The 72,089-nt window shown below is 46.0% G+C and overlaps 1 protein-coding gene across 1 annotated transcript; it reads left to right on the forward strand.

Moving 5' to 3' along the window:
- The first annotated feature begins 8,278 nt into the window (after positions 1 to 8,278).
- LOC147979270 (uncharacterized) lies at positions 8,279 to 9,309 on the forward strand. Its single transcript, XM_087516721.1, has 3 exons — positions 8,279 to 8,405; positions 8,480 to 8,752; positions 8,828 to 9,309. Exons 1-3 carry the CDS (start codon positions 8,279 to 8,281, stop codon positions 9,307 to 9,309), a joined length of 882 nt encoding a protein of 293 aa, XP_087372847.1.
- The last annotated feature ends 62,780 nt before the right edge of the window (positions 9,310 to 72,089 follow it).

A 72,089-nucleotide genomic window follows, 5' to 3' on the forward strand; every position in this document is an offset into this window, starting at 1 on the left:
TTAACAGAAGCTTATTTATACGGGCTTCACGCCCAACACATGCGTCAAACTTCCGCATGTACCTTTTTCTTCACCATTATATGCATCGATATGACTTAAGTTTTGGCCAAGCTGGGTTGCCTGGCTCCTATGCTTACCCCTACGTTCCCGATTGTTCGGCTAGGCGGTAAAGGGAGCACCTCTGCGATTGTTACTGCCGGGTCAGCCGGATGTGTACCTCAGACTGGGTGAAGTCGAAAGCTAGCGTTCTTAAGGGAATATTCGGTCGGTGAGATAAAAGATGATCTTTTTACTCATTTTATACGCCCCCAGATGCTTTTTTCTGCATTTTTTTACGCAGTCCGGACATGCACTTTAGGGCATGCCTCCCAGCGAAAGGAACCCCTAACGGAACTATTCTCTCTGGAATATGTTTCTTACTAACCATGTAATATAACATAACTAGTTGGGCACTTGTCTGATAAAGCACTAATGACCCCTACGCCTGGTCTCCACGCATACCACGGTTCTTATATAACCGCTATGGTATTCGGACACACTCCGGACCGTCAGGTCCCGAGGTTGAAGCGAAAAGGTCGGCAACGACAAATGATCTACAATCCGGCTAGAAGGCATTACACATGTCAATTCAAAATTACACAGTCATTCTGACTGATTGTATTCCTCTTCTATACCATCTAACAGGCTGTCTAATTTACAGTCCTGCTGGGAATACTTTGCGGCCAACTCTACTTGGCCGTATACTAAGCTTACAGGGATCTCCTTCCCGTCAGGCCCCACTGGTCCGACCTCGGCCATGTGGTTTGGGTCAGACTTCGTAAAACGGGTCTTCACCATGGCCCAGGCCTCCCTAGCGCCTTGTCGGCAGGCCGATATCTTCCACAATCGGAAGCGCCGCCGAGCTCCCTTCAGCTTTTCCGCAAGCTCTCCAAGGTCCTCGGGCACGGAGTGGGCAGGCCATAAGGCTGGGGCAATATCCCGCATCACCTGCCGAATTCGCTCGTGCAGTTGCAAGAGTTCGGGAAGAAGGTCACCCGTAGAACCGGGCATCTCCTCTGCAGGACGACCTGTGAGCATACCTACAGACATTACTCTATTAGTCGGCTTCCTCGCCGAACTCTTTTTTCAAAGTTCGTTCAAGCACTTACTAAAAATGCCACGTCGAAGCCGCTGATTCTCCTTCGTGGAGTCTGATAGCTGGCCACGAACATCTTTAAGTTCGACGTCCAGCTTGGTGTTGGCATCCTGAAGATCATTCTTCTCTCGCCTCACCTTTGTCAACGTACTCTCACCGGCCTTTAGCCGGCGTAAGAGTTGTTGCTTGTCCGGATCGAGTCCGGCGCCATCTGCAATATGATTTGTCAGATTTGCACCCACACCACACAATACTAATCTTTCAAAATGTATCTTACCTGAGGGGGTCTCTTTGGGCTCCCCTGCTGCGGCTAGTGCGGCCTCTAGTTGGGCCTTGCACTTTTCCAGCTCCTGGGACAGTACGGTATTCTTCTCTGTAAGAAGCTGCATATTAAATGATCCTTAAATCAGTTGCTCTAACTGCTTCAAGTCTCAGGGGCTACTGGCATATATATATTTAACCAAAATTTTCTTACCCATATGTCTTTTACATACTGCTCCGTGGCTCTGGCTAAACCATTTTGAGCGGCACGGAGGTACGCATCTCCCGAATTAAAGGCATCTAAAGCCTCTTGGAAGAAACAAGCATCACGTAGAATTGTCCGGCGACGCCTGTGGTTCATGGCACTCTCCACTTTAGAATTTGTGGCAGACAGCCTGTCCGCATCCTCTGTCGGAGGAGCGTCCGGTGCGCGCCTTGTGCTCGCCTCCGCTTCCTGGCCAGACATTGGAGCCTGGCTGGTGGAGGCGCGATTGGCAACCTCTCCGGATGTCGTCCGGCGAGGTCTCTTCGTTCTGAAGATAGCACGAACGTTAATATGCCCTGACAGAATAACTCCAGGGAAACAGAGGGTGCACTATACCTTTGCGCCGTCATCTCAGTCCGGACTTCATTCCTTTTTGCCCCACGGGGCCCTGCGGCCCCTCGTTGGCTAGCCACCACAGGTTCGGCCTCCTGCCTCGGAAATCTCCCCTGCAAAACACGGCTGTCGTCAGAAACACCGGGCTACGTGGGGGTGGAATCTCTTTCAAGGGAATAAGACCCCGGTTTTTGTCACCTGGGAGGCCGGGATTAACCCTGGGTAATCCGCCGTAATGGCTACCAAGGTATTGTCCTTGCTTAGCTGATGGAACACCCCGTTGATAAGCTCCACCGATATGTCCGGATCCTCTTCGGAGTCCGGATCGAGGGACCGTTCTGGGTCCTCGGGCTGTGGAGGGCGGCTGCTTATATCCTTTACCTCCTGTCGCAGTTCCTGCATTGAAGTCGTTAGACTACCTATCTAACCATGGGAGTATAAAACAAACGGGCAAGCGCAATTGTTCACTTACCCAACTTGGAGGATCGTACATACTGAATCCGGCCCGCGGGTTGATGCGGAGGAATTCCTCCTTTTTTCCCTTGTACAAAGAGGATAAGATCTTCACTAGGGTGGCAGCTGAGGCCGGCCCCTTACGACCGTAACGGGTGGCGTCATCCTCCCCATTGAAATCCCACATGGGGTGGCCTCTATATTGAAGCGGTTGCACCCCCCGCATAATGCATGCGGCCATGACTCCAATCATGGTTAGTCCAGAATGAGCCAACAGTCTTATCCGGCCCATCAGGTAAAGGACGTCTCTGTCGCTTTCTTTCTGCGAGCTCCGCGGATGCCAGCTCAAGCGTTTCTTCAATGGGGCACTGTTGAACTCAGGGAGACCGACCCGGATAGGGTCCGGTAGCGGGACGTCATCTATGTAAAACCATTCCGAAGGCCAATCCTCGGACGCCTTCTTTGGGGTTCCGAATAGATATCCGGTCCCGGCGATGCGCCATACTTCGGCTCCGCCCACTTGGTATATAGACCCCTCTCGAGAACGGGGCACCAGGTAGAATAACCTCTTCCACAACGCGAAATGATCCTCAACGCCTAAAAATAGCTTGCAAAGGGCGACGAAACCCGCAGTATGCAATACGGAGGCGGGCGTGAGATTGTGCAGCTGGAGGCCGTAAAACTCCAGAAGCCCGCGGAGAAATGGATGAATTGGAAATCCCAGTCCCCTTATTAGATAGGGGACGAGGCACACCCGCTCTCCTTTAGAAGGATTGGGGGTGCTCTCCGCTTGTTTTCCGCCATTGTAGGTGGCGAGACCGGCTCGGACCGGGACCATGTATGCCTGAGGGAGAAATCCCTTGGCCTAAAGCGACACTAACTCGCTATGCGGGATGGTGCAACTCTCCCAGTCCCCGGGTTTGGAACCGGAGGGGCGAGGGGAGGAGCTACGACGGCTGGTCATGTTGGAATGGACCTTTGCTGGAAGCACTCTGATGATAACTCGCGGAAAGGAGAAGATGCGGTTTGGACCTAAATCCCCATCCCGTTAAATAGGCGGCTCGTTTATATGGCTAGGGGTGTGGATGTAAAAACACCCCGGCTTTTCACATTCGTTTGACACGTGGAAGACGGCCATTATTGGGCGTGGAAGCCGAGGAGCACTACATTACAAAAATCAGGCATTATTCCTACAGGTACACAAGATTTGGAGAAGAACCCGCCTTGCAATGCCGAACAATCTGCGCGCCGGACTCGTCGTCATTGAAGCCTGGTTCGGGGGCTACTAAGGGAGTCCTGGATTAGGGGGTGTTCGGGTAGCCGGACTATACCTTCAGCCGGACTCCTGGACTATGAAGATACAAGATTGAAGACTTCGTCCCGTGTCCGGATGGGACTTCCCTTGGCGTGGAAGGCAAGCTTGGCGATGCGGATATTCAAGATCTCCTACCATTGTAACCGACTCTATGTAACCCTAACCCTATCCGGTGTCTATATAAACCGGAGGGTTGTAGTCTGTAGGGAATCAACTCCATATACAACAATCATACCATAGGCTAGCTTCTAGGGTTTAGCCTCCTTGATCTCATGGTAGATCTACTCTTGTACTACCCATATCATCAATATTAATCAAGCAGGACGTAGGGTTTTACCTCCATCAAGAGGGCCTGGACCTGGGTAAAACATCGTGTTCCCTGCCTCCTGTTACCATCCGGCCTAGACGCACAATTCGGGACCCCCTACCCGAGATCCGTCGGTTTTGACACCGACAACGGGATCACATCATTAGGAGAATGATGTGATGGACAAGACCCATCCATTAGCTTAGCATATTGATCGTTCAATTTATTTCTATTGCTTTCTTAATGTCAAATACATATTCCTTCGACTATGAGATTATGCAACTCCGGGATACCGAGGAGTACCTTGTGTGCTATCAAATGTCATAGCATAACTGGGTGATCATAAAGTTGCTCTACAGGTATATCCAAAGGTGTTTGTTGAGTTGGCATATATCGAGATTAGAATTTGCCACTCCGAGTATCGGAGAGGTATCTCTGGGCCCTCTTGGCAATACACATCATAAGAAGCCTTGCAAGCAAAGTGACTAATGAGTTAGTTGCAAGATGGTGTATTACAGAATGAGTAAAGAGACTTGCCAGTAACGAGATTGAACTATGTATGAAGATACCGACGATCGAATCTCGGGCAAGTAACATACCGATGGACAAAGGGAATTACGTATGTTGTCACAAGGTTCGATCGATAAAGATCTTCGTAGAATATTTAGGGGCCAATATGGTCATCTAAGTTCCGCTGTTGGTTATTGACCGGAGAGGTGTCTCAGTCATGTCTACATAGTTTTCGAACCCGTAGGGTCTGCACGCTTAATGTTTATTGACGATATAGTGTTATATGATTTGGTGACCAAATGTTGTTCAGAGTCCCGGGTGAGATCACGGACATGACGAGGAGCTCCGGAATGGTCCGAAGGTAAATATTGATATATAGGACGATGATATTTGGACACCAGAAGAGTTTTGGGATGTACCGGGTAGGAATCGGGTCACCGGAAGGGGTTTCGGACACCCGGGGAGGTTATATGGGCCAAAGGGGGGGACACACCAGCCCACAAGGGACTGGCGTGCCCCTTCTAGGCCGCGTCCCTTGGGGAGAGAAGGAAAGGGGGAGTCAGCTCCCCCTTCCTTTCCTCGCCCCCCTTTCCTTTCCCCTCCGGCAAATACAGTAAGGGGGCGCTGTCGGTGTCAAAACCGGCGGATCTCGGGTAGGGGGTCCCGAACTGCGTGTCTAGGATCGATGGTAACAGGAGATGGGGGACACGATGTTTACCCAGGTTTGGGCCCTCTCTATGGAGGTAATACCCTACTTCCTGCTTGATTGATCTTGATGAATATGAGTATTACAAGAGTTGATCTACCACGAGATCGTATGGCTAAACCCTAGAAGTCTAGCCTATGTGGGTATGGTAATGAGTATATGCGTCGTCCTTTCCGGACTATCCCCTTCAGTTTATATAGACACCGAGGGGATCTAGGGTTTACATGGAGTCGGTTACATAAGAAGGAATCTTCGGTCGCCAAGCTTGCCTTCCACTCCAAGTAGAGTCCAATCCGGACAAGGTGCAGTCTTTGGTCTTCATGTCTTCACAGACCATCAGTCCGGCCCATGGATAACAGGCCGGACGTCCGAGGACCCCTTAGTCCAGGACCCCCTCAGTAGCCCCTGAACCTGGCTTCAATGACGAGGAGTCCGGCGCGCAGATTTGCCTTCGGCATTGCAAGGCGGGTTCCCTCCTTCCAAACTCCAGAATAGTCTTCGGACGAAATAAGTGCGTCCGGACCTTTTATGCACACCGTAGACAACCGCAGAGAGAATATAATATTTGCATGAATCCAATCTGTTGACAGCTTCTCTCCAACACGACATCGTGTCTGTCCGGTTATAATTTTGAACCGTTTTTCTTCTGCCATCCCATGTTTTGAGATGCGGTTGCTATTGGCATGTCTTGTCGAAACAGAGATCGTGTCCCCATATCGCGGGATTCTCATCAATGCGGGCATGGGTAACTCAATCGTGCTGTTCATACAGCCCTAGGGAACGGGCGAATCCTAAGGTGAGTGAGGAGGCATTTAATATCTGCTGCCTTTATAAGGGGATAAGGATCCCCCTTCCTCTCCTCACGCCTTCTCTCTATCTTCACCCTTCCGATCTCAAGCTCCAACGCCCAAGTTCCCATCTCCTTTCCACTCAAGCAACCATGTCCAGATCTGGTGGTCAGGGCAAGTAGATGGTCTCCTCCGTCAAGGAGGAGGACACTATTGAGCTCCGAGCGGCCGGATATTTGGCAAAAGAGACCGCCCATCGTCTGCCAGCCGAGGGACAAGTCGTCCCCACGCCGGAGCCCACAAAGAGAGTAGTCTTCATCCCCCATTTCCTCCATGGGCTAGGGTTTCCACTCCACCCTTTCATCCGCGGGATGATGTACTATTACATGATAGATTTCCATGATCTGTCCCCGAATTCCATCCTCAACATCTCAGCGTTTATCATCGTGTGCGAGGCCTTCCTCCGCATCCATCCCCACTTCGGGCTGTGGCTCAAAGTCTTCAACGTGAAGCCGAAGGTGGTGGATGGTCAGCACGTGGAGTGTGGACGGGCCATGGTGAGCAAGCTATCCAATGTCTCCTGGCCCAAAGGCACCTTTATAGAGATAGTAAAGGAATGGCAAAAGCAGTGGTTCTACATCACAGAACCTCGCGGCACCACCTGGGCCGCAGCTGTCGAATTCCGCTCTAGTGCTCCCACGCAGCTCACCTCCTGGGTCGAGAAGAGTTCGGACTGGTGTTCACCTGACGAGCTGATAGCGCTGCAGACACGCGTTCAAAGCATGGTGACCAAGGACATCAAGTTCGTCGACGTTATCCAGGTGATGTTGGTCCACCGGATTCTTCCGTGCCAGCATCGAAGCCGCCCTTTATGGGAGTTCAATTCGAAGAAGCAGCAGACCTTGAGAAGGCTCTTCGACACTTCTCATGAAGGGGCCTGGAAGTTGCTCTTTAAGGGCAACGAGAAGCCACCGGCCACGGACTCAGACGGTGGTCACAATTGTAAATGCCCCACCAACGAGGTATGTTTCTTTTGACGTATTCCCAACTTGAATGTTTTGAGGATGATGTCTGAGATTTAGTATTGCTCCTTCAGGACTGGGTGGAGAAGGCGCAGCTGATCCAGTGTCCGGTGCCACTACCCGAGGAACCGGTCATCTTGCACCTGGCGAGGATGCTGGTGTCGGCGCCATATACGACGCCGGAGAAGAAGGCCAAGGGGGCCAAGAGTGTCTCCCGTCGCAAGGGCGCTTCGGACGCGACGTCCGAAGACGACGAGGCCCATTCCTCCGTCCCCGAGGACAATGACAAGGAAGAGGAGGAGGAGGAAAACAACCCTCCTCCCGAGGAGAAGAAGAAGAAGAGGGTGGCCCCAGCACATCCAGAGGCAAAAGCGCCCAAAAAGGGGAAGGGCGCCCCAGCAGTCAACACCGCGTGGGACGTTGACAGTAGTCCGGAACGACGCCCCCGCACTAGGCCTCAGACCGCATCGTAAGCGACATGGCTCGTTTACGCGCATATCCAGCCCTTTCTTTTTATTATGCTAACATGGTTAATCCATACTTTTGCAGTCCGGCCCATGACCTTATCCAGCGTTCCTCATCTGGAGATTCGCTGGCTCCGTCGGAGATGGCGAGCATGTCGCCACCACCTGCTTGCTCCCCCGAGGCCAGGGACGACACCGAAGTGTTACCCCGGAGGGCCTCTCCGAAGGGAGGAGCTCAAGACATTGTCCGGGGGGCGCCACAAGGCAGGACCTCCGCTACCGGACAGATGGGGAAGCAGATTCCCAAGGAGACCGGCAAAGAGGGCCGTATTGAGTTCCGCCCTCAGTCGGATACGATTCCGGAGATCCATATGGCTCCGGAATCAGGCGAGCACCCTCCTTCGAAGGAGGGGGGTGTGCCAATTCCACCGGTGGCCCCTGTCTAGCCAGGGGCGCCGGATGACCTGATGGAGGTGCTATGAGGCGCCTCTGTTGTGGACGAGCACCGTGTCCTTATGGGTGCGGTGATCGAGAAGGTTCAGTCCGCCAAGAGTGGACTAGACGAAGCCTGCAGCAATCTGTTGACGGGTTTCGAGGTAAGTGACATAGAAAGAGGAAAACCCCATGTATTCAGTAGCCCCTGAGACACTGTCCGGAGTTCGGCAAGAAGAACCGGACAGAGGATCAACCTCTTATTGTAGGAGACTAACAGAATATGTATGAATAAGCAGGCGTCGCTGTTGGCCGCGGCCTCGCATACTGCCGAGGTCTCCGAGCTGAAGCAGAAGCCCGAGCGGACCGAGAACGAGCTCGGCGAGATTAAGGTTCGGCTCCAAGAGAAGCAAGGTGAGGAACGACTTGCTATATGTTCGGGAAAGGATAAGCGTTGTGTAGTGACAGTGGTATCGTTATATGTGCAGAAGCCGCAACCGAGGTCGAGGCCCTGAAGAAGGCCCTGGGCGAGGCCGAGGAGAAGGCTGTCCAGCAGCAGGCCGCCCGTAAGAAGCTCAAGGCCCGGGTCAAAGAACTCCAGCAGGAGCTCCAGGATGCGGTGAAAAAATGCGATACCTTGGAGCATGATGCATCGGTTCAAGGGACCGAACTCGCCAAGGCTCGTCAAAGCGCGAAGACTGCATGGAATGAGGCCCAGGCCACCCTCCAGGAGATCCAAGAGCCCAAGAAGATCACGGCGGGTAAGGCATTTAAGATGCAAAGCAAGTATGCAGAGAAGCAGTACCTTTTACTAACTCGAGTTCGAAGTTCCCCAGGGGCCTTCGCGGATTTGCCACGCAGTGTATCCGATGCCGCGGAGTTCTATCGAGCCGAAGGAGGGGGTTCCACGGAGAGGCTATTCTGGTCGCAGTATGCAGCGCCGGAGCATCCCGTGTCCTTCACCAATCAGCTGAAACAGCTGGTGGAGCTGCATAGGGTGGCCGAACTAGCCATTAAGGATTTGATAATCCGGCTATGGCCAGCCGAAGCTATGCCCAGCAGCTACTTCGGACTCGTGAGGCGGGTGGTGAACGCGTGTCCTCGGCTGGACATCGTGAAGCGCTCAACCTGTATTGAAGGTGCGCGCATGGCTTTCGCCCGTTGCAAGATGTGGTGGGCGAAGATGGACGCCGTCGAGGTGACCAGGGGGCCACCGGAGGGCAAGGAGCACCGTACACCGGAACGGTATTTTGCGGATGTCATGGAGGGGTCTCGCCTTGCGGCAGCACAATGTTCACAAGACATTGTGTTTGAATGAATGTATTCATGTTTGCCTTTGCCTTGTATTATGAGAAACAAAGCCTGTTTTGTTAATGCAATTTTGTTATGGTTTGATTGTTTCCTCCTGTGCGGCCGTCTTATATGTAATCTGAGGGTTGGCCAGTCGTCGGCTTCTGCCCTCACGTAGGTAGTATGGAGGTGTTCGGGATGGAATCTAAACAATCTTGATCCAATTACATGGTCCTTGAAGGAGTTGTTTAGCGCAACGACCAAGGAAATCGGACTATATGGCTTAAACACCCTCACTTAGCCATAGGAGTTTTATAATAAAGCACGAGTGCAGCCCCTGGTTCGAGACAGAGTGCTGTCATCATCTGATCGGGAAGTGTCGATCTTTCGCATAATGCTGATAAAATCTCAAACAATTTGTAACCCTCGAGTAGCTGACCGGCTCTCACCGTATCATGACAGCCAGTTTTCGGCTTTCTCTACTGAGGTGCTCGTCCGGTCCAAGCCAGGGCACAATCGCAGTAGTTCTCCCTTTACTACCCTAGCCGATGGAGCGGAACATAGGGTAGCAAGCACAGGAGCCGGGCAACCCAACTATTGACCAAAGACATGATTCGGAGCCAATGCATATAATGCTAGATTCAGGGTGCCGAACTTATATATAGAAGTGTTCGAGCTGTGCTGCCGTATTGTGGGGCGATAGGTAGCCCCTGGCGAATATGAAACGTAAAATAGTGTCGATGCAGCAGATAGGCAGATCGAAATAAAACGAAGTAAGAAGCGAAAAACACAGGGACTGGGCCACAAACCATTTTTATTATAAGTGGATGGATACGTCAAGGCATATCTTGTATAGATGGTGCTAGAAGTATCCGGCCATTTAACGTTCCAGAATCAGTATAGCGCAGCGTGCGGGTCCTGAGAAATAAGTGTGAATACCGTCAAGAAGAACGTGTAAAGGTTACCCTACACACCTGTGTTGCTTGCCTCTGTTGCGTTCCAGTCCTTCTAGAGGACTTGATATCAGGCCTGTGAAAAAAGGTGCCTATAATGAGAAAAATAAGCAAAAGTATGTGTGTCCGGGATCGGTTTTGCCGAATTGTAGCCCCCAGGTTGTCTCATGCCTCCGTCGATGTCCATGGAATTTTGAATGCGTAATTGTGTACGCGTGGTACGAATGCCACTACCTCATTGGGGCTGGGACGGAGGCCGAATTGCTAGTCGAGCTCTTGACGAGCCGCGCTGTCCTGCTGCAGTGTAGTCTGGACCCTCTTGATGGTGTCCGGGGGCTCGGCAACTGGATTACAATGCTTCTTGAGAAGGCTATTCTGTACTTCTGCTGCCAGGGCGGCGGTTTGCTCCTCTGTTCGGAGGGAGAGTTCCGTATTGCCATTGACTGTTCTGACGCCGCGTGGACCAGGCATCTTGAGCTTGAGATAAGCATAGTGTGGCACTGCGTTAAATCTAGCAAACGTGGTTCGTCCGAGTAGTGCGTGGTAGCCACTGCGGAAGGGGCCGATATCGAAGATTAACTCTTCGCTTCGGAAGTTGTCCGGAGAATCGAAGACCACCTCTAGCGTGATTGAGCCTATATAGCGGGCCTCTACACCTGGTATGACTCCTTTAAAGGTAGTCTTTGTTGGTTTGATTCGTGAGGGATTAATGCCCATCTTCCGTACTGTATCCTGGTACAGCAGATTGAGGCTGCTTCCACCATCCATCAGGACTCGTGTGAGGTGGAATCCGTCGATGATTGGGTCAAGGACCAGTGCGGCCGAACCACCGTGGCGGATACTAGTCGGATGATCTCGTCGATCAAAAGTGATTGGAAATGACGACCATGGATTGAACTTGGGGGCGACTGGCTCTACCGCGTAGACGTCCCCGAGTGCTCGTTTGCTCTCCTTTCTGGGGATGTCGTGGCGTATATCATATTCACTGTTTTGACTTGGGGGTGGGGGTGGATTTCTTCTGTGTTGGAGAACGTTGCAGAAAACAAAAATTTTCCTACGATTTCACCAAGATCCATCTAGGAGTTCATCTAGCAACGAGTGATCGGATTGCATCTACATACCTTTGTAGATCACGCGCGGAAGCGTTCAAAGAACGGGGATGAGGAAGGCGTACTCGACGTGATCCAAATCACCGGAGATCCTAGCGCCGAACGGATGGCACCTCCGTGTTCAACACACGTACGGTCAGCGTGACGTCTCCTCCTTCTTGATCCAGGAAGGGGAAGGAGAGGTTGAGGAAGATGGCTCCAGCAGCAGCACGACGGCGTGGTGGTGGTGGAGCTGCAGTACTCCGTCAGGGCTTCGCCAAGCTCTACGGAGGAGGAGGAGGTGTTGGAGAGGGAGAGGGAGGCACCAGGGCTTAGGTGTGGCTGCCCTCCCTTCCCCCCACTATATATAGGGCCAAGGGAGAGGGGGGGGCGCAGCCTTGGCCCTTCCTCCAAGGAAGGGTGCGGCCAGGGAGGAGTCCATCCTCCCCAAGGCACCTCAGAGGTGCCTTCCCCCTTTAGGACTCTTCCTTTCCCTTATCTCTTGGCGCATGGGCCTCTTGGGGCTGGTTCCCTTGGCCCATACAGGCCAAGGCGCACACCCCTACAGCCCATGTGGCCCCTCGGGGCAAGTGGACCCCCTTGGTGGACCCCCGGACCCCTTTCGGCACTCCCGGTACAATACCGATAATGCGCGAAACCTTTCCGGCGACCAAAACAAGACTTCCCATATATAATTCTTTACCTCCGGACCATTCCAGAACTCCTCGTGACGTCCGGGATCTCATCCGGGACTCCGAACAACATTCGGGTTACTGCATATACATATCCCTACAACCCTAGCGTCACCGAACCTTAAGTGTGTAGACCCTACGGGTTCGGGAGACATGTAGACATGACCGAGATCGCTCTCCGGTCAATAACCAACAGCGGGATCTGGATACCCATGTTGGCTCCCACATGCTCCTTGATGATCTCATCGGATGAACCACGATGTCGAGGATTCAAGCAACCCCGTATACAATTCCCTTCGTCAATCGGTATGTTACTTGCCCGAGATTCGATCGTCGGTATCCCAATACCTCGTTCAATCTCGTTACCGGCAAGTCACTTTACTCGTACCGTAATGCATGATCCCGTGACCAGACACTTGGTCACTTTGAGCTCATTATGATGATGCATTACCGAGTGGGCCCAGTGATACCTCTCCGTCATACGGAGTGACAAATCCCAGTCTTGATCCGTGTCAACCCAACAGACACTTTCGGAGATACCCGTAGTATACCTTTATAGTCACCCAGTTAAGTTGTGACGTTTGGTACACCCAAAGCACTCCTACGGTATCCGGGAGTTACACGATCTCATGGTCTAAGGAAAAGACACTTGACATTGGAAAACTCTAGCAAACGAACTATACGATCTTGTGCTATGTTTAGGATTGGGTCTTGTCCATCACATTATTCTCCTAATGATGTGATCTCGTTATCAATGACATCCAGTGTCCATAGTCAGGAAACCATGACTATATGTTGATCAACAAGCTAGTCAACTAGAGGCTTACTAGGGACATGTTGGTGTCTATTATTCACACATGTATTACGATTTCCGGATAACACAATTATAGCATGAATAAAGACAATTATCATGAACAAGGAAATATAATAATAATGCTTTTATTATTGCCTCTAGGGCATATTTCCAACAGTATCCCACTTGCACTAGAGTCAATAATCTAGTTACGTTGTGATGAATCGAACACCCATGGAATTCTGGTGTTGATCATGTTTTGCTCTAGGGAGAGGTTTAGTCAACGGATCTGCTACATTCAGGTCCGTATGTACTTTACAAATATCTATGTCTCCATCTTGAACATTTTCACGAATGCAGTTGAAGCGACGCTTGATGTGCCTTGTATTCTTGTGAAACCTGGGTTCCTTGGCAAGTGCAATAGCTCCAGTGTTGTCACAGAAGAGCTTGATCGGCCCCGACGCATTGGGTATGACTCCTAGGTCGGTGATGAACTCCTTCACCCAAATTGCTCCATGCGCTGCCTCCGAGGCTGCCATGTACTCCGCTTCACATGTAGATCCCGCCACGACGCTCTGCTTGCAACTGCACCAGCTTACTGCCCCACCATTCAAAATATACACGTATCCATTTTGTGACTTAGAGTCATCCAGATCTGTGTCAAAGCTAGCGTCGACGTAACCTTTTATGACGAGCTCTTCGTCACCTCCATAAACGAGAAACATTTCCTTAGTCCTTTTCAGGTACTTCAGGATATTCTTGACCGCTGTCCAGTGTTCCTTGCCGGGATTACTTTGGTACCTACCTACCAAACTTACGGCAAGGTTTACATCAGGTCTGGTACACAGCATGGCATACATAATAGAACCTATGGCTGAGGCATAGGGGATGACACTCATCTCTTCTATATCTTCTGCCGTGGTCGGACATTGAGCTGAGCTCAATTTCACACCTTGCAACACAGGTAAGAACCCCTTCTTAGACTGATCCATATTGAACTTCTTCAATATCTTATCAAGGTATGTGCTTTGTGAAAGACCTATGAGGCGTCTTGATATATCTCTATAGATCTTGATGCCTAATATATATGCAGCTTCTCCATGGTCCTTCACTGAAAAACTCTTATTCAAGTAGGCCTTAATGCTGTCCAAGAGTTCTATATCATTTCCCATCAAAAGTATGTCATCTACATATAATATGAGAAATGCTACAGAGCTCCCACTCACTTTCTTGTAAACACAGGCTTCTCCATAAGTCTGTGTAAACCCAAACGCTTTGATCATCTCATCAAAGCTAATGTTCCAACTCCGAGATGCTTGCACCAGCCCATAAATCGAGCGTTGGAGCTTGCACACCTTGTCAGCATTCTTAGGATCGACAAAACCTTCCGGCTGCATCATATACAATTCTTCCTTAAGGAAACCATTAAGGAATGCCGTTTTGACGTCCATTTGCCATATTTCATAATCATAGAATGCGGCAATTGCTAACATGATTCGGACGGACTTCAGCTTCGCTACCGGTGAGAAAGTCTCATCGTAGTCAACCCCTTGAACTTGTCGATAACCCTTAGCGACAAGCCGAGCTTTATAGATGGTCACATTACCATCCGCGTCTGTCTTCTTAAAGATCCATTTATTTTCTATGGCTCGCCGCTCTACGGGCAAGTCAGTCAAAGTCCATACTTCGTTTTCATACATGGATCCTATCTCGGATTTCATGGCTTCCAGCCATTTGTCGGAATCCGGGCCCGCCATCGCTTCTTCATAGTTCGAAGGTTCACCGTTGTCTAACAACATGATTTCCAAGACAGGGTTGCCGTACCAATCTGGTGCGGAACGTGTCCTTGTGGACCTTCGAATTTCAGTAGGAGCTTGATCAGAAGTATCTTGATCATCATTAACTTCCTCTCTAGTCGGTGTAGGCACCTCAGGAACATTTTCTTGAGCTGCGCCATTTTCTGGTTCAAGAGGTAATACTTCATCAAGTTCTACTTTCCTCCCACTGACTTCTTTCGAGAGAAACTCCTTCTCAAGAAAGGATCCATTCTTGGCAACAAAGATCTTGCCTTCGGATCTGAGGTAGAAGGTATACCCAATAGTTTCTTTAGGGTATCCTATGAAGACGCATTTTTCCGACTTGGGTTCGAGCTTTTCAGGTTGAAGTTTCTTGACATAAGCATCGCATCCCCAAACTTTTAGAAACGACAGCTTAGGTTTCTTCCCAAACCATAATTCATACAGTGTCGTCTCAACGGATTTCGACGGAGCCCTATTTAAAGTGAATGCGGCAGTCTCTAAAGCATAGCCCCAAAAAGATAGCGGTAAATCGGTAAGAGACATCATAGATCGCACCATATCTAATAGAGTGCGATTACGATGTTCGGACACACCATTACGCTGAGGTGTTCCAGGCGGCGTGAGCTGTGAAACTATTCCACATTTTCTTAAGTGTGTGCCAAACTCGTGACTCAAGTATTCTCCTCCACAATCTGATCGCAGGAACTTGATTTTCCTGTCACGTTGATTCTCAACCTCACTCTGAAATTCCTTGAACTTTTCAAAGGTCTCAGACTTGTGTTTCATTAAATAGATATACCCATATCTACTCAAGTCGTCAGTGAGGGTGAGAACATAACGATAGCCACCGCGAGCCTCAACACTCATTGGACCGCACACATCAGTATGTATGATTTCCAATAAGTTGGTTGCTCGCTCCATTGTTCCTGAGAACGGAGTCTTGGTCATTTTACCCATGAGGCATGGTTCGCACGTGTCAAATGATTCGTAATCAAGAGACTCTAAAAGTCCATCAGCATGGAGCTTCTTCATGCGTTTGACACCTATGTGACCAAGGCGGCAGTGCCACAAGTATGTGGGACTATCATTATCAATCTTACATCTTTTGGTACTCACACTATGAACATGTGTAGCATTACGCTCGAGATTCATTAAGAATAAACCATTCACCATCGGAGCATGACCATAAAACATATCTCTCATATAAATAGAACAACCATTATTCTCGGATTTAAATGAGTAGCCATCTCGAATTAAACGAGATCCTGATACAATGTTCATGCTCAAAGCTGGAACTAAATAACAATTATTAAGGTTTAAAACTAATCCCGAAGGTAAATGTAGAGGTAGCGTGCCGACGGTGATCACATTGACCTTGGAACCATTCCCGATGCGCATCGTCACCTCGTCCTTCGCCAGTCTCCGCTTATTCCGCAGCTCCTGTTTTGAGTTACAAATGTGAGCAACCGCACCGGTATCAAATACCCAGGAGCTACTACGAGTACTGGTAAGGTACACATCAATTACATGTATATCACATATACCTTTCGTGATGCCGGCCTTCTTGTCCGCTAAGTATTTGGGGCAGTTCCGCTTCCAGTGACCACTTCCCTTGCAATAAAAGCACTCAGTCTCGGGCTTGGGTCCATTCTTTGGCTTCTTCCCGGCAGCTTGCTTGCCGGGCGTGGCAACTCCCTTGCCGTCCTTCTTGAAGGCTTTCTTACCCTTGCCCTTCTTGAACTTAGTGGTTTTATTCACCATCAACACTTGATGTTCCTTTTTGACTTCTACCTCTGCTGATTTTAGCATTGCAAATACTTCAGGAATGGTCTTTTCCATCCCCTGCATATTGAAGTTCATCACAAAGCTCTTGTAGCTCGGTGGAAGCGACTGAAGGATTCTGTCAATGACCGCGTCATCCGGGAGATTAACTCCCAGCTGAGTCAAGCGGTTATGCAACCCAGACATAGTGAGTATGTGCTCACTGACAGAACTGTTTTCCTCCATCTTACAGTTGAAGAACTTTTCGGAGACTTGATATCTCTCGACCCAGGCATGAGCTTGGAAAACCATTTTCAGCTCTTCGAACATCTCATATGCTCCGTGTCTCTCAAAACGCTTTTGGAGCCCCGGCTCTAAGCTGTAAAGCATGCCGCGGTGAACGAGGGAGTAGTCATCGGTACGTGCCTGCCAAGCGTTCATAGCGTCTTGTTCTGCAGGGAGAACATGTGCGTCACCCAGCGGTGCTTGTAGGACATAATCTTTCTTGGCAGCTATGAGGATGATCCTCAGGTTCCGGACCCAATCCGTGTAGTTGCTGCCATCGTCTTTCAGCTTGGTTTTCTCTAGGAACGCGTTGAAGTTGAGGACTACATTGGCCATTTGATCTACAAGACATATTGTAAATATTTTAGACTAAGTTCATGATAATTAAGTTCATCTAATCAAATTATTCAATGAACTCCCACTTAGATAGACATCCCTCCTGTAATCTAAGTATAACATGATCCGAGTTAACTAGGCCGTGTCCGATCATCACGTGAGACGGACTAGTCAACATCGGTGAACATCTTCATGTTGATCGTATCTTCTGTACGACTCATGCTCAACCTTTTGGTCTTCTGTGTTCCGAGGCCATGTCTGTACATGCTAGGCTCGTCAAGTCAACCTAAGTGTTTGCATGTGTAAATCTGTCTTACACCCGTTGTATGTGAACGTTGGAATCTAACACCCGATCATCACGTGGTGCTTCGAAACAACGAACTGTCGCAACGGTGCACAGTTAGGGGGAACACTTTCTTGAAATTATTATGAGGGATCATCTTATTTACTACCATCGTTCTAAGTAAACAAGATGCAGAAACATGATAAACATCACATGCAATCAAATAATAATAGTGACATGATATGGCCAATATCACATAGCTCCTTTGATCTCCATCTTGGGGCTCCATGATCATCTTGTCACCGGCATGACACCATGATCTCCATCATCATGATCTCCATCATCGTGTCTCCATGAAGTTGCTCGCCAACTATTACTTCTACTACTACGGCTAACGCATTTAGCAATAAAGTAAAGTAATTTACATGTCGTTTCTCGATGACACGCAGGTCATACAAAAATAAAGACAACTTCTATGGCTCCTGCCGGTTGTCATACTCATCGACATGCAAGTCGTGATTCTTATTACAATAGCATGAACATCTCATACATCACATATATATCATTCATCATTCATCACAACTTTGGCCATATCATATCACAAAGCACTTGCTGCAAAAACAAGTTAGACGTCCTCTAATTGTTGTTGCAAGTTTTACGTGGCAGAAATAGGGTTCTAGTAATAACGTTTTCTTACCTACGTGAAAGCCACAACGTGATTTGTCAACTTATATTTACCCTTCATAAGGACCCTTTTCATCAAATTCGCTCCAACTAAAGTGGGAGAGACAGACACCCGCTAGCCACCTTATGCAACTAGTGCATGTCAGTCGGTGGAACCGGTCTCACGTAAGCGTACGTGTAAGGTTGGTCCGGGCCGCTTCATCCCACAATACCGTTGAAGCAAAATAAGACTAGTAGCGGCAAGAAAGTTGACAACATCTACGCCCACAACAAATTGTGTTCTACTCGTGCAAAAGGAACTACGCATAGACCTAGCTCATGATGCCACTGTTGGAGAACGTTGCAGAAAACAAAAATTTTCCTACGGTTTCACCAAGATCCATCTAGGAGTTCATCTAGCAACGAGTGATCGGATTGCATCTACATACCTTTGTAGATCACGCGCGGAAGCGTTCAAAGAACGGGGATGAGGAAGGCGTACTCGACGTGATCCAAATCACCGGAGATCCTAGCGCCGAACGGACGGCACCTCCGTGTTCAACACACGTACGGTCAGCGTGACTTCTCCTCCTTCTTGATCCAGCAAGGGGAAGGAGAGGTTGAGGAAGATGGCTCCAGCAGCAGCACGACGGCGTGGTGGTGGTGGAGCTGCAGTACTCCGTCAGGGCTTCGCCAAGCTCTACGGAGGAGGAGGAGGTGTTGGAGAGGGAGAGGGAGGCTCCAGGGCTTAGGTGTGGCTGCCCTCCCTTCCCCCCACTATATATAGGGCCAAGGGAGAGGGGGGGGGGGCGCAGCCTTGGCCCTTCCTCCAAGGAAGGGTGTGGCCAGGGAGGAGTCCATCCTCCCCAAGGCACCTAGGAGGTGCCTTCCCCCTTTAGGACTCTTCCTTTCCCTTATCTCTTGGCGCATGGGCCTCTTGGGGCTGGTGCCCTTGGCCCATACAGGCCAAGGCGCACACCCCTACAGCCCATGTGCCCCCCCGGGGCAAGTGGACCCCCTTGGTGGACCCCCGGACCCCTTTCGGCACTCCCGGTACAATACCGATAATGCGCGAAACCTTTCCGGCGACCAAAACAAGACTTCCCATATATAATTCTTTACCTCCGGACCATTCCGGAACTCCTCGTGACGTCCGGGATCTCATCTGGGACTCCGAACAACATTCGGGTTACTGCATATACATATCCCTACAACTCTAGCATCACCGAACCTTAAGTGTGTAGACCCTACGGGTTCGGGAGACATGTAGACATGACCGAGATCGCTCTCCGGTCAATAACCAACAGCGGGATCTGGATACCCATGTTGGCTCCCACATGCTCCTCGATGATCTCATCGGATGAACCACGATGTCGAGGATTCAAGCAACCCCGTATACAATTCCCTTCGTCAATCGGTATGTTACTTGCCCGAGATTCGATCATCGGTATCCCAATACCTCGTTCAATCTCGTTACCGGCAAGTCACTTTACTCGTACCGTAATGCATGATCCCGTGACCAGACACTTGGTCACTTTGAGCTCATTATGATGATGCATTACCGAGTGGGCCCAGTGATACCTCTCCGTCATACGGAGTGACAAATCCCAGTCTTGATCCATGTCAACCCAACAGACACTTTCGGAGATACCCGTAGTATACCTTTATAGTCACCAGTTACGTTGTGAAATTTGGTACACCCAAAGCACTCATACGGTATCCGGGAGTTACACGATCTCATGGTCTAAGGAAAAGACACTTGACATTGGAAAACTCTAGCAAACGAACTATACGATCTTGTGCTATGTTTAGGATTGGGTCTTGTCCATCACATCATTCTCCTAATGATGTGATCTCGTTATCAATGACATCCAATGTCCATAGTCAGGAAACCATGACTATCTGTTGATCAATGAGCTAGTCAACTAGAGGCTTACTAGGGACATGTTGGTGTCTATTATTCACACATGTATTACGATTTCCGAATAACACAATTATAGCATGAATAAAGACAATTATCATGAACAAGGAAATATAATAATAATGCTTTTATTATTGCCTCTAGGGCATATTTCCAACATTCTGTCCCCCGGTGTTCTGCTGCCGGGGCTCTTCATCATCGTCCTCACTTTGTGACCCCTTTTCTTTATTTTCGGCATTTAACTTGCCAGCCTGCTTGAAGACCCAACAGTCCCTGTTGGTATGATTGGCTTGCTTATCCGGGGTGCCATGAATTTGGCACGGACGGTCGAGTATGCGGTCCAAGCTGGAAGGTCCTTCATTATTTCTTTTGTAGGGCTTCTTCCGTTGGCCGGACTTGGAGCCACTAAATCCGGCGTTGACTATGGTGTCCTCGGTGTTGTCGCCATTGCTTCGGCGTTTGTGTCTATTGCGCTGGAGCTTGCCGGTGCTGTTCTTGGCCTTGGTGGGGCCTGCCTCGCTGGCTCTGTTTTTGCTACGAGCCAGCCAGCTGTCCTCGCCTGCGCAAAAGCGGGTCATGAGTGCCGTAAGGGCTGCCATTGACTTTGGTTTTTCTTGTCCGAGGTGGCGTGCTAGCCATTCGTCACGGATGCTGTGTTTAAAGGCTGCTAGGGCCTCGGCATCCGGACAGTCAACGATCTGGTTCTTCTTGGTTAGGAACCTACTCCAGAATTTTCTGGCTGATTCTCCAGGTTGTTGAACTATGTGGCTTAGGTCATCGGCGTCTGGTGGCCGGACATAAGTTCCTTGGAAGTTGTCGAGGAAAGCCTCTTTCAAGTCTTCCCAGCTGCCGATGGAGTTCTCAGGCAGGCTATTTAACCAGTGCCGAGCTGGTCCTTTGAGCTTTAATGAGAGGTATTTGATGGCGTGGAGGTCGTTTCCTTGGGCCATGTGGATGTGGAGGATGAAATCCTCAATCCATACTGCAGGATCAGTTGTGCCATCGTATGATTCGATATTGATGGGCTTGAACCCCTCGGGGAATTCATGATCCAATACTTCATCTGTGAAGCACATCGGGTGTGCGGCGCATCTGTATCGGGCCGCATCATGGCGGACCTCCGAGGGAGTCCGTCTGCTATATTCGGCCTGAGCGTGATTAGGTTTGTCACATCCGAATAGGTGGCCGTCGTCGTGCCTAGAAGCACGTCCTCGTGATCCATAGATCGATCTTGTGTGTCCTGCTTTACTGTCCAGTGTCTGTCGGAGGTCGTACATATGACTCCAGACTTCTCCGTCTTTATTACGGTGGGGTGGTGGGCGGTCAGCTGTTCGGCCTGAGTTGCCGCTTTATCCCGACTGCGAGGTGGCCGTTCGGCCGCCCTGTCCTGACCACGTGGTGGTCGGTCCGCATTACGCGAGGGAGATATGTGCTCCAGCGCCTCCTCATCGAATTGAGGTAGCAGTCTGCGTTTCGGGTAGCTCTTGGCTAGGCGGTTGAGGCCATATTCCTCGGCTGTCAGGACATCAGTCCATCTGTCGACGAGCAGGTCCTGTTCGGCTTGAAGACGCTGTTGTTTCTTTTTCAGGCTCCTTGCAGTGGCTATGAGCTGAAGCTTAAAGCGCTCCTGCTTGAGAGGATCCTCAGGCATGATGAAGTCTTCGTTGCCAAGGCTTGTCTCCTCCTCATAGGGTGGATGGTAACTATCGTCCCCCGAGTTATCTTCTATGGCCTGTTCGTCAGGGTTGTCTTGCCTGCTGTTGTGTTCCTGTTCGGATGTAGCCCCGACAGGGTCTTCATTGTTTTCGGCGTCGCCCGGGGTACTATTCTCTCCGGTGCCAGTGTTTCCTTCCTTTGAGCGGCGGGGCTTGGGGCGGCGTTTGGGCCGCCGACACTTGGGCTGTGTCTCGGAGGTTTTATTCACATCTGGCTCTTCTTTGTCGTCGCCAGATCCTTTAGGTGTATCAACCATGTACACGTCGTATGAAGAGGTAGCCGTCCAACATCCAGTGAATGGTGGGTCTTGGCCTTGCTATTTGTCAGCATCGTCGTCCACACCGTCGATGTCTACGGAGCCATAGTCAAGTATGTCGGTTAAATCATCGACGGTGGCTATGAGGTGGGTGGCGGGTGGGAAGCAAAATTCCTCATCATCCATCTCTAGCTCGAACCGGACACAGTTCGGCTATGAGTCCTTCTCCAAGGACAAATTCTTAAAAGATTTTAGCATGTCACCCAAAGGCGAGTGCTTGAAGACGTCCGCGGCGCTGAACTCGAAGATCGATAACCGATCTAACTCGGTGTCCGTGGGTGTACACAGTCCAGAACTTATAGCCAGAGACGAGTCCGAAGTTCTGTTAAAGCGAATGCTGCAGGGCGTCGAGTCCATGTGCAGCTCCAACTCCGCGAACTCTGAAGTGGTGTTTGGTTCTCTAGTCCCAGGACTTTTTCTAGTCCCAACTAAAAAGTCCCTAGTCCCTAAAAAGTCCCTCCCTGTTTGTTTCCAGAGACTAAAAAGTCCCTAGTCCCTTCCTAGAGGTTATTAAATGACCATATTGCCCCTAGTATATAGAAAATAACAATCAAACAACACCATGGGGTGGCGGGCCAATGAGTGCATGGAGGGGCATTGTTGGAAAAGTCCCAAAAAGTCCCAAAAAGACCCTCCTTGAGAGTCTTCTTCATTTAGTCCCAAATGCCTAGTTTAGTCCCTAAAAAGTCCCTCCCGTTTGGTAAAAAAGTCTCTAAGAGGGACTTTTTCTAGTCCCTACACAAAAGGTCCCTGGAAACAAACACCCCCTGAGGCCTCGGATGGCTCGATCTGCTTTGGCTCTAAGGTTGTTGCAGCCGCAGGAACCATCTCCTGGGTGTGATCCGATGACAGATTTAAGTCACGTTCATCGGGATGAGGGGGAGCGATCACTGCAGGCTCAAATCCCTTGAAGATCAAGTCTCCATGGATATCCGCGATGTAGTTCAAGCTTCTGAATCCGACCTGATTGCCAGGGGCGTAGCTGTCGATCTGCTCCAGATGGCCAAGTAAGCTGGCCCGCAGTACGAAGCCGCCGAATACGAAGATCTGTCCAGGAAGGAAGGTTCCTCTTTGGACAACGTCATTATTGATGATTGAAGGGGCCATCGAGCCTCTTGTCGACGACATAGTGGAACTCTCAATGAAAGCACCAATGTCGGTGTCAAAACTGGAGGATCTCGGGTAGGGGGTCCCGAACTACGCGTCTAGGATCGATGGTAACAGGAGACGGGGGGACACGATGTTTACCCAGGTTCGGGCCCTCTCTATGGAGGTAATACCCTACTTCCTGCTTAATTGATCTTGATGAATATGAGCATTACAAGAGTTGATCTACCACGATATCGTATGGCTAAACCCTAGGAGTCTAGCCTATGTGGGTATGGTAATGAGTATATGCGTCGTCCTTTCCGGACTATCCCCTTCGGTTTATATAGACACCGAGGGGATCTAGGGTTTACATGGAGTCGGTTACATAAGAAGGAATCTTCGGTCGCCAAGCTTGCCTTCCATGCCAAGTAGAGTCCAATCCAGACACGGTGCAGTCTTCGGTCTTCATGTCTTCACAGCCCATCAATCCGACCCATGGATAACAGGCCGGACGTCCAAGGACCCCTTAGTCCAGGACTCCCTCAGGCGCCACTAGGGAAGGACCCCAAGTAGGATTCAGCCTACTTGGGGCACCTCCTTGGCTGCTCCCTCCTCGCCCCCACCTATATATATATATACTAGATCATCGATGGCGCACGTTACTGCGCCCGTCTACTTTTTTGTTGGAATGGTTGGGATTCTCATAAATATAAGATAAATGGAACATAGAAATTCAATTACATAAAGTATATCATTCAGTAATCGAAAAGGGATATTCTTATGCTAATGTATCAGGCAGTTGTGACAACTGATAGTATTCTCACAGATATAAGATAAATGAAACAAAGGAACTCAATTACATAAAGATATGTTGTATCATTTAGTAATTGGAAAAGGATATCTTATGCTAATGTATTAGGCAGTTGCGCTAAGGTTGTCACGTATAACAGTAACATAATCACATTAGGTTAATCTCAAACTAATGTACTCCATCTTACTTTAGGCAGAACTAATGTAGAACTATAGACTTTATTCTTGCAAAGTACTCCCTCCATACTAAATCAACAACACTTGATATGGAATGGAGGGAGTAGTAAACTATGTTAACAAAAGATGTGAAAAACACGGATGCAGCCAGTAAATAAATAAATGGATAAATAATCACAATTGGCACATGATATACATGTGTTAACAATGTATGGTTGCATCAGAGGAAAATACCCTCCACATTATAACTGCAAACCAACAAAGGAGTATATTTAAGAGAAATACTTATTGTTAAAATGGCCATGCTCATACTGTGTCATGGGTTGAATACAAATTGAAAAGTGTTCCGCAAGCTCAATGTCTCAAGTTTTGAAAATGTGCGATTCTTTTTTTCTTTGGCAAGCAAAGAAATCGAAGTCGTGCTACTCCATCCACCACAGCAACCCATTTAGAATACACAACGGAGAACATCATGCCTTTCTCAACCTAGTTTGCAAGAAAATGGAGTGGATAAGATAAAGTTAGTAGCTGTAAGCCTGTAAGTTAAAAAAAAAACTGAACTGTGTTCAATTGTGATGGACTTCATACGAGGCAAAGCTCAGGCATACGCTAATATCTCAGAGCACTTGGATAAGCTAGTGTGGTCCACCATGGCATATTATCCTGTTATCCTGGTTATACACCCTCATATTCTTATATTGAACCACTTGTAAGTTGGCAGAGATTGAAATTCACATATACACAGAATACGGTGGTTGTAGGTAAACATCATCCTATCTATGCAATAGTGCTTTTAAAGACCACTACTCTATGTCCTCTTTTTCTTATGTTTATCACATGTTTTTAATTCCCTCTCTTGGTTTCTCATGGCATCTTACATTGATTTGTACTCTTCTGGCATGTCCTACAATAGTTCCTGCAAAAATGTGTACTACATTATATCAGGTAAAATCATTTGTAAAATGAGAAAAGAGTGTCTAGTTCCATTGTAAAAGGTGGCTACTATTTTAATGGCAAAAAAACATGAGATTACAATGTAATGAAGCCAAAAAATAAAGAACTTAATGTAGAACACATCTTACATGAAAATATGAAATGAAACTGCAAAAAGTTACAGAAATCAAGTAGCCAAGATGTGCAAGAAGCAATGAAATATTTTGGAGGCGAAGCCGAAATGGAATGGGAGTGAAAAAGCACCTCTCGACGGATCAAAACATATATTATCTTCCATACATGCTAACTACTTACATGGATGATGCATAAGCATCGGAAATTTTAAAAAAGAAAAACATACATGTAATATCCGCATATTCATGTAGTGCAGCTTCTTAAGAGCCTTCTTTCTAGGGTCGAAAGCTTCTGAAAAGCCTACGATTATCTAAATTTCCATAAGTAGCAGACATGAAATTTGCTTCAAAATAATCACAATTAAGAGTCTATAGTACATCTTGAGCAACAAACTAGTGGTTCAGTATAGCGTCATGAAATAAGAGTACCCTTGCTGAAGATACAGTCAAACAAAAAGTAGTTTTACTGAGTCAATTGTCCAATTTAGAGTTAACATATGGACTGCAATAACCAAGCATCAACTACAGCAGCTGGACGTTTGTGAACAAATAACTTATAACTACACATGAGGAAGCAAATCTGCATGAACTCCGAGCGGGCACCATCAAATTTTACAGATTAAGTGATCATCTCCCAGGCAAATCTGCATGAACCTATCTTTATAGCCATTCCAGACCCTCAACATGACGCACGCCCTGAGCCCCTCCCAACCGAGAGGCCCCCAATTGAAACTGGTCAGATATCTGTACGTACCTCCGACTGGTTGCTCGACATGGTGGATCTGGCGACGGCGCGCCCGAGAACTCCAAATATGGCTTCAAAACTCGGACACATGCTTCAGGGATGTAGTGCGCCACTGATTTGGGGAACTCGGACACATGCTTCAGGGATGTAGTGCGCCACTAATTTGGGGATGGAGCTCATCGCCGACTCAATAAAAAGATGCTCCCTGCTACCTTTAGGGAATACCGGAGAAAGAGGACAACGGTGAGTAGGCGTAGACGGAGATGCCGCTCCCACGGGGCAGTTGAGGGGTTGCGAGATGAAGACATGGCGGTGGCGGCACACCTAGGGTTGGCGAGGGTAGGTCGTGGGCGAGAGTCAGAGAGACGAAAGGAGCGTCATGGGGTGTGGCTGCACGAAAGGAGACTCGTAGAAGCCCATCAGGCCCAATTTCACACCAGACATCCAAAATAGTCACCGGAGCAGCGGCCCAGCAAGGAAACACTCAATTTTAGCAAACACAATGATTCCAAGCGGGATTAAGAGTAAATCTGACGGCCGAAAACGCCCAAAACTGATGATCCAAAGACTGAAAGTGCTAATAGCCTGAGAGGGCTGGAAAGGTGCTCAGTTTTGATGTATCTAAATTTGTGGGAGGGCGGCGCCACACATAACCACGACAATTGCTTAGCTGTGTGCGGCGCCCCCCCTCCATAGTTTAGTCTCACAGTCGTATTTCTGTAGTGCTTAGGCGAAGCCCTGTGGAGATAGCTTCACCATCACTGTCACCACACCATCGTGCTATCGGAACTCATCCACTACTTCGCCGTCTTGCTGGATCAAGAAGGCGAGGACGTCACCAAGCTGAAAGTGTGCTGAACGTGGAGGTGTTGTACATTCGGTACTCGATCGGTTGGATCGCGAAGAAGTTCGACTACATCAACCACGTTACTAAACGCTTTCGCTTACGGTCTATGAGGGTATGTAGACACACTCTCCCCTCTCGTTGCTATGCATATCCATGGATAGATCTTGCATGCGTGTGCGTAGATTTTTTTTGTTTTCCATGCAACATTTCCCAACAGTGGCATCCGAGCCAGGTCTATGCGTAGATGATATGCACGAGTAGAACACAAAGAGTTGTGGGCGGTGATAGTCATACTGCTTACCACCAACGTCTTATTTTGATTCAACGGTATTATGGGATGAAGCGGCCCAGACCAACCTTACATGTCCACGCACATGAGACCGGTTCCACCGACTGACGTGCAACTAGTTTTGCATAAAAGGTGCTTGGCGGGTGTGTGTTTCTCCTACTTTAGTTGAATCAAATATGACTGCGGCCGGTCCTTGAAGAAGGTTAAAACAGCAAACTTGATAAATCACCGTTGTGGTTTTTGCGTAGTTAAGAACGATTCTTGCTATAAGCCCGTAACAACTACGTAAAACTTGCAACAACAAAGTAGAGGACATCTAACTTGTTTTTACAGGGCATGTTGTGATGTGATATGATCAAGATATGATGTGATATATGTTGATGTATGAGATGATCATGTTTTCTAATATCGACAACCGGAAGGAGCCTTAGGGTTGTCTCTTAATTATTGTATGAAATGCAAGCGCCATGTAATTGCTTTACTTTATCGCTATGCGTTAGCAATAGTTGTAGAAGCAATAGTTCGCGAGACAACCCGGTTGATGGAGATCAAGGTTTCGAGCCGGTGACGATGGAGATCATGACGATGCTTTGGAGATGGAGATCAAAAGCACAAGATGATGATGGCCATATCATGTCACATATTTTGATTGCATGTGATGTTTATACTTTATGCATCTTACTTTGCTTAGAACGGTGGTAGCACTATAAGATGATCCCTTCACTAAATTTCAAGATAAAAGTGTTCCCCGTCCTTTCAAAGCACCCCGTGATGATCAGGTGTGATAGACTCTATGTTCACATACAACGGGTGTAAGACAATTTTGCACATGCAGAATACTTGGGTTAAACTTGACGAGCCTAGCATGTACAGACATGGTCTTGGAACACTGGAGACCGAAAGATCGAATGTGAGTCATATAGTAGATATGATCAACATAGAGATGTTCACCATTGATGACTACCCCATCTCACGTGATGATCGAACATGAGTTAGTTGATTCGGATCATGTATCACTTAGATAACTTGAGGGATGTTTATTCAAGTGGGATTTCTTAAGTAATTTGATTAATCGAACTTAATTTATCATGAACTTAGTCTTAATAGTTTTGCATATCTATGTTGTAGATTAATGGCCCGTGCTACCGTTCCCCCTGAATTTTAATGCGTTCCTAGAGAAAGCTAGGTTGAAAGATGATGGTAGCAACTACACGGACTGGGTCCGTAATTTGAGTATTATCCTCAGTGCTGCACAGAAGAATTATGACCTTGATGCACCGCGAGGTGACAGACCTACTACAACAGCTACTACAGATGTTATGAACGTCTGGCAGGCTCAGTCTGATGACTACTCAATAGTTCAGTATGCCATGCTTTATAGCTTAGAATCGGGACTTCAAAGACGTTTTGAATGTCATGGAGCACATGAGATGTTTCAAGAGTTGAAGTTAATATTTCAAGCAAATGCCCTGGTTGAGAGATATGAAGTCTCCAACAAGTTCTATAGCAGCAAGATGGAGGAGAACAGTTCTGTCCTTGAACACATACTCAAAATGTCTGGGTATCATTACCACTTGACTCAACTGGGAGTTGAACTTCCAGTTGATAGTGTTATCGACAGAGTTCTTCAATCACTGCCACCAAGATACAAAGGTTTCGTGATGAAATATAATATGCAAGGGGTGAATAAAACGATTCATGAGCTCTTCGCAATGCTTAAGGCTGAAGAGGTAGAAATCAAGAAGGAGCATCAAGTGGTGATGGTTAACAAGACCACTAGTTTCAAGAAAAATGGCAAGGGAAAGAATGGGAACTTCAAGAAGAATGGCAAGCAAGTTTCCACTCCCAGGAAGAAACCCAAAGCTGGACCCAAGCCTGAAACTGAGTACTTCTACTGCAAAGGGAGTGGTCACTGGAAGTGGAACTGCCACAAATACTTGGCGGATAAGAAGGATGGCAAAGTGAACAAAGGTATATTTGATATACATGTTATTGATGTTTACCTTACTAATGCTCGTAGTAGCGCCTGGGTATTTGATATTGGTTCGATTGCTCATATTTGTAACTTGAAACAGGAGATGCGAAATAAACAGAGACTGGCCAAGGACGAGGTGATGATGCGCGTCGGGAATGGTTCCAAGGTCGATGTGATCACCGTCGGCACGCTACCTCTACATATACCTTTCGGGTTAGTTTTAGACCTCAATAATTGTTATTTGGTGCCAGCATTAATAATGAACATTATATCTGGATCTTGTTTATTGTGAGACGGTTATTCATTTAAATCGGAGAATAATGGTTGTCCTATTTATATGAGTAATATCTTTTATGGTCATGCACCCTTGATGAATGATCTATTCTTGTTGAATCTCGATCTTGGTGATACACATATTCATAATATTGATGCCAAAAGATGCAAAGTTGATAATGATAGTGCAACATATTTGTGGCACTACCGTTTAGGTCATATTGGTGTAAAGCACATGAAGAAACTCCATGCGGATGGACTTTTGGAATCACTTGATACTTTCGAACCATGCCTCATGGGCAAGATGACTAAAACTCCGTTCTCCTGATCAATGGAGTGAGCTAATGACTTATTGGAAGTAATACATATCAATGTATGCGGTCCGATGAGTGTTGAAGCACATGGAGGGTATCGTTATTTTCTGACCTTCACAGATGATTTAAGTGGGTACAGGTATATCTACTTGATGAAACACAAGTCTGAAACATTTGAAAAGTTCAAAGCATTTCAGAGTGAAGTGGAGAATCATCGTAACAAGAAAATAAAGTTTCTATGATCTGATCACGGAGGCGAATATTTGTGTTACGAGTTTGGCCTTCATCTAAAACAATGTGGAATTGTTTCACAACTTACACCACCAGGAACACCACAGTGTAATGGTGTGTCTGAACGTCATAACCATACTTTATTGGATATGGTGCGTTCTATGCTGTCTCTTACCAATTTACCACTATCGTTTTGGGGCTATGCATTAGAGACAGCTGCATTCATGTTAAATAGGGCACCGTCTAAATCCGTTGAGATGACACTGTATGAACTGTGGTTTGGCAAGAAACCTAATCTGTCGTTTCTTAAAGTTTGGGGTTGCGACACTTATGTCAAAAGGCTTCAGCCTAATAAGCTCGAACCCAAATCGGAGAAGTGTGTCTTCATAGAATACCCTAAGGAAACAATTGGGTACACCTTCTACCACAGATCCGAAAGCAAGATCTTTGTTGCCAAGAATGGGTCCTTTCTAGAGCATGAGTTTCTCTCGAAAGAAGTGAGTGGGAGGAAAATAGAACTTGATGAGATGATTGTACCTTCTCTCGAATTGGAAAGTAGCACATTAGAGAAATCTTTTCCCGTGATGCCTAAACCAACTAGAGAGGAAGGTAATGATGATGGTCATGAAACTTTGGATCAATTTACTACTGGACCTCATAGGTCGACCAAAGCACGTTCCGCACCAGAGTGGTATGACAGTCCTGTCCTAGAAGTCATGTTATTAGACCATGGCAAACCTACGAACTATGAAGAATTTATGATGAGCCCAAATTCTGATAAATGGCTTGAGGCCATGAAATCTGAGATAGGTTCCATGTATGAAACTAAGTGTGGACTTTGGTGGACTTGCCCGATGATCGGAAAGCCATTGGGAATAAATGGATCTTCAAGAAGCAGATTGGCGCTGATGGTTAATGTCACCATCGACAAAGCTCGAATTGTTGCAAAAGGTTTTCGACAAGTTAAAGGAGTTGACTATGATGAGACCCTCTCACCCGTAGCGATGCTTAAGTCAGTCCGCATCATGTTAGCAATTGCCACATTTTATAATTATGAAATCTGGCAAATGGATGTCAAAACTGCATTCCTGAATGGATTTCCTAAAGAAGAGTTGTATATGATGCAACCAAAAGGTTTTGTCAATCCTAAAGGTGCTAACAAAGTGTGCAAGCTCCAGCGATCCATCTATGGACTGTTGCAAGCATATCGGAGTTAGAATATATGCTTTTATGAGGTGATCAAAGCATATGGTTTTATACAAACTTATGGTGAAACCTGTATGTACAAGAAAGTGAGTGGGAGCTCTGTAGCATTTCTGATATTATATGTGGATGACATATTGTTGATCAGAAATGATATAGAATTTCTGGATAGCATAAAGGATACTTGAATAAGAATTTTTCGATGAAAGACCTTGGTGAAGCTGCTTATATATTGGGCATCAAGATCTATAGGGATAGATCGAGACGCTTAATAGGAGTTCCACAAAACACATACCTTGATAAAGTTTTGAAATAGTTCAAAATGGATCAGTCAAAGAAAGGGTTCTTGCCTTTGTTACAAGGTTTGAAATTGAGTCAGACTCAAAGCCCGACCACTGGAGAAGATAGAGAGAAAATGAAAGTCATTCCCTATGCCTCAACCATAGGTTCTATCATGTATGCTATGATGTGTACCAGGCCTGATGTGTGCCTCGCCATAAGTTTGGCAGGGAGGTACCAAAGTAACCCAGGAGTAGTGGATCACTGGACAACAGTCAAGAACATCCTGAAGTACCTGAAAAGGACCACCGATATATTTCTCGTTTATGGAGGTGGCGAAGAGCTCGTCGTAAATGGTTGCGTCGATGCTAGCTTAGACACTGATCCGGATGACTCTAAGTCACAAACCAGATACATATTTGTATTGAATGGTGGAGTTGTCAGTTGGTGCAGTTCCAAGCAAAGTGTCGTGGCGGGATCTATGTGTGAAGCTGAATACATAACTGCTTCGGAAGCAACACATGAAGGAGTTTGGATGAAGGAGTTCATATCCGATCTGGGTGTAATACCAGTGCATTGGGTCCAATGAAAATCTTTTGTGTCAACACTGGAGCAATTGCCTTGGCGAAGGAATCCAGGTTTCACAAGAGGACTAAACACATCAAGAGACGCTTCAACTCCATTCGTGAAAAGGTCAAGGATGGAGACATAGAAGTTTGGAAAATACATATGGGTTTGAATGTAGCAGACCCCTTGACTAAGCCTCTTCCACGAGCGAAACATGATCTGCACCAAGACCCCATGGGTGTTAGATTCATTACAATGTAATCTAGATTATTGACTCTAGTGCAAGTAGGAGACTGAAGGAAATATGCCCTAGAGGCAATAATAAAGTTGTGATTTTATATTTCCTTATTCATGATAAAGGTTTATTATTCATGCTATAATTGTATTGATAGGAAACTTAAATACATGTGTGAATACATAAACAAATACTGTGTCCCTGGTAAGCCTCTACTAGACTAGCTCGTTGATCAAAGATGGTTAAGGTTTCCTAACCATATACATGTGTTGTCATTTGATAACAGGATCATCATTACGAGAATGATGTGATGAACAAGACCCATATGTTATCTTAGCATATTGATCGTTCAGTTTATTGCTATTGATTTCTTAATGTCAAATACATATTCCTTTGACTATGAGACTATGCAACTCCCAGATAGCGGAGGAATACCTTGTGTGCTATCAAACGTCACAACATCACTGGGTGATCATAAAGATGCTCTACAGGTATCTCTAAAGGTGTTTGTTGATTTGGCCTAGATGGACATTAGGATTTGTCACTCCGAGTATCGCAGAGGTATCTCTGGGCCCTCTCAGTAATACACATCATAAGAAGCCTTGCAAGCAAAATGACTAATGAGTTAGTTGCAAGATGATGTATTACAGAATGAGTAAAGATACTTGCCAGTAACGAGATTGAACTACATATGAACATACCAACGATCGAATCTCGGGCGAGTAACATACCGGTGGACAAAGGGAATTACATATGTTGTCATAACGGTTCGATTGATAAAGATCTTCCTAGAATATGTAGGAGCCAATATGGGCATCCAGGTTCCGCTATTTGTTATTGACCAGAGAAGTGTCTCGGTCATGACTACATAGTTCTCGAACCCATAGGGTCCGCACGCTTAACGTTCATTGACGATATAGTGTTATATGAGTTGTATGATTTGGCGACCGAATGTTTTTCGGAGTCCCGGATGAGATCATGGACATGACGAGGAGCTCCGGAATGGTCCGGAGGTAAATATTGATATATAGGACGATGGTATTTGGACACTGGAAGAGTTTCGGGATGTACCGGGTAGAAATCAGGTCACCGGAAGGGGTTCCGGACACCCCAGGAGGTTAATGGGCCATATGAGCCAAGGGGGGGGGGGACACACCAGCCCACAAGGGGCTAGCGTGCCCCTTCTAGGCCGCAACCCTTGGGTAGAGAAGGAAAGGGGGAGTTGACCTCCCCCTTCCTTTCCTCTCCCCCTTTCCTTTCCCATCCGACAAATATGGTAGGGGGGCGCCACTAGGGAAGGACCCCAAGTAGGATTCGGCCTACTTGGGGTGCCTCCTTGGCTGCTCCCTCCTCCCCCACCTATATATATGTGGGAGGGGGACGCCGGACATAACCACGACAATTGCTTACCCGTGTGCGGTGCCCCCCTCCACAGTTTAGTCCCTCGGTCATATTTTCGTAGTGCTTAGGGGAAGCCGTGCAGATATAGCTTCACCATCACTGTCACCACACTGTCATGCTGCCGGAATTCATCCACTACTTCGACATCTTGCTGGATCAAGAAGGCGAGGACGTCAACGAGCTGAACGTGTGCTGAATGCGGAGGTGCCGTACGTTCGATACTCGATCGGTTGGATCGCGAAGAAGTTTCACTACATCAACCGCGTTACTAAATGCTTCCGCTTACGACCTATGAGGGTACATAGACACACTCTCCCCTCTCATTGATATGCATCTCCATGGATAGATCTTGCGTGTGCATATTTTTTTTGTTTTCCATGCAACGTTTCCCAACAAATAGCTCGATGGATTGATCAGAAAGAATAACTTTGAGGTGGTTTCGTACCCTACAAGCAATTTCATCTTATGTTCTCCGTGATAGGAACTTTGGAGTGTCTATTTGTCGCACGTTGAGGGATTGCCATATGATTTAATTATGTTATCGTTGTTGAGAGAATTTGCACTAGTGAAAGTATGAACCATAGGCCTTGTTTTCAAGCATTGCAATACCGTATTTTGCTCACTTTTTTATTAGTTACCTAGCTGTTTTTATATTTTCAGATTACAAAAACCTATATCTACCATCCATATTACACTTGTATCACCATCTCTTCGCCGAACTAGTGCACCTATACAATTTACCATTGTATTGGTGTGTTGGGGACATAAGAGACTCTTTGTTATTTGGTTACAGGATTGTTTGAGAGAGACCATCTTCGTCCTACACCGCCCACGGATTGATAAACCTTAGGTCATCCACTTGAGGGAAAATTGCTACTATCCTACAAAACTCTGCGCTTGGAGGCCCAACACGAGTCTACAAGAAGAAGGTTGTGTAGTAGACATGAAGCTCTTTTCTGGTGCCGTTGCCGAGGAGGTTAGTGCTTGAAGTTATATCTTTAGAATTGAATCTTTTAGTTTCTTGTTTTATCACTAGTTTATTTTATAAAAGAATGCTAACAAAAAATGGAATTGAGGTTGCCTCATTCGCTTAATCTATTTAATGTCTTTCATGAAAATGATGGAGAGGAAAATTGTGCTCAACTGTTAGAAGAAGAATTCAATAAAATGCTTGGCATAAAATCTTTGTATGATGAGCATGATTGCAATGTTGTCAGTATAAATTCCTTGAATATCCATGATGCTAATGATATGCAAAGCCACAAGCTTGGGGATGCTATGTTTGATGAAGATGATATTTTTAGTCCCCAAGTTTTGATGAGAAAGATTATTATGATGATAACATGCCTCCTATTTATGATGATTATATTGATGAAAGTGGGTTTGGAAGAGTGTCAACTCTAGGTAATAATGATCCCACTATTTTGGATGGTGTTGTCTTTTCACAATATTGATAAAAGTGGATTTGGAGATCATGACTTTATTTAGTGATAAGTCCACTATTTTTGGAAGAGTTCCCAATTGATTATGAGAACAAAGTTGCTATCTATGATGATTATTGTGATGACATGTATTCTATAAAGAATAATGATAACCATGAAACTTGTCATCATGATTTTAATTTTCAATTGGATTATGCCTCACATGATAGTTATTTTGTTGAGTTTGCTCCCACTACTATTCATGAGAATAAATTTGCTTATGTGGAGAGTAATAAAATTTCTATGCTTGTGGATCATGAAAAGAATTATTGAATTCATTCATGATGCTACTGGGAATTATTATGAGAGAGGAACATATGCTTTTAACTACCTCAATAATATCAAGTTTCCTTTCTATGTGTTGAAAATCTTGAAGTTTTGCTTGTTTTGCCTTCCTATGCTAGTTGTTTCTTGTTCCCATAAATTGTTTGCTCACAAAATCCCTATGCATAGGAAGTGGGTTAGACTTAAATGTGCTAGTCATATTCTTCATGATGCTCCCATTATTTTTCAATTCTTATCTTTTATGTGAGCATCATTGAAATAATCATGCCTAACTAAAAGACATTAAAGAAAAGTGCTTGTTCGGAGACAACCCAATACTTATACCTACTTTTGTGTGTGTACACATGATTAAGCTACTGTAGTAATCATTTTCTATAGCTTTTGTTTCAATAAAGTGCCAAGTAAGACCTTTGGGATGATCTATGGTGATAGTTGATTTGATCTTGCTGAAAAACAGAAACTTTTGCGCTTAATGCTAGAATTTAAAAAAATCATAGAAGCATGATTTCGGTCTGAAATTTTTACACAAGATTTATATACAAATTTCCTAGACTGTACTGTTTTTTTATAATTTTTGGATTTACAGACGTATACGAAGTTTCTAGATTACTATAGACCGTTATATTTTTTATAGATTCTGTTTTCATTGTGTTGTTTGCTTATTTTGATGAATCTATGGGTAGTATCAGAGGGTATGAACCATGGAGAAGTTAGAATACAGTAGATATAACACTAATATAAATTTATAATGAGTTCACAATAGTACACAAGTGGTGATTTGCTTTATTATACTAACGGAGCTTACGAGTTTTCTGTTGAGTTTTGTGTTGTGAAGTTTTCAAGTTTTGGGTGAAGTTTTGATGGAATACGGAATAAGGAGTGTAAAGAGCCTAAGTTTGGGGATGCCCAAGGCATCCCAAGGTAATATTCAAGGACAACCAAGTATCCAAGCTTGGGGATGCCCCGGATGGCATCCCCTCTTTTGTCTTCAATCCATCGGTAAAATCACTTGAGGCTATATTTTTATTCACCACATGATATGAGTTTTGCTTGGAGCGTCATTTTATTTTGTTGAGATTTGCTTGCTTCTATTTAGAATAATTTTTGCATCTTTTAGTTCAATAAAAAGGTCAAGTATAACCTTTACCATGCTTATTTTGCAAGTCTATATGTTGTTGTTTTGAAAACATAAAGTTTTCTATCATTGTCTGAATTCTTCTGGGAAGTCAGAATGTGATAAAATCTTGAAATTGTTACACAATGAGTAACAACAAAATTTCTACAATGTGGTAATTTTCATAATTTTTGGAGTTAAATAAGTATGAATATTCTTGCATTCTTTACAGACTGTTCTGTTTAGACAGATTGTTGTTATGTTTACATTGTCTGCGCATGTTTTCTTGTTTAATGATCCTATTTGAGGATAGGAGTATTAAATATGCAGAGGCATTTAGTATGCAATATTAAATAATAATTTTAGTGATTTGCTACATTAGAGAATGATAAGGTTATTGCATTGATTTATACTAACTTATCTCACGAGTTCTTATTGAGTTCTATGTGGATGAAGTTCTTAAGAATTAGGGAAACCATGATATGAGAGCAAGGATACACAAAAGTGAAGGAAATATGCCCTAGAGGCAATAATAAAGTTTTTATTTATATTTCCTTATATCATGATAAATGTTTATTATTCATGCTAGAATTGTATTAATCGGAAACTTCGTACATGTGTGAATACATAGACAAACAGAGTGTCCCTAGTATTCCTGTACTTGACTAGCTCGTTAATCAAAGATGGTTAAGTTTCCTAGCCATGGACATGTGTTTTCATTTGATGAACGGGATCACATCATTAGAGAATGATGTGATGGACAAGACCCATCCGTTAGCTTAGCATAATGATCGTTCAGTTTTATTGCTTCTGCTTTCTTCATGACTTATACAAGTTCCTCTAACTATGAGATTATGCAACTCCCGAATACCGGAGGAACACCTTGTGTGCTATCAAACGTCACAACGTAACTGGGTGATTATAAAGATGCTCTATAGGTGTCTCCAATGGTGTTTGTTGAGTTGGCATAGATTGAGATTAGGATTTGTCACTCCGTCTATCGGAGAGGTATCTCCGGGCCCTCTCGGTAATGCACATCACTATAAGCCTTGCAACCAATGTGATTAATGAGTTAGTTGCGGGATGATGCATTATGGAATGAGTAAAGAGACTTGCCGGTAACGAGATTGAACTAGGTATGATGATACCGACGATTGAATCTCAGGCAAGTAACATACCGATGACAAAGGGAACAACGTATGTTGTTATGCGGTTTGACCGATAAAGATCTTCGTAGAATATGTAGGAACCAATATGAGCATCCAGGTTCCGCTATTGGTTATTGACTGGAGATGAGTCTCGGTCATGTCTACATAGTTCTCGAACCCGTAGGGTCTGCACGCTTAACGTTCTGTCATGATTTGTATTATGAATTATGTGATTTGATGACCGAAGTTTGTTTGGAGTCCCGGATGAGATCGGGGACATGACAAGGAGTCTCGAAATGGTCGAGACGTAAAGATCGATATATTGGAAGGCTATATTCGGATATCGGAAAGGTTCCGAGTGATTTGGGTATTTTTCGGAGTACCGGAGAGTTACGTGAATTCGTGTTGGGCCTTAATGGGCCATACGGGAAAGGAGAGAAAGGCCTCAAGGGTGGCCGCGCCCCTTCCCCATGGACTGGTCCGAATTGGACTAGGGAAAGGGGGTGCCCCCTTCCTTCCTTCTCCTTCTCCCTTCCCTTTTTCCTATTTCATGTGGGAGGTGGAATCCTACTAGGACTAGGGAGTCCTAGTAGGACTCCACACTTTGGGCGTGCCCTATGAGGGTCGGCCTCCTCCTTCCTCGATCCTTTATATACGTGGGTAGGGGGCACCCCATAGACACACAATTTGATTGATCCCTTAGCCGGGTGCGGTGCCCCCCTCCACCATAATCCACCTCGGTCATATCATCATAGTGCTTAGGCGAAGCCCTGCGACGGTAGCATCATCATCACCGTCATCAAGCCGTCGTGCTGACTAAGCTCTCCCTCGACACTCAGCTGGATCGAGAGTTCGTGGGACGTCACCGAGCCAAACGTGTGCAGATCACGGAGGTGCCGTACTTTTAGTACTAGGATCGGTCGATCGTGAAGACGTACGACTACATCAACCGCGTTGTCATAACGCTCCCGCTTACGGTCTACAAGGGCACGTAGACAACACTCTCCCCTCTCGTTGCTATGCATCACCATGATCTTGCGTTTGCGTAGGAATTTTTTTGATCTCTCTCTCTCTCTCTCGTGTTCTTGATTTGGTACGTTCTTGATGTACCGCGAGCTTTGTTACTATAGTTGAATCATATGGTGTTTCTCCCTCTCTATCTTCTTGTGATGAATTGAGTTTTACCTTTGAGGTTTCACTATTATCGGATTGAATACTTTTATGGATTTGAGAACACTTGATGTATGTCTTGCGATGGGATATCTTTGGTGACAATGGGATGTTCTATTGATTCACTTGATGTATGTTTTGGCACTCAACTCGCGGATTCCCGATGTGACATTGGGGTAATCTATGCATAGGGGTTGATGCACGTTTTCGTCCTTGTTTCTCTGGTAGAAATCTTGGGCCACTCTTTGAGGTTCTTTGTGTTGGATTGAATATTATGAATCTGAAGTTGTTTGATGCATATCGTATAATTGACCCATGGATACTTGTGGTGACATTGGAGTATCTAGGTGACATTAGGGTTGATTGATGCGTATCATATGGTGTTATTTTACTACGAACTCTTAGGGATGCTTGTGACACTTATAGGAATAGCTCAATGGATTGATCAGAAAGAATAACTTTGAGGTGGTTTCATACCCTACAAGCAATTTCATCTTATGTTCTCCGCGATAGGAACTTTGGAGTTACTCTTTGTCTCATGTTGAGGGATTGCCATATGATTTAATTATGTTATCATTGTTGAGAGAATTTGCACTAGTGAAAGTATGAATCCTAGGCCTTGTTTTCAAGCATTGCAATACCGTTTTGCTCACTTTTGTTATTAGTTACCTAGCTTTTTTATATTTTCAGATTACAAAAACCTATATCTACCATCCACATTACACTTGCATCACCATCTCTTTGCCGAACTAGTTCACCTATAGAATTTACAATTATATTGGGTGTGTTGGGGACACAAGAGACTCTTTGTTATTTGGTTACAGGGTTGTTTTAGAGAGACCATATTCATCCTACGCCTCCCATGGATTGATAAACCTTAGGTCGTCCACTTGAGGGAAAATTGCTACTGTCCTACAAAACTCTGTGCTTGGAGGCCCAACACAAGTCTACAAGAAGAAGGTTGCGTAGTAGACATCACTGGCCCATCGAAAGCCTGTTAACGGCCTGCTAGCGTATAGCCCATTTACGGCCCGTTATGGCCTTTTCGAATTTGGCCCAGTAGCATCATGTGGTCCATCCAATATAATTCCAGCCAGTTGTCACTTTCGGCCCATGTATGGCCCATGACATCTTTCGGCCCATGCATATGAGGCCTTTTGTATCTTTGGGCCTTATTCATCCCGTCATGTATTGTGGCCCATTAACGACCCATTATTATTGTCAATGGAATTAATCATGTGCTGTCTTACAGCTTGTTAACAGCCCATTATGGCCTGATCCCAAAAGCACTCAGTTCCGATTCTGGCCCATTTATGGCCCAAATTGCATTCCAACTTTGGTCCATGATTGGTACGACCCATGGACCCTACGGCCCGTAGGAGGCCCATGAATCGTTTGGCCCGTATGAGGCCCATTGATCGTATAGCCCGTACAAGCATGGATCATACGACCCATAGGAGGGCCATGGATCCCACGGCCATAGGAGGGCCATGGTTACAATGGCCCATATGTGGACCATTGTTATTGCGGCCACCAGGAAACCGAGGAAAAAGAACTGCAGTACTACAAGCAAACAAATAAACAAGACTACAAGAAAATAAATAAGCAAGTAACTAACGCTAGGATATTACGGTGATTACATAGATTACATCCACTAGGCATCAAAGTTCGCCACCAGTGCAAATATAGGGAACAAAGCAGCATATTACATACATCGGGCGTCAAAGTTGGCCACAAAAGCAAAAAACGCCACAACAAAACAAGTCCAGAACTGAAACCACTTCAGAAGAGCTCAAGAAACAATATCCTGGGTGCCCACCATGCTAGCAGGAAGCTTAGCAAGCTTATTAGCTTTCTCTTGTTTGGCACTTAAATCCCCCAACACTTGTTGTTGCACGAGAAAGTATGCATTTAAATTCTGTAGGGACTTCCTGAGTCCTTCGACTTCTTGTCACAACATAGGCAATAGATGTCTGTCAACTTGTAGTTGAGACTCGAGAAGCCGAACTGATTCAGGCAGCGAGTTCAAAGAGCTTGTGCCAGGAGTAGTGGCCACTAACTCGAACACTACATCAAGACAGGACTTTGGGGTTGTCTCACTGTCTACAAGATAGTTTTTATCAGCTTTCTTGGAGACCAACAAGGATGTCTCACTATCTTGAACCTTATCTGCATTACTTCCTTTACCATTGCATAATGGGGTACTCTTCTCCAATATTTTGTCGGCATTCTAAAAGAGAAACAAGCAGACACATCACAGGTTTAGCATGTTGTATATGAAACTAATTTTGGTAAACCAGTTCAGTAGTAAAGTGGACAGGATAACATCATGGAACAAACATATATCTATGTAGTATGGTCATTGTATGGTCTATATCATTCTAGTTTATGTTGACAAATCAAGATAGACACACAGTTCAAATCATATTTGTTTAAGGCAAAGCAACATAGACAAAATATATGTGTGGGGAACTACACGACACTAACAACACTAGTAATGTGCATGCCATGAGAACATAACTGTTTATACAATTGAAACTAAAATCAACATAGAGCAAGTTACAATAGCAAACTAGTTAAAGAAACATGTTTAAAACATACCTGTTGCGCCATTCCTTCAAATTTGAAATGAGTTGGTATGAGTAAATATAGTGATGCAAGAGCAAAGGCTGACCTAAGAGCAATTCTTCTTCTGCTTTAAGCATTGAGTTGGGGTTTAGAGTGGTGGTCCTCGTGCTTTCGGCACAACAGATGCCTTACTATCTGCTCATGTTTGGGTGCTTTGTGGTGGAGACGATGTTGTGTAACTGGAACTAGGTTACTATCTGTTAGGGTTGGGTTTAGAAGGGGTGTAGCTAGTTCTCTGTCCAACTGGGTAGGGGTACAATCTGCGCGAGTCTGGGTTATGTGTTGTGGGGCTGGTTCTTGGGTAAGTACAATTGTGGTTCTATCCGCATTGACAGGTAGCACTCTCTTTTCTGAAGACTGTGTTTTTACTCCCTTAGATACTGCCATCACCCCCTCCAATTCAAATTGCTGATAAACAAGAAAAGTAGTTGAATGTACACACATTGTATGATAGATAGGTGCAATGGATAGTGGGGAATAAAAGAGGGCATGAAATAATTCAGATTTATGTTGTCTAACCAAACAGGATAGCATGACACAATTTCACATATATGATGGCTAACTAAACAAGATAGCATGACACAAGTTCACATATATGATGGCTAACTAAACATGATAGAATGGCATAATTCAAAAAATGATGACTATGTAAATAGGACGACATGATATAACTATATGATGTGTTTATTAAATAGGCTGGCATGCCATAATTCACATACATGCCGCCTATTGAAACATGATGGCACGATATAATTCACGGATAGAATGACAGAATTAAAAATATGATTGACTATGTAAACAGGATGAGATGATATAACTATATGATGTCTTTATTAAATAGGTTGGCATGCCATAATTCAGATACATGCGATCTATGTAAACATGATGGCATGATATGATGCACACATATGGCTTATATACTAAGCAAGTAAGCATATGACAATCACATATATGATGTCTAAACTAAGTAGATGTCATTCCATATTGTTTATATGATATAAAAACTAAGCAATGCAAGACAACTTATCTATGATTTGAGTAATATAACCCTACCAAGTTTGAGCATACACCTCAAGGGGGAAATAGGACTGTCATCTGTCTCTGAATCCTCCTCTGAGGAGCTACCTGTAACCAGCAAGATATCTGCTTCATTAGGTAGCATTGTCTGCTCTGAAGACCTTGTTTTCACTCTAGATGTTTCCATCACCGATTCAAATGGCTGATGCACAGGAAGAGTAGTTGAATGTACAAACATTATCGACAAATGGAATACATAATACAATAAAAGGATGGCATGATATAATTCACATATATGATGCTTGGCCAAACAACATGGCATTGCATAATTCACATATATAATGCATTGCAACACACTACTGCAGGATGCTGCTAACGCGACACTACAATCGGAGACCCTCTGATGAAACTGTGTGCAATGCATTAATCAAAAACATGGATGTAAAAAAACCATCAAAAAAGATACAAAACATTTGCGATGGAGGAGACATCAAACAATGTTCGGATTTTAGTTACGTGTGTGATGCGGGGCATACAATTGATCCATACGAACTATTTGCGATTAGACAAAACAATAGAAACGGGTAGCCATATCAATGTGTGTGCGATATACAACATACAATTCGCTCTGATGAACTGTTTGCTATTAGGGAATGCAACAGAAATGGTTAACCAGATCAAGGTGTGTGTGATATACGACATACAGTTCACTCGGATGAACTATTTTTGATTAGGGAACAGAACAGAAATGGTTCAACTTAACAAGATGTGTGTGATATGTGGCATACAGTTCATCCGGAACAGAACAGAAATGGTTCAACTTAACAAGATGTGTGTGATATGTGGCATACAGTTCACATAGATGAACTGTTTGCGACGAGCTAAAAGAACACAAACGATTCGTGTAAACAGGATGTGTGTGATATGCAGCAAACAACCCACTCGGATGAACTGTTTGCGATGAGAAATTATAACACAGACGGTTACTACAGTTAGTTCGTGTGCAACTCTGTTTGTACAAAAAACTTTGAAAAATGCAAACTAGTTGCTTGCGGTGGCTAGGAGTATCGCACACGATGCGTCTACGAGTACTCATGTGCGATGATTAATAAGTTACACATACATTTCCTTATGTTAACACGTGTGTGATAAATAACACATGGCACCGCATACGGTTTTCGGGTTGTGTGTGTGCTCCACTTAGTATTCCCGTGCTCCAGCGAATTCTTCCCGCGCTCCACATGGGTGAATTATAAAATCCACGCCTCTTCCCTCACCGGTTTCCCACCACCAGCTAATGGCTTGCTACATATAACCTAGGCGGTAAAGCACCGTCGCGACACTCTGCGTAGATCTAGTCCTCACCCATCTACCATTAATTATTCCAAGCATGCCAGGCAACGACCAAAGCTTCGACGTCGACCCCTACCGTGACGCCCGGATAATTAAGCTATAGTGATCCCCCGCTAATGATGCCACATCACCTTGGTTACTGATAATAAACTAACGATAATTCAAAACCGAAACAAATTCAAAATTTAATTAAAGGCATAGAACAAAAGTTTTCAAATGTTAAAACGAAAATGTTCGGGTTGTGACAAATATTGCATAGTTAATTACAGTGAAGAACCCATAATTAAGTAAGATATTTAAAAGCACTATAGTTGGTAAAACAACGGCAAAACAATTATTTAAATGCTTTTAAATACAAAACAAATATTAAACTAGTTCATTGGATCACCAAGTTTGTTGAGGAAGTGGCCTATGTTAAAATGCTAATTTAGGAGCGGGCGTTATATTTTTGTATAAGGATTTGGTAACTAAAATAAATAAAACAGAAAAGAAAATAAAGAAAAGGGAAAAGATCAAAAACAGAAAGCAAACTAACAAAAAAAGAAACTAACACCCCCGGGCCAACCGTGGCCTAACTAGGCAAAGGCCCAACCGGCCAGCCCACCCCCTCACTCCCTTATCCCCTCTCGCCCGCAACCCTAACCGCGCCCCTACTCCCACAAGCCTGCACTCCCTCTCCCTCGCCCCCTCTGCCCGATCTCGATCTAGATCGGGAGGGGGCCGCCCCGACGTCGCCACCACCCAACGCCGGCGCCCGCCGCTCGCAGTCATCGTCTTCACCTCGCCGGCGCCGCACCTCCCGGCCTCCTTCCTCTCCCTCGTGCACCGCGTCGACTTCCTCGAGCTCCGTGCGCGCTCCATCCGTGGCCGCCCCGACCCCGTCGCCGGAACCACGTTGCCTCACCGGACCGCCAGCGCCGTCGTCCTCCCCTGCGTCGCCTTCGACCCCGACTCCTCCTCGAGCACACCTCGCTGAACTACAGGGCTCGGTGAGCCCTGGTCTCCTCTTTCCCTTTCGCTCGCCGTAGGCCCCGACCACGCTCTCTGCGCACAACCGCGCTGGGCCGCGCACTGCGCCCGCCTGTGCCTCCTCTAACTGCCGTGTCCTGCCCCCCCTTGCACACCCCGCGCCGTCCCGCCCCGTTTCCTCCCTCTCTCTACTCCACGCCGCGCCGCTCGCCAGCCACCGCCGCCTCGCATGCGCCGACCGGCCCCGTCCTCTCCTCCTCCCCCTCGCACGCGCACACGGCCGTGATCCCCTCCCCGCGCCGTGCCTGGAACGGCGCCCCGGCGCGCGCCTCCCTCCTGCTGCTGCCGCAGCTTGCGGCGCGCCATCTGACCCGCGCCGCCACCACCCCGTCGCGTCGCGCCACCCTGTCGCCTCGCCTCTCACCTCGGCTCCGCTGCGCCAGGCCTCGCCGGCGCCGCCCCTCGCCTGATGCCGGCTCGCTGCGCCAGCCGGTCGCTGCCAACTGCGCCCCGCCCCGCGCGCCCCTGGGCGAACCGTAATGGGCGCCCATGCGCCCGCCTCCATCGCTCGATACCCGCCTGCCCGCTAAGGCCATACGGGCCTATGACAAAGGGGCCCAGCCCAGAACGAAAATAAAAAAGAATTAAAAATACATAATTAATTAATTAATTAAAGGTTTAATTAACTTCGATTAATTAATCTAATCAATTAGTTAAGTTAATTAAACCCTAATTAGACTAAACAATCAATGACAAACGGGACCCACCAGTCAGGTTGATCAGGTCAACTGCTGACGTCATGCTGACGTCATGATGACATCGGCAAACACTATTCTGGATAATGTTGAATTAAATAAATTCTAAAAATGATTTAAATCTTTTAAAATTAATATAAAATAAACAGTAGCTCGGATGAAAAAACTTTGTACATGAAAGTTGCTCAGAACGACGAGACAAATCTGGATTCGCGGCCCGTTCGTCAGCCACGCATCCCTAGCATAGCGAACACGCAACTTTCCCCCACCGGTTCATCTGTCCGAAAACGCGAAACACCGGGGATATTTTCCCAGATGTTTCCCCCCTTCGCCGGTATGGCCTATCCCTACGTTAGGTCACCCCTAGCACAACGTATTACCACGTCTTGCTTTGTGTTATAATTGATTACTCTGTTATTTATTGTGTTCCCCCTTCGTTACTTCTTTCCGGTAGACTCTGAGACCGCTGCCGATGTCCGTGTGTTCAACTACATTGGAGACGACCCCTCTCTCTTACCAGAGCAACCAGGCAAGCCCCCCCTTTGATCTCTAGATATCGCCTACTCTCCTCTCTACTTCTTGCATTAGAGTAGTGTAGCATGTTACTGCTTCCGTTAATCCTAACCTAATGCATAGCTTGTCATTGCTACTACTGTTGTTACCTTTACCTACAATCCTAATGCTTAGTATAGGATGCTAGTTTATCATTAGTGGCCCTACATTCTTGTCCGTCTGCCATGCTATACTATCGGGCCGTGATCACTCGGGAGGTGATCATGGGTATATACTTATACATATATACATACTATACATGTGGTGACTAAAGTCGGGTCGACTCGTTGAGTACCCGCAAGTGATTCTGATGTGGGGGCTGAAGGGGCAGGTGGTTCCATCCAGGTAGTGGTGGGCCTGAGTTCCCAACGGCCCCCGACTGTTACTTTGAGGCAGAGCGACAGGGCAGGTTGAGACCACCTAGGAGAGAGGTGGGCCTGGCCCTGGTTGGCGTCCGCGGTTATGTCAAAATAACACGCTTAACAAGATCTTGGTATTTGATCTGAGTCTGGCTACTGGCCTATACGCACTAACCAACTACGCGGGAACAGTTATGGGCACTCGACGTCGTGGTATCAGCCGAAGCCTTCTTGACGTCAGCGATTGAGCAGCGCGCGCCGGGTTGGACCGTGTAACGCAACTTCCTTTGTAATGGAGGTTGCTAGGTCTGCTAACCGGCCGCGTACGCAATGTGTAGGTGTGCAATGGGCGATGGGCCCAGACCCCTGCGCGCATAGGATTTAGACCAGCGTGTTGACCTCTCTATTGTGCCTAGGTAGGGCTGCGACGTGTTGATCTTTCGAGGTCGGGCATGACCCAGACAAGTGTGTCCGGACAAAGGGGATCGAGTGTGTTGGGAAATGTGGTGCACCCCTGCAGGGAAGTTAAACTATTCGAATAGCCGTGATCTTCGGTAACAGGACGACTTGGAGTTGTACCTTGACCTTATGACAACTAGAACCGGATACTTAATAAAACACACCCTTCCAAGTGCTAGATTCAACCGGTGATCACTCTCTCACAGGGCGACGAGGGGAGGATCATCGGTTAGGACTATGCTATGCGATGATACTTGGCGAACTTACCTTCTATTCCCTTCTACATGCTGCAAGATGGAGGTGGACAGAAGCGTAGTCTTTGAAAGGACTAGCTATCCCGCCTTATTCTGGCATTCTGCAGATCAGTCCACATATGATACCCCTTTTCCATTTGATACCAATGCATGCATATGTAGTGTAGATCCTTGCTTGCGAGTACTTTGGATGAGTACTCACGGTTGCTTTATTCCCCCTTTTCCCCCTTCCTATACCCGATTGCTGCGACCAGACAATGGAGTCCAGTAGCCAGACGCCACCGTCGATGACGACTCCTACTACACTGGAGGTGCCTACTACTACGTGCAGCCCGCTGACGACGACCATGAGTAGTTTAGGAGGATCCCAGGCAGGAGGCCTGCGCCTCTTTCGATCTGTATCCCAGTTTGTGCTAGCCTTCTTAAGGCAAACTTGTTTACTTATGTCTGTACTCAGATATTGTTGGTTCCGCTGACTCGTCTATGATCGAGGTCTTGTATTCGAGCCTTCGAGGCCCCTGGCTTGTAATATGATGCTTGTATGACTTATTTTATTTGTAGAGTTGTGTTGTGATATCTTCCCGTGAGTCCCTGATCTTGATCGTACACGTTTGCGTGTATGATTAGTGTACGATTGAATCGGGGGTGTCACAAGTTGGTATCAGAGCCGACTGCCTGTAGGAATCCCCCTCTCCAACTCCTTGGCAGAAGTCGAGTCTAGTCATTGAAAAACATTTACTAACATGGCTGTGTGGCTTACGGGCCCACGCCGCCATTGGGTGGTATTAGGATCTTTTACTCCTTGTCTATACTCTGGGACTTTGATCTCTCTCTCCTATTCGGGTTAAATGATTTGCTAACTCTAACTCTAGGTTCTCGTAAATACTTTCTCTCGGAGAGCCCCTCGGTCCGAATGATCGACTGCTTCAACAGAAGATTCTGACAATACTCTCAGATGTACTCCCGAGAACTTGTGTTGATTTCTTTTGCAATCCCTTAACACCGTTGCATCCTTATGGACAACTGTGTACCCTCGCCGTTCATACTTTCATCCCTAGCTGTTCTTGTTATTACAAGATACCCGAAAGTATTCTCCGACTTTCGAGAATCCTTTTTCGACTGCCATGCAGCTCTTTTCCGCTTGAATAACCCTACGAATAATTCCTCAAACTTATCAGGGGTTCATTCATCCCAGTTGATCATATGTCTCACAAAATTCTACGAATGCAATTGGATCTCCTGAAGACCCTCTGCAGCCTAGTGCTCCCGAAAGTCTTGTCTACCAGCATTATGGTTAAATCCATATGTCCAGCAATATTCATTAACATCCTTTGTCATTGTCTTCCTGAGCCTATTGATTCATTATGTTGCGATTGCTTGCAATCATCAGCCGAACCCTGAAATTTGACCTTCCTGCTCATACGTCATTCTAGACATGGTTGGATCTCGGCCAACCATGTTGTAATTGATTGTCCACCTAGTTCCCTTCAACTTGAACATCGAATTATTCAGCTATTTCTATAATCTAATGCCTTTGCATTCTTTCCCCCTTCTGATTGAGTACTGATACTCACATCAGATCCATTGAGGACCGCTGAATCCTTTGTTGAATTATTATCTGGCAATGTCTTTCATATTCAAAATCTCGTGCGCTCCTCCCCTGATACATATTGCCTTCGGTAAATTGTATCCTTTCCTTTTGTCAACCATGCTTTACTTTCGAACTTGTGTTAATTACTCCTGAAGTTTGTGTTATATGTTCCTAAGGTGCCCTGATGGGTTGAACCTATGCCTTCCCTAAACCGTATGGACTCAAGTTTTTCACGAGTCATACTCTTCTAGTGTTATGCCAATTAAATTTTCAACACTACAACTTCTTTGAAAGCGAGAGGTGAATGGAAGGTTATGCATTGAAGAAGTGGGAGTCGACCTTGAACTTTGCATTCATGCCCATGGACAAGATGCAGATCTTATCGTGGAAGCTTCTTGTAAAAAAAAATAAAAATAAAAAAAATTACTCCTTTGTTATAATTTCATCTAGTATCAGTGGTTTGATCATTTGCATATGTGGTTCCGAACATATTGTTCTCCTTCGATTCCACTTCGCGCACAAGTTAAACCACTTGTCCTCTACAGATCAATGCACCCGTCCAACCTCTATTATGATCTACCGTCGAGTATTACCCTGTGGTATCTCGATAATATCACAGAACCATATTACTTCTTATGAGTTCTTCTTCAAGTATTATTTCTCACCGATTCCAATTTTCCCCGGGTTCTGTGTTGTTAGACACTCAAGGACACTGATAAGTTAATCAATTCCGCAATCCGATTCAATAACTCTAAGTAATCATCGTTGCTTATGAGCTTATTAATCCGTCAAGTCATTCCTAGCCTGATCGGCTATATCATTATCGTGCAACTTTTTAACTGTGCTACCTGGTCCTTCTTCCCGAAGCACAATTTTCAACGATGAGCTATGTTGGAAATATGCCCTAGAGGCAATAATAAAATGGTTATTATTATATTTATTTGTTCATGATAATTGTCTATTGTTCATGCTATAATTGTGTTATCCGGAAATCGTAATACATGTGTGAATACATAGACCACAACACGTCCCTAGTGAGCCTCTAGTTGACTAGCTCGTTGATCAAAAGATAGTCATGGTTTCCTGACTATGGACATTGGATGTCATTGATAACGGGATCACATCATTAGGGGAATGATGTGATGGACAAGACCCAATCCTAAGCTTAGCTCAAAGATCGTGTAGTTCATTTGCTATAGCTTTTCTGAATGTCAAGTATCATTTCCTTAGGCCATGAGATTGTGCAACTCCCGGATACCGTAGGAATGCCTTGGGTGTGCCAAACGTCACAACGTAACTGGGTGGCTATAAAGGTACATTACAGGTATCTCCGAAAGTGTCTGTTGGGTTGGCATGAATCGAGACTGGGATTTGTCACTCCGTATGACGGAGAGGTATCTCTGGGCCCACTCGGTAATGCATCATCATAATGAGCTCAATGTGATCAAGTGGTTGATCACGGGATCATGCATTATGGTATGAGTAAAGTGACTTGCCGGTAACGAGACTGAACAAGGTATTGGGATATCGACGATCGAGTCTCGGGCAAGTAACGTACCGATTGACAAAGGGAATTGTATACGGGGTTGCTTGAATCCTCGACATCGTGGTTCATCCGATGAGATCATCGAGGAGCATGTGGGAGCCAACATGGGTATCCAGATCCCGCTGTTGGTTATTGGCCTGAGAGCCGTCTCGGTCATGTCTACGTGTCTCCCGAACCCGTAGGGTCTACACACTTAAGGTTCGGTGACGCTAGGGTTGTAGAGATATGAGTATGCAGTAATCCGAAAGTTGTTTGGAGTCCCGGATGAGATCCTGGACGTCACGAGGAGTTCCGGAATGGTCCGAAGGTGAAGAATTATATATAGGAAGTGTAGTTTCGGCCATCGGGAAAGATTCGGGGTCACCGGTATTGTACCGGGACCACCGGATGGGTCCCGGGGGTCCACCGGGTGGGGCCACCCATCCCGGAGGGCCCCATGGGCTGAAGTGGGGAGGGGAACCAGCCCATAGTGGGCTGGTGCGCCCCCCCTTGGGCCCGCCTGCGCCTAGGGTTGGAAATCCTAGGGTGGGGGGCGCCTCCACTTGCCTTGGGGGGACCTCCACCCCCCTTGGCCGCCGCCCCCTTGGGAGATCCCATCTCCAGGGCCGGCGCCCCCCCAAGGGGCCTATATAAAGGGGGGGAGGGAGGGCAGCCGCACCTCAAGTCTTGGCGCCTCCCTCTCCCCTGCTACACCTCTCCCTCTCGCAGAAGCTCGGCGAAGCCCTGCTGCGATCATTGCTGCATCCACCACCACGCCGTCGTGCTGCTGGATCTTCATCAACCTCTCCTTCCCCCTTGCTGGATCAAGAAGGAGGAGACATCATCCGCTCCGTACGTGTGTTGAACGCGGAGGTGCCGTCCGTTCGGCACTAGGTCATCGGTGATTTGGATCACGGCGAGTACGACTCCATCATCCCCGTTCTCTTGAACGCTTCCGCTCGCGATCTACAAGGGTATGTAGATGCACTCCTATTCCCCTCGTTGCTAGAATACTCCATAGATTGATCTTGGTGATGCGTAGAAAATTTTAATTTCTGCTACGATCCCCAACAGTGGCATCATGAGCTAGGTCTATGCGTAGTTACTATGCACGAGTAGAACACAAAGTAGTTGTGGGCGTCGATATTGTCAATTTGCTTGCCGTTACTAGTCTTATCTTGATTCGGCGGCATCGTGGGATGAAGTGGCCCGGACCAACCTTACACGTACGCTTACGTGAGACCGGTTCCACCGACTGACATGCACTAGTTGCATAAGGTGGCTGGCGGGTGTCTGTCTCTCCACTTTAGTCGGATCGGATTCGATGAACAGGGTCCTTATGAAGGGTAAATAGAAATTGGCAATTCACGTTGTGGTTTTGGCGTAGGTAAGAAACGTTCTTGCTAGAAACCTATAGCAGCCACGTAAAAACTTGCAACAACAATTAGAGGACGTCTAACTTGTTTTTGCAGCAAGTGTTTTGTGATGTGATATGGCCAAAGGTTGTGATGAATGATGAATGATATATGTGATGTATGAGATTGATCATGTTCTTGTAATAGGAATCACGACTTGCATGTCGATGAGTATGACAACCGGCAGGAGCCATAGGAGTTGTCTTTATTTATTTATGACCTGCGTGTCAACATAAACGTCATGTAATTACTTTACTTTATTGCTAAAGCCTTAGCCATAGTAGTAGAAGTAATAGATGACGAGACAACTTCAAAAAGACACGATGATGGAGATCATGATGATGGAGATCATGGTGTCATGCCGGTGACAACGATGATCATGGAGCCCTGAAGATGGAGATCAAAGGAGCAAATGATATTGGCCATATCATGTCACTATTTGATTTCATGTGATGTTTATCATGTTTTACATCTTATTTGCTTAGAACGACAGTAGCTTAAATAAGATGATCCCTCGTAAAATTTCAAGAAAGTGTTCCCCCTAACTGTGCACCGTTGCGAAGGTTCGTTGTTTCAAAGCACCACGTGATGATCGGGTGTGATAGATTCTAACATTCGAATACAACGGGTGTAAGACAGATTTACACACGCAATACACTTAGGTTGACTTGACGAGCCTAGCATGTACAGACATGGCCTCGGAACACAGAAGACCGAAAGGTCGAGCATGAGTCGTATAGAAGATACGATCAACATGAAGATGTTCACCGATGTTGACTAGTCCGTCTCACGTGATGATCAGACATGGCCTAGTTAACTCGGATCATGTTATACTTAGATGACTGGAGGGATGTCTATCTGAGTGGGAGTTCATCGAATAATTTGATTAGATGAACTTAATTATCATGAACTTAGTCTAAAATCTTTACAATATGTCTTGTAGATCAAATGGCCAACGTTGTCCTCAACTTCAACGCGTTCCTAGAGAAAACCAAGCTGAAAAACGATGGCAGCAACTATACGGACTGGGTCCGGAACCTGAGGATCATCCTCATAGCTGCCAAGAAAGATTATGTCCTAGAAGCACCGCTAGGTGACGCACCCGTCCCATAGAACCAAGACGTTATGAACGCTTGGCAGACACGTGCTGATGATTACTCCCTCATTCAGTGCGGCATGCTTTAGAGCTTAGAACCGGGGCTCCAAAAGTGTTTTGAGCGACACGGAGCATATGAGATGTTCGAAGAGCTGAAAATGGTTTTCCAAGCTCATGCCCGGGTCGAGAGATATGAAGTCTCCGACAAGTTCTTCAGCTGTAAGATGGAGGAAAATAGTTCTGTCAGTGAGCACATACTCAAAATGTCTGGGTTACATAACCGCTTGACTCAGCTGGGAGTTAATCTCCCGAATGACGCGGTCATTGACAGAATCCTTCAGTCGCTTCCACCGAGCTACAAGAGCTTTGTGATGAACTTCAATATGTAGGGGATGGAAAAGACCATTCCTGAAGTATTTGCAATGCTGAAATTAGCAGAGGTAGAAGTCAAAAAGGAACATCAAGTGTTGATGGTGAATAAAACCACTAAGTTCAAGAAAGGCAAGGGTAAGAACTTCAAGAAGGACGGCAAGGGAGTTGCCGCGCCCGGTAAGCAAGCTGCCGGGAAGAAGCCAAAGAATGGACCCAAGCCTGAGACTGAGTGTTTTTATTGCAAGGGAAGTGGTCACTGGAAGCGGAACTGCCCCAAATACTTAGCGGATAAGAAGGCCGGCAACACTAAAGGTATATGTGATATACATGTAATTGATGTGTACCTTACCAGTACTCGTAGTAGCTCCTGGGTATTTGATACCGGTGCGGTTGCTCACATTTGTAACTCAAAGCAAGAGCTGCGGAATAAGCGGAGACTGGCGAAGGACGAGGTGATGATGCGCGTCGGGAATGGTTCCAAGGTCGATGTGATCACCGTCGGCACGCTACCTCTACATTTACCTACGGGATTAGTTTTAAACCTCAATAATTGTTATTTAGTGCCAGCTTTGAGCATGAACATTGTATCAGGATCTCGTTTAATACGAGATGGCTACTCATTTAAATCCGAGAATAATGGTTGTTCTATTTATATGAGAGATATGTTTTATGGTCATGCTCCGATGGTGAATGGTTTATTCTTAATGAATCTCGAGCGTAATGCTACACATGTTCATAGTGTGAATACCAAAAGATGTAAGGTTGATAATGATAGTCCCACATACTTGTGGCACTACCGCCTTGGTCACATAGGTGTCAAACGCATGAAGAAGCTCCATGCAGATGGACTTTTAGAGTCTCTTGATTACGAATCATTTGACACGTGCGAACCATGTCTCATGGGTAAAATGACCAAGACTCCATTCTCAGGAACAATGGAGCGAGCAACCAACTTATTGGAAATCATACATACTGATGTGTGCGGTCCAATGAGCGTTGAGGCTCGCGGTGGCTATCGTTATGTTCTCACCCTCACTGATGACTTGAGTAGATATGGGTATGTCTACTTAATGAAACACAAGTCTGAGACCTTTGAAAAGTTCAAGGAATTTCAGAGTGAGGTTGAGAATCAACGTGACAGGAAAATCAAGTTCTTGCGATAAGATCGTGGGGGAGAATACTTGAGTCACGAATTTGGCACACACTTAAGAAAATGTGGAATAGTTTCACAGCTCACGCCGCCTGGAACACCTCAGCGTAATGGTGTGTCCGAACATCGTAATCGCACTCTATTAGATATGGTGCGATCTATGATGTCTCTTACCGATTTACCGCTATCTTTTTGGGGCTATGCTTTAGAGACTGCCGCATTCACTTTAAATAGGGCTCCGTCGAAATCCGTTGAGAGACACTGTATGAATTATGGTTTGGGAAGAAACCTAAGCTGTCGTTTCTAAAAGTTTGGGGATGCGATGCTTATGTCAAGAAAATTCAACCTGAAAAGCTCGAACCCAAGTCGGAAAAATGCGTCTTCATAGGATACCCTAATGAAACTATTGGGTATACCTTCTACCTCAGATCCGAAGGCAAGATCTTTGTTGCCAAGAATGGATCCTTTCTTGAGAAGGAGTTTCTCTCGAAAGAAGTCAGTGGGAGGAAAGTAGAACTTGATGAAGTATTACCTCTTGAACCAGAAAATGGCGCAGCTCAAGAAAATGTTCCTGAGGTGCCTACACCGACTAGAGAGGAAGTTAATGATGATCAAGATACTTCTGATCAAGCTCCTACTGAAATTCGAAGGTCCACAAGGACACGTTCCGCACCAGATTGGTACAGCAACCCTATCTTGGAAATCATGTTGTTAGACAACGGTGAACCTTCAAACTATGAAGAAGCGATGGCGGGCCCGGATTCCGACAAATGGCTGGAAGCCATGAAATTCGAGATAGGATCCATGTATGAAAACGAAGTATGGACTTTGACTGACTTGCCCATAGAGCGGCGAGCCATAGAAAATAAATGGATCTTTAAGAAGACAGACGCGGATGGTAATGTGACCATCTATAAAGCTCGGCTTGTCGCTAAGGGTTATCGACAAGTTCAAGGGGTTGACTACGATGAGACTTTCTCACCGGTAGCGAAGCTGAAGTCCGTCCGAATCATGTTAGCAATTGCCGCATTCTATGATTATGAAATATGGCAAATGGACGTCAAAACGGCATTCCTTAATGGTTTCCTTAAGGAAGAATTGTATATGATGCAGCCGGAAGGTTTTGTCGATCCTAAGAATGCTGACAAGGTGTGCAAGCTCCAACGCTCGATTTATGGGCTGGTGCAAGCATCTCGGAGTTGGAACATTAGCTTTGATGAGATGATCAAAGCGTTTGGGTTTACACAGACTTATGGAGAAGCCTGTGTTTACAAGAAAGTGAGTGGGAGCTCTGTAGCATTTCTCATATTATATGTAGATGACATACTTTTGATGGGAAATGATATAGAACTCTTGGACAGCATTAAGGCCTACTTGAATAAGAGTTTTTCAGTGAAGGACCATGGAGAAGCTGCATATATATTAGGCATCAAGATCTATAGAGATATATCAAGACGCCTCATAGGTCTTTCACAAAGCACATACCTTGATAAGATATTGAAGAAGTTCAATATGGATCAGTCTAAGAAGGGGTTCTTACCTGTGTTGCAAGGTGTGAAATTGAGCTCAGCTCAATGTCCGACCACGGCAGAAGATATAGAAGAGATGAGTGTCATCCCCTATGCCTCAGCCATAGGTTCTATTATGTATGCCATGCTGTGTACCAGACCTGATGTAAACCTTGCCATAAGTTTGGTAGGTAGGTACCAAAGTAATCCCGGCAAGGAACACTGGACAGCGGTCAAGAATATCCTGAAGTACCTGAAAAGGACTAAGGAAATGTTTCTCATTTATGGAGGTGACGAAGAGCTCGTCATAAAAGGTTACGTCGACGCTAGCTTTGACACAGATCTGGATGACTCTAAGTCACAAAACGGATACGTGTATATTTTGAATGGTGGGGCAGTAAGCTGGTGCAGTTGCAAGCAGAGCGTCGTGGCGGGATCTACATGTGAAGCGGAGTACATGGCAGCCTCGGAGGCAGCGCATGGAGCAATTTGGGTGAAGGAGTTAGACAACGGTGAACCTTCGAACTATGAAGAAGCGATGGCGGGCCGAATTCCGACAAATGGCTGGAAGCCATGAAATCCGAGATAGGATCCATGTATGAAAACGAAGTATGGACTTTGACTGACTTGCCCGTAGAGTGGCGAGCCATAGAAAATAAATGGATCTTTAAGAAGAAGACAGACGCGGATGGTAATGTGACCATCTATAAAGCTCGGCTTGTCGCTAAGGGCTATCGACAAGTTCAAGGGGTTGACTACGATGAGACTTTCTCACCTGTAGCGAAGCTGAAGTCCGTCCGAATCATGTTAGCAATTGCCGCATTCTATGATTATGAGATATGGCAAATGGACGTCAAAACGGCATTCCTTAATGGTTTCCTTAAGGAAGAATTGTATATGATGCAGCCGGAAGGTTTTGTCGATCCTAAGAATGCTGACAAGGTGTGCAAGCTCCAATGCTCGATTTATGGGCTGGTGCAAGCATCTCGGAGTTGGAACATTCGCTTTGATGAGATGATCAAAGCGTTTGGGTTTATGCAGACTTATGGAGAAGCCTGCATTTACAAGAAAGTGAGTGGGAGCTCTGTAGCATTTCTCATATTGTATGTGGATGACATACTGTTGATGGGAAATGATATAGAATTCTTGGAAAGCATAAAGGCCTACTTGAACAAGTGTTCTTTAATGAAGGACCTTGGAGAAGCTGCTTATATATTAGGCATCAAGATCTATAGAGATAGATCGAGACGCCTCATTGGTCTTTCACAGAGTACGTACCTTGACAAGGTATTGAAGAAGTTCAAAATGGATCAGTCAAAGAAGGGGTTCTTGCCTATATTGCAAGGTACGAGATTGAGCATGGCTCAATGCCCGACCACAGCAGAAGATAAATTAAAGATGAGTGTCGTCCCCTATGCCTCGGCCATAGGGTCTATCATGTATGCTATGCTGTGTACCAGACCTGATGTAAACCTTGCCGTAAGTTTGGTAGGTAGGTACCAAAGTAATCCCGGCATGGAACACTGGACAGCGGTCAAGAATATCCTGAAGTACCTGAAAAGGACTAAGGAAATGTTTCTCATTTATGGAGGTGACGAAGAGCTCGTCGTAAAGGGTTACGTCGATGCTAGCTTCGACACAGATCTGGATGACTCTAAGTCACAAACCGGATACGTGTATATTTTGAATGGTGGGGCAGTAAGCTGGTGCAGTTGCAAGCAAAGCGTTGTGGCGGGATCTACATGTGAAGCGGAGTACATGGCAGCCTCGGAGGCAGCACAAGAAGCAGTCTGGGTGATGGAGTTCATTACCGACCTAGGAGTCATACCCAATGCGTCGGGCCTGATGACTCTCTTCTATGACAACACTAGAGCTATTGCCCTTGCCAAGGAGCCCAGGTTTCACAGGAAGACCAGGCATATCAAGCGTCGCTTCAACTCCATTCGTGAAGGTGTTCAAAGTGGAGACATAGAGATTTGTAAAGTACATACGGACCTGAATGTAGCAGATCCGTTGACTAAACCTCTCCCTAGAGAAAAACATGATCAACACCAGAACTGCATGGGTGTTCGATTCATCACAAGGTAACTAGAATATTTTCTCTAGTGCAAGTGGGATACTGTTGGAAATATGCCCTAGAGGCAATAATAAAATGGTTATTATTATATTTCTTTGTTCATGATAATTTTCTATTGTTCATGCTATAATTGTGTTATCCGGAAATCATAATACATGTGTGAATACATAGACCACAACACGTCCCTAGTGAGCCTCTAGTTGACTAGCTCGTTGATCAAAAGATAGTCATGGTTTCCTGACTATGGACATTGGATGTCATTGATAACGGGATCACACCATTAGGGGAATGATGTGATGGACAAGACCCAATCCTAAGCTTAGCTCAAATATCGTGTAGTTCGTTTGCTGTAGCTTTTCTGAATGTCAAGTATCATTTCCTTAGACCATGAGATTGTGCAACTCCCGGATACCGTAGGAATGCCTTGGGTGTGCCAAACGTCACAACGTAACTGGGTGGCTATAAAGGTACATTATAGGTATCTCCGAAAGTGTCTGTTGGGTTGGCACGAATCGAGACTAGGATTTGTCACTCCGTATGACGGAGAGGTATCTCTGGGCCCACTCGGTAATGCATCATCATAATGAGCTCAATGTGATCAAGTGGTTGATCATGGGATCATGCATTACGGTACGAGTAAAGTGACTTGCCGATAACGAGACTGAACAAGGTATTGGGATACCGACGATCGAGTCTCGGGCAAGTAACGTACCGATTGACAAAGGGAATTGTATATGGGGTTGCTTGAATCCTCGACATCGTGGTTCATCCGATGAGATCATCGAGGAGCATGTGGGAGCCAACATGGGTATCCAGATCCTGCTGTTGGTTATTGGCCGGAGAGCTGGCTCGGTCATGTCTACGTGTCTCCTGAACCCGTAGGGTCTACACACTTGAGGTTCGGTGACGCTAGGGTTGTAGAGATATGAGTATGCAGTAATCCGAAAGTTGTTCGGAGTCCCGGATGAGATCCTGGATGTCACGAGGAGTTCTGGAATGGTCCGTAGGTGAAGAATTATATATAGGAAGTGTAGTTTCGGCCATCGGGAAAGATTCGAGGTCACCGGTATTGTACCGGGACCACCGGATGGGTCCCGGGGGTCCACCGGGTGGGGCCACCCATCCCGGAGGGCCCCATGGGCTGAAGTGGGGAGGGGAACCAGCCCATAGTGGGCTGGTGCGCCCCCCCTTGGGCCCCCTGCGCCTAGGGTTGGAAACCCTAGGGTGGGGGGCGCCTCCACTTGCCTTGGGGGGACCTCCACCCCCCTTGGCCGCCGCCCCCTTGGGAGATCCCATCTCCAGGGTCGGCGCCCCCCAAGGGGCCTATATAAAGGGGGGGGAGGGAGGGCAGCCGCACCTCAAGTCTTGGCGCCTCCCTCTCCCCTACTACACCTCTCCCTCTCGCAGAAGCTCGGCGAAGCCCTGCTGCGATCATTGCTGCATCCACCACCACGCCATCATTCTGCTGGATCTTCATCAACCTCTCCTTCCCCCTTGCTGGATCAAGAAGGAGGAGACGTCATCCACTCCGTACGTGTGTTGAACGTGGAGGTGCCGTCCGTTCGGCACTAGGTCATCGGTGATTTTGATCACGGCGAGTACGACTCCATCATCCCTGTTCTCTTGAACGCTTCCGCTCGCGATCTATAAGGGTATGTAGATGCACTCCTATTCCCCTCGTTGCTAGAATACTCCATAGATTGATCTTGGCGATGCGTAGAAAATTTTAATTTCTGCTACGATCCCCAACAAGCTAAGCTTACATCGGCTTCCTCGTCATATCATTTCATCTTGAACAACAAGCTTGATTCCGAGTTTGTGTCGTATCTGTGGTTTCAATAAATTTTCGCTTCATCATTCCGTTGACTTGATGTCATCGCCGATCAGTTACATCTTCTTGAAACCTCTCGACAAATGCGTCGTGATCATCATCAACTTTCTGAGGTCTTCCAAGATATCAATTGAATTCATGATGAGAAATAACATCCTTACCCTCAATGATTGGTGTTATCATCGACCACTTTATTGCCTTCCGTTCAACACAAACTTGTTCGTGTTTTGTGTTATACCTAGAGATCCGTGCTATCCAGCAATTATTCTTCCTTACCTTGGAGTATTACCATCTTTTATGTCAAGAATGTCGTGAGAATTTCACCACCTCTTGAGAATTCTTGATACAAGTAATACTTATCACCATCACCATTCCTTCTTGGTCCTCGTGTTGTTCCTAACCGGAATACCGAAAAATGAACTATGATGTGTGAATTCAAAACTTCTAGCAACCCTATTGCTTCTAACCAATGTTTAATTGTGTATGATTTCCTCGAGCATACATCTTTATATCATGTTGATTTGGCAAATGTTATCTTCTTGTTCACATAATTGGGAGATCCATCTCTTGAAAATCTCGATGGATTGACACTGAGTCCATCAGCCACCCCCCTCATCCTCTCCTTGGGTTAATGATGAACTCATGATTCGGGACTTGCTTCCATAGTTCATTTCCCGAAAATCTTACAATGTCATCTCGTCAATTGTGTTGCACCTTTTCTTTCTCAGGCATCTTGAGTTTGAAGTATCCTGACACCAATCGGACCTAAATCTTGGTCAGGTATGATGGTTGGAGCATATTTCCAAGAGTTGTAACACTGGTCTTTTATATGACCCGGTAAGATGATGTCATGCCTAGCACACCTGGCCGGAGCACCTATTGTTATAGTTTCCTTTTCTACAAGGTTATCCATTCATCCATGAGGAAATTGTAAGACTTATTCTACAAGTTGTTCCCGATGGATCCTTCATGTATCCAGAGTCTAACCTTTGCTTGAAAACCAGGTCAATGCTATCTCGAAGCATGTCACTGGTACTCCGATTTTCAATAAGAACATTTGAAGCACAATGCTACATTTTGTTTATCAATTATCCAAACACCGTCGTATGGGTAATGGCATGAAATTTCTCTCCCCTTTCCTAAAGGGTTTTCTATGTTATATCCCGTCATGCATACCATGCTCTCCTTGCCATTGGGAAGGATATACCCCTAATATATGTGTTCAAACACATTTTCCTTTCCATTGTTCTGTTTAATCTGATGATCACATTTCCTTTACATTGGTTTGTTTAACCTTTCCGGTGATCTATATGATCTAAGCAGTAATATTCTTCTGCTTATGTAAACGCCTTGGTGTACAATCGTGTCGGTAAGACCCTGTTACTATTGTTGATGACATTCCGGTAACCACCGATGGACGGGAACTTTGCCTATTGGTCTGCCTCGTTCAACGAGCAGGAAGATGGTTCTCTTCGCCCCTCGCCCTTGGTACCGACGTTGTTGCCGACATAACTAACGGGCTATCCACTGACATGTCTTGCCTACATGGTCATACAAGACGTCACCGCCCTTCCTACCATTAACTCACATGGTGGGCCCATAACCCACAGTTCCACAGGATCAAAACCTGACTAATCTATACATCCTTGTTCCCAAGGTTATTCCTCATGCTTGACTTCATATGTAATTCACGGGCCACCTGCCAAGTGATCTATTCTGGTATCAGATGCAATACTTATTCTCGTTGCTCTGGACCCCTTTCACACTTTGTTTCAGGCATCGAACGATTGCCTACCCGCTCGAAACTTCTCATGGTACCTACTTACTTTGCTCTCGATATTGTCTTAAGTTTCCTTTCGAGAGTTACTTTCTACCACATTCCCTGAGTTCTAAACCAAGATAGCCACCTTGTAGAGTTCCGTTCTTCTAAAGCTACCCCTTATCCTTTTCGTAAGTACGATGGAGTTCCCGAAGAAAGGATGCTGACTTCATCATGATGACCTCAGGCCGAAGTATGAAAACATCAATGTTATGGATCGACCACTTCGAGGAGAGCAACTAAGACCGAGAACACTCGCTAGAATTTCGTAACTAGAATCTTCTCCCCCCTTACGCCTCCTAAATCTCGGGATGAGATTTCTTGTAGTGGAGGAGAATTGTGACGCCCGGATAATTAAGCTACAGTGATCCCCCACTAATGATGCCATGTCACCTCGGTTACTGATAATAAACTAATGATAATTCAAAACCGAAACAAATTCAAAATTTAACTAAAGGCATAGAACAAAAGTTTTCAAATGTTAAAACCAAAATGTTCGGGTTGTGACAAATATTGCATAGTTAATTACAGTGAAGAACCCATAATTAAGTAAAATATTTAAATGCACTATAGTTGGTAAAACAGCAACAAAACAATTATTTAAATGCTTTTAAATACAAAACAAATATTAAACTAGTTCATTGGATCACCAAGCTTGTTGAGGAAGTGGCCTATGTTAAAATGCTAATTTAGGAGCGGGCGTTATATTTTTGTATAAGGATTTGCTAACTAAAATAAATAAAACAGAAAAGAAAATAAAGAAAAGGGAAAAGATCAAAAACAGAAAGCAAACTAACAAAAAAAAGAAATTAAAACCCCCGGGCCAACCGTGGCCCAACTGGGCAAAGGCCCAACCGGCCAGCCCACCCCCTCACTCCCTTATCCTCTCTCGCCCGCAACCCTAACCGCGCCCCTACTCCCACCCGCCCGCACTCCCTCTCCCTCACCCCCTCTGCCCGATCTCGATCTGGATCGGGAGGGCCCCCCCAACGTCGCCGCCACCCAATGCCGGCGCCCGCTGCTCGCAGTCATCGTCGTCACCTCGCCGGCGCCGCACCTCCCGGCCTCCTTCCTCTCCCTCGTGCACCGCGTCGACTTCCCCGAGCTCCGCGCGTGCTCCATCCGTGGCCGCCCTGACCCCGTCGTCGGAACCACGTCGCCTCGCCGGAGGCCACCTCGCCGGACCACCAGCGCCGTCGTCCTCCCCTACGTCGCCTTCGACCCCGACTCCTCCCCGAGCACACCTCGCTCAACTACAGGGCTCGGTGAGCCCCAGTCTCCTCTTTACCTTTCGCTCGCCGTAGGCCCTGACCACGCTCTCTGCGCACGACCGCACTGGGCCGCGCACTGCGCCCGCCTATGCCTTCTCTAACTGCCGTGGCCTGCCGCCCCCCTTGCACACCACGCGCCGTCCCGCGCCGTTTCCTCCCTCTCTCTACTCCGCGCCGCACCGCTCGCCAGCCACCGCCGCCTCGCATGCGCCGACCGGCCCCATCCTCTCCTCCTCCCCACTCGCGCGCGCACACAGCCGTGACCTCCTCCCCGCGCCACGCGCCTCCTCCCATGCTGCTGCCGTGGCTTGCGGCGTGCCATCTGACCCGCGCCGCCACCACCCCATCACGCTGCGCCACCCTATCGCCTCACCTCTCGCCTCGGCTCCGCCGCGCCAGGCCTCGCCGGTGCCGCCCCTCCCCTGATGCCGGCTCGCTGCGCCAGCCGGTCGCTGCCAACTGCGCCCCGCCCCGCGCGCCCCTGGGCAAACCGTAACAGGCGCCCATGCGCCCGCCTCCATCGCTCGATACCCGCCTGCTCGCTAAGGCCATATGGGCCTATGACAAAGGGGCCCCGCCCAGAACGAAAATAAAAAAGAATTAAAAATATATAATAATAATTAATTAAAGGTTTAATTAACTTTGATTAATTAATCTAATCAATTAGTAAGTTAATTAAACCCTAATTAGACTAAACAATCAATGACGAACGGGACCCACCTGTCAGGTTGACCAGGTCAACTGCTGACGTCAGCATGACGTCAGCAAACACTATTCTGGATAATTTTGAATTAAATAAATTAAATAAATTCTAAAAATGATTTAAATCTTTTAAAATTAATATAAAATAAATCGTAGCTCGGATGAAAAAACTTTGTACATGAAAGTTGCTCAGAACAACGAGACGAATCTGGATACGTAGCCCGTTCGTCCGCCACGCATCCCTAGCATAGCGAACACGCAACTTTCCCCCTCCGGTTCATTTGTCCGAAAACGCGAAACACCGGGGATATTTTCCTGGATGTTTCCCCCCTTCGCCGGTATCGCCTATCCCTACGTTAGGTCACCCCTAGCACAACGTATTGCCGCGTCTTGCTTTGTGTTATAATTGATTGCTCTGTTATTTATTGTGTTCCCCCTTCGTTACTTCTTTTCGGTAGACTCCGAGACCACTGCCGATGTCCGTGTGCTCGACTACATCGGAGACGACCCCTCTCTCTTGCCAGAGCAACCAGGCAAGCCCCCCCTTTGATCACCAGATATCACCTACTCTCCTATCTACTTCTTGCATTAGAGTAGTGTAGCATGTTACTGCTTCCGTTAATCCTAACCTGATGCATAGCCTGTCCTTGCTACTACTATTGTTACCTTTACCTACAATCCTAATGCTTAGTATAGGATGCAAGTTTATCATCAGTGGCCCTACATTCTTGTCCGTCTGCCATGCTATACTATCGGGCCGTGATCACCCGGGAGGTGATCATGGGTATATACTTATGCATATATACATACTATATAGGTGGTGACTAAAGTCGGGTCGGCTCGTTGAGTACCCGCAAGTGATTCTGATGTGGGGGCTGAAGGGGCAGGTGGCTCCATCCATGTAGTGGTGGGCTTGAGTTCCCGATGGCCCCCGACTGTTACTTTGAGGCGGAGTGACAGGGCAGGTTGAGACCACCTAGGCGAGAGGTGGGCCTGGCCCTGGTCGGCGTCCGCGGTTATGTCAAAATAACACGCTTAACAAGATCTTGGTATTTGATCTGAGTCTGGCTACTGGCCTATACGCACTAACCAACTACGCGGGAACAGTTATGGGCACTCGACGTTGTGGTATCAGCCGAAGCCTTCTTGACGTCAGTGACTAAGTGGCGCGCGCCGGGTTGGACCGCGTAACACAACTTCCTTTGTAATGGAGGTTGCTAGGTCTGCTCACCGGCCGCGTACGCAACGTGCAGGTGTGCAATGGGCGATGGGCCTAGACCCCTGCGCGCATAGGATTTAGACCGGCGTGTTGAACTATCTGTTATGCCTAGGTAGGGCTGTGACGTGTTGATCTTCCAAGGCCGGGCATGACCCAGACAAGTGTGTCCGAACAAAGGGGATCGAGCGTGTTGGGAAATGTGGTGCACCCCTGCAGGGAAGTTAAACTATTCGAATCGCCGTGATCTTTGGTAACAGGACGACTTGGATTTGTACCTTGACCTTATGACAACTAGAACCGGATACTTAATAAACACACCCTTCCAAGTGCTAGATTCAACCGGTGATCGCTCTCTCATAGGGCGACGAGGGGAGGATCATCGGTTAGGATTATGCTATGCGATGATACTTGGTGAACTTACCTTCTATTCCCTTCTACATGCTGCAGGATGGAGGTGGCTAGAAGCGTAGTCTTCGAAAGGACTAGCTATCCCCCCTTTATTCTGGCATTCTGCAGTTCGGTCCACATATGATACCCCTTTTCCATTTGATACCAATGCATGCATATGTAGTGTAGCTCCTTGCTTGCGAGTACTTTGGATGAGTACTCATGGTTGCTTTATTCCCCCTTTTCCCCTTCCTATACCCGATTGTTGCGACCAGACAATGGAGTCCAGGAGCCAGATGCCACCGTCGACGACGACTCCTACTACACTGGAGGTGCCTACTACTATGTGCAGCCCGCTGACGACGACCAGGAGTAGTTTAGGAGGATCCCAGGCAGGAGGCCTGCGCCTCTTTCGATCTGTATCCCAGTTTGTGCTAGCCTTCTTAAGGCAAACTTGTTTACTTATGTCTGTACTCAGATATTGTTGCTTCCGTTGACTCGTCTATGATCGAGCTCTTGTATTCAGGCCTTCGAGGCCCCTGGCTTGTAATATGATGCTTGTATGACTTACTTTATTTGTAGAGTTATGTTGTGATATCTTCCTGTGAGTCCCTGATCTTGATCGTACATGTTTGCGTGTATGATTAGTGTACGATTGAATCGGGGGCGTCACACCTATCCGCGTTACATCTTCAGCGAGGATAACGAGCCAGAGCAGGTCGAGGAGCAAGAGCTTCATGGGCCGATGTAGGCACCATGGCCCATCGGCAGCGATATCGGCGTGACAGTCCTTGGGCGCACAATTGACATATTTGAGAGGAAGTGTCATGAGCAGTTTGCCATCCACCGTGCAAAAGATCCAGAGTTGCTCGACGGCATGATCGACGACCCACCCGAAGAGCCGCCGTCACCAGTGCTCATTGAGATCCTGATGCCCCGCAAGGAATGGGTAGAGGACCTCTGTGATTCAGTCAAGACACAGCCAGCTCGCGGCTTCATCATTGCCGGCGGCGGCCGTGTCAACCTTAATCCTGATGATGTGGTGGCCAGGCTCGAGCACATCCTTGGCGGAGCTGACATCCCCGACGAAGTAGAACATCGCCAATGTGGGATGCAAGTGATGGACGGAATTTGCTACTAGGCCAGAGACATGGAAATGGAGCGGTTCCGCAGAGATGTCATGCGCGCGATTGCATGTTGTCAAGCTCTTCTAGAAGAGGCCCAGCAGCCCCAAGAGCCTCCTAGCGCCAGCAGCTCCGTAGGCGGAGGCGGGTCGGGACACTTGGAATGAATGACCGCAAGGGTGCTATGCTGATCATGGAGTCCGATAGGACCATCGTCGGAAGGCTGCCAGCTCAGCCTTTTAGCCTATATTTTATTATAATTGTATGCATATGTAGGCCATGAGTGTTTTGGGCGTTGCCGCATGTGGCATTTTAAATTATCCTGAATATGTAAGACAATTATTAACTATTGCCATTGTAAATTTGCCTCAACGGCAAGCAGAGCACGTGTAGGGACGCCAAAGCGGAGCACGCCGCCACCGCCTCAATGGCGAGGAAAACGCGCGGACGGACGCGAGCAGAGCAAGCCGCGGCCGCCTCAACGACGAGTAGAGCATGACATGGCCGCCTCAATAGCGAGAAACCACGTGGTCAACCTTCTGGCACCCCGTGGGAGGCGCGACGGTGCATCCATCGGACACGATGGTGATATCTTAATCGTGTGTGATAGTGCGCAGACACGTACACATACATCCGAGAACGCGGACCCACGTACACCATTTGGGGACCGTTTCGGCCTTCCGATGCATGGCATACTGATGACCCACAAGTATAGGGGATCTATCGTAGTCCTTTCGATAAGTAAGAGTGTCGAACCCAACGAGGAGCAGAAGGAAATGATAAGCGGTTTCCAGCAAGGTATTCTCTGCAAGTACTGAAATAAGTGGTAACAGATAGTTTTGTGATAGGATAGTTTGTAACGAGCAACAAGTAACAAAAGTAAATAAAGTGCAGTAAGGTGGCCCAATCCTTTTTGTAGCAAAGGACAAGCCTGGACAAAATCTTATATAGAGAAAAGCGCTCCCGAGGACACATGGGAATATCATCAAGCTAGTTTTCATCACGCTCATATGATTAGCGTTCGATACTTTGATAATTTGGTATGTGGGTGGACCGGTACTTGGTACTGTCCTTACTTGGACAAGCATCCCACTTATTATTAACCTCTATTGCAAGCATCCGCAACTACAACAAAAGTATTAAGGTAAACCTAACCATAGCATGAAACATATGGATCCAAATCAGCCCCTTATGAAGCAACACATAAACTAGGGTTTAAGCTTCTGTCACTCTAGCAACCCATCATCTACTTATTACTTCCCAATGCCTTCCTCTAGGCCCAAGTAATGGTGAAGTGTCATGTAGTCGACGTTCACATAACACCACTAGAGGAGAGACAACATACATCTCATCAAAATATCGAACGAATACCAAATTCACATGACTATTAATAGTAAGACTTCTCCCATGTCCTCAGGAACAAACATAAGTACTCACAAAGCATAAACATGTTCATAATCAGAGGGGTATTAATATGCATATAGGATCTAGACATATGATCTTCCACCAAATAAACCAGCTAGCATAAACTACAAGGAGTAATTAACACTACTAGCAACCTACTAGCACCAATCCCGGACTTGGAGACAAGAATTGGATACAAGAGATGAACTAGGGTTTTGAGAGGAGATGGTGCTAATGAAGATGTTGATGGAGATTGCCCTCTCCCGATGAGAGGAGCGTTGGTGATGACGATGGCGATGATTTCCCCCTCCGGGAGGGGAGTTTCCCCGGCAGAACAGCTCCGCCAGAGCGCTAGATTGGTTCCGCCAAGGTTCCGCCTCGTGGCGGCGGAGTTTCGTTCGAGAATATGGCTTCTTATTTTTCCCATCGAAATACTTCATATAGCAGAAGATGGCCACCGGAGGGCCACCAGGGGGCCCACGAGGTAGGGGGCGCGCCCAGGGGGTAGGGCGTGCCCCCACCCTCGTGGGCAGGGTGTGGCCCCCCTGGTGAATATCTTCCGCTGAGTATTTTTTTTATATATTCTGAAAACGTCTTCCGAAAAGTTTCAGGACTTTTGGAGCTGTGTAGAATAGGTCTCTAATATTTGCTCCTTTTCCATCCCAGAATCCCACCTGCCGGCATTCTCCCTCTTCATGTAAACCTTGTAAAATAAGAGAGAATAGGCATAAGTATTGTGACATAATGTGTAATAACGGCCCATAATGCAATAAATATTGATATAAAAGCATGATGCAAAATGGACGTATCAACTCCCCCAAGCTTAGACCTCGCTTGTCCTCAAGCGAAAAGCTAAAATCGAAAAATATGTCCACATGTTTAGAGATAGAGGTGTCGATAAAAATAAAATACGGACATGAGGGCATCATGATCATTCTTAGAACAACAACTTACATAATTCTTGTCATATGATTTCTTATGCTAGAGTAATAGTTCAATCACAATTTCAAGTATGAATCGTAAGTTTCATTGAAAACTAACAAACTATAATCTCAGTCATTGGAGCAATTGCAATTTATCATAACATAGGAAAGAGTCAATATATAAGAGCTTTTCAGCAAGTCCACATACTCAACTATCATATAGTCTTTCACAATTGCTGACACTCACGCAATACTTATGGGTATGGAGTTTTAGTCGGACACAGAGAAAGATAGGGGCTTATAGTTTTGCCTCCCAACGTTTTACCTCAAGGGTAACGTCAACAATAATAGTTCATAAAAACTCACATCCAATTAGCCATTTATACCAGGATCTTTCCAACCTATTGTGCTTGCCAAAGGATAAAGTGTAAAAAGGAAGGGTGAAGATCACCATGACTCTTATGCAATGTAGGAGATAAAAGTAAAAGATAGGCCCTTCGCAGAGGGAAGTAGAGGTTGTCATGCGCTTTTATGGTTGGATGCACAAAATCTTAATGTGAAAGAATGTCACTTTATATTGCCACTTGTGGTATGGACCTTTATTATGCAGTCTGTCGCTTTTATTACTTCCATATCACACGACCGTATAAAGCTTATTTCCTCCACACCAATCAATCGTACATATTTAGAGAGCAATTTTTATTGCTTGCACCGATGACAACTTACTTGATGGATCTTACTCAATCCATAGGTAGATATGGTGTACTCTTATGGCAAGACTGGTTTAAGGGTATTTGGAAGCACAAGTAGTATCTCTACTTGGTGCGATGAATTTGGCTAGCATGAGGGGGAAAAGCAAGCTCAACATGTTGGAAGATCCAAGACAATATAATTCATCTCAGCTGTAAGAAAACATAACCCATTACGTTGTCTTCCTTGTCTAATGTCAACTCTTTAGCATGTCATATTTTAATGAGTGCTCACAATCATAAAAGATGTCCAAGATAGTATATTTATATGTGAAGACCTCTCTTTCTTTATTACTTCCTATTAATTGCAACGATGACCAAGACTATGCTTGTCAACTCTCAACAACTTTTATTCATCATACTTTTTTCTATGTGAGCTCATTACTCTCCATAAGACTCACATGATCTCTTTGTTTCTTTCTCTTTTTGTTTATTCCCTTAGGATCATGGCAAAATAATCAAGCCCTCGACTCAACACTAATCTTTATTATATAGCTCACGGACTTGATTACATAAAGCAAAACTCAAAACTAGATCATGCCATAAACTTTTATTCTACTAGATCAAGATATTACCAAAAGGATCGAACTAGGAAAAATGGTAAAGGTAGAAGTGATGGTGATACGTTACCGGGGCACTCCCCCAAGCTTGGAAGTTGCCCAAGGGGAGTGCCCATAGCAGATACTCAATTCTTCTTTGTTGGTGGAGAAGGTGATGGTTTTGTTGATGGCGTAGGCTTGTCGTCCTTCTTCCAAGGCATAGGCTCACCATCATAGAAGGATGATCAAGTCTCCTGAAACCTCAATTCTGCAGCCAAACTCATCCTCTTGAATCTATATTCATACTCACAGTTTTGATTTTGCAGGTCATAGATCTGGGCTTGGAGGTGCTCGTTTTTCTCATGAAGCTTGAAGATGGCCTCCCCAATGTCCTTGACGTCCAGCTTGTGGTTGTTGGTGAACTCCATGATCATAATGTGATTGGAATCGAGTCCACGCTCCACCATCTCCTAACACTTGAAAACTTCTTGCTCCAATGCCTCGAGCCTTGCCTCCGTGCTTCCGGTCTTCCTTGGTCGCTCAGCATCGCAGATGTGCAACAACCCCTCACGCATCTCAATGGTTTGAGGGTGTTGCAGCACTTCTGCGAGGTAGGGGTTGATGACCTTCTCGAAGAACTGGTCCTTGGGGGGTGCTTGAAGACGACATGACGACCTGGATCTGTCAGAAGAACAACTCGAAACAAAAACATGAGATTTTTGCGTGATACGGGAGTCTAAACCTCCGGGAGATTATATAATGAATTTTTACCGACCAAAATACGTGTCGTGTACGAAAACGGAGTCCGGAAAGCGCACGAGGTGCCCACGAGGTATGGGGTGCGCCCAGCGGGGTTGGGCGCGCCCTCCACCCTTGTGGAGCCCTCGTGTCCTTCCCGGACTGCTTCTTATTTTTCTATTTTTCTAAATATTCCAAAACGGAGAAATATTGCCTTAAAAACTATTTTGGAGTCGGTTTACTTACCGTACCACATACCTATTCCTTTTCGGAGTCTGAAACGTTCCAGAAAGTGTCCCTTATGTATTCCTCTGGGGTTACGGTTTCAATAACATTGGTTTCAACATTTATGGGATTACCTGAGATATAATGTTTGATTCTTTGACTGTTCACCACCTTCGGATTTGTGCCTTCGAAGTTGTTGATTTTTATGGCACCGGAACGATAGACCTCCTCAATAACATAAGGACCTTCCCATTTAGACAGAAGTTTTCCTGCAAAAAAATCTTAAATGAGAGTTGTATAGCAATACATAATCACCTACTTTAAACTCATGCTTTTGTATTCTTTTGTCATGCCATCTTTTAACTTTTTCTTTAAACAACTTGGCATTTTCATAGGCTTGGGTTCTCCATTCATCAAGTGAGCTAATATCAAATAACCTCTTCTCACCGGCAAGTTTGAAATCATAATTGAGTTCTTTAATAGCCCAATATGCCTTGTGTTCTAGTTCAAGAGGTAAGTGACATGCTTTTCCATAAACCATTTTATACGGAGACATACCCATAGGATTTTTATATGCAGTTCTATAGGACCATAATGCATCATCACGTTTCTTGGACCAATTCTTTCTAGATCTATTAACAGTCTTTTGGAAAATTAATTTGAGCTCTCTATTACGCAATTCTACTTGACCACTAGACTATGGGTGATAAGGAGATGCAATTCTATGATTAACATCATATTTAGCAAGCATTTTACGGAAGGCACCATGAATAAAATGTGAACCACCATCAGTCATTAAATATCTAGGGCCTCCAAATCTTGGAAAAATAACTTCTTTAAGCATTTTAATAGAAGTGTTATGATCAGCACTACTAGTTGGAATAGCTTCTACCCACTTAGTAACGTAATCAACAGCAACTAAAATATGTGTATATCCATTAGAGGAAGGAAAAGGCCCCATATAGTCAAAGCCCCAAACATCAAATGGTTCAATAACAAGTGAATAGTTCATAGGCATTTCTTGACGTCTACTAATATTACCAATTCTTTGACATTCATCACAAGATAAGACAAACTTACGGGCATCCTTGAAGAGAGTAGGCCAATAAAAACCAGATTGCAATACCTTATGTGCAGTTCTATCTCTAGCATGGTGTCCTCCATAAGCTTCGGAGTGAAACTTGCGTAGGATCTGTTCCTGTATATGCTTAGGTACACAACGTCTAATAACACCATCTACTCCTTCTTTATAAAGATGTGGGTCATCCCAAAAGTAATGCCTCAAATCATAGAAGAACTTTTTCTTTTGCTGGTATGTGAAACTAGGTGGTATAAACTTAGCAACAATGTAATTAGCATAATCAACATACCATGGAGCAGTATGAGAAGCATTTATGACATTTAATTGCTCATCAAGAAAGCTATCATCAATAGGTAGTGGGTCATCAAGCATATTTTCTAACCTAGACAAGTTGTCTGCAACGGGGTTCT

Source organism: Triticum urartu, chromosome 3A, assembly GCF_056163025.1.
Source record: "Triticum urartu cultivar PI428250 chromosome 3A, HENAU_Tu73, whole genome shotgun sequence".
In the NCBI taxonomy this organism is placed as follows: Eukaryota; Viridiplantae; Streptophyta; class Magnoliopsida; order Poales; family Poaceae; genus Triticum; species Triticum urartu.

Coding starts and splice junctions, on each gene's coding strand:
- LOC147979270 (XM_087516721.1), top strand. CDS start 8,279: ATGAATAAGCAGGCGTCGCTGTTGGCCGCGGCCTCGCATACTGCCGAG. Junction 8,406..8,479: donor TCGGCTCCAAGAGAAGCAAG/GTGAGGAACGAC, acceptor TTATATGTGCAG/AAGCCGCAACCGAGGTCGAG. Junction 8,753..8,827: donor GCCCAAGAAGATCACGGCGG/GTAAGGCATTTA, acceptor GAAGTTCCCCAG/GGGCCTTCGCGGATTTGCCA.